The sequence below is a fragment of the Hippichthys cyanospilos genome, chromosome 6, assembly GCF_059441005.1.
Source record: "Hippichthys cyanospilos isolate Australia breed blue-spotted pipefish chromosome 6, RoL_Hcya_1.0, whole genome shotgun sequence".
NCBI classification, from domain to species: Eukaryota; Metazoa; Chordata; class Actinopteri; order Syngnathiformes; family Syngnathidae; genus Hippichthys; species Hippichthys cyanospilos.
The window spans coordinates 3,575,854-3,647,942 of record NC_142374.1 but is presented as its reverse complement, the minus strand read 5'-3'; the positions used below and the strand labels follow the sequence as shown (position 1 = coordinate 3,647,942).

The following is a 72,089-nucleotide window of genomic DNA, read 5'->3' as shown; positions in this document are numbered from 1 at the left end:
TGTTCATCCAGCTCCCTGGAAACGGACGGCGAGTCTTCCTTAATCCCTCTTGACACAGCTGCTCTCCCTTCTCGAGCACACAACATATATTGCCCTCCTGCAATGCTTTTCACTCTTTCTTCCTCTTCTTCCTCCTCGTTCTCCTCCTCCTCTTCATCAGCACCAAGATTTGCCCCATCCCTTCTGTAGTCTCCATATGCCAAGGACAAATCTTCTTTGTTTTCCTTCATGACAAAGTTCTTGTCTTGTTCTGGGTCTGATTCTGGGGACTGAGGAGGATCAAGTACTTGATCAGCTACACCTTCTACCTCATCCACTCCATCCAATTCACCCCTCAGTTGTCCATCCCCATCATCTTTATAATCATCGTCGTCGTCGTCGTCATCATCACCATCATCATCCCCTTCCATCAACAAAATTGCCTCGTTTTCTTGTCCCAGTCCGCCAGTTTCTCCTACAGGTTCGTCGTCCTCTGGTTCAGAAATAAAGTCAGGTACAACCTCATCCTCCTCCCCTGCCATTGCCTGTGATGCTAGACCTTCTCCGATTTCAACTGTATCTTCCTCTTCATCCTCATCCACCAATTCTCCATTTTCTTCATAGAGTAGCTCGCTGTCTGAGATGACCCTATCCTCCTCATCAGGAGAATCCAGCAGTTCACTGTCAGACAGGTCCTTTTCCTCCAAAGGAGATTGCAGTGACTGGGGAGGACTTTCAGGTGTATCCATTTGAGAAGATTTTACTCTAAACGAAAAAGCACAAATCAAACATAAGGTAACAGCATAAAAAGGCAGGATCCTGCATTTAGAAAGCAAAGTATGCTGCTATAGGACACTTCAATGAATCTCTTCTAAATCCAAAGTCAGTGAACAGGGAAGAGGAAAACGCATGGTTGTTGATGCCTTGCAGCTATTTTCATTTGTTGTCTGTAATGATACTTTACAGACAGCTAAAAACAACGAATGTGACAAAGCTGTGTGACATAGCTTAAGAATCTGTCTCAAGTTATTAAGTTTGAACAAAAGTCAATACTTGCATGTCAAATTGAAATGTGCAAAGTCAACGAAAGGCGCGTTCAACATTTCAAGTAAAGCCTTCCCATAGCATTAGCACACAGGCCAAATTGATAGTTGGTTATAAAGGTTTAGGGTATCAGAAATCTAAATGTACCCTAGATAGTCACTTACTCGTGCGTACAGTTTTGGATAACGGTGCCGACTACACTACATAATTCACTGCTGGGTCATTGACTGGTAAGCACGCTAATAGCCTGCTCGTGCTAGTCGGTAACAAGGCCCACAGTGCGATGGAAGCATAGTGGTCAAAATCGAACGACAATCAACAATTTTCTGAACATTATCGCAAAATATGGTTAGCTTTAGGTTCTGTAATTCGGCCCATAATTACTTGTGCAACATCAGTGCACCTATACATTTATCAACAATTCACTAACAATGAGCGCCTGCTTCGGTGGTAAGCTATAAGCCTCTATGCTAACTATGAAGAAAATCTCGCTTTCACCTTGCCAGCCGGAACTTCTCAAACGCGTCACCGTTGCGTTAAGAACTATCCTTCCGCACTGGTATAGGCGTTTGAAGTCTATAATTACTCATACACGATATAATTTAACCGATAGGATGAGAAAATAAGACACCCCACTCGACACAGCGAGGGTTGCCGTTAGCTGACGTCATAAAGACACGACTGGGAAACGCAAAAACGCCGCGCCAGGGAGACTTGCTGACTGGAGGGTGGGGTTACGCTTGTCAGATATGTGATATTTGAAATCCAGTCTATTCTCCGTTAATCACTCAATGTCGTTTGGTGGTTAGACAACCAGAACATGCTAAAAATTTTATTGTCTTTACCAGTAACGAAGTGACCATTGCTTCAATATTTGGTTATTGTAAAACGTCAAAATGGAAAAAGGGAATTCGAAGAGCCGAGGTGATAATCGTTTGAAAGTTGAGTACAAGCTGGCTAGGGATTCTATGGGAAAGAAGAGAACGCCGGTAAACGTCAAAGTGAGTGACGCCGAAAACTCTACAGAAATGAATTTATTCGATTTTGAACTTAGTGAATCTCCCGAGTGCGCGATGGACCCCTCTAAATTCCAAAGTAACAACACAACCCGGAAGTCGGTCTCCAAACGATACAAAGGGGACTCAAAAGACAACAGTGACCGGATTTCCAGCGGTAGCGCCGATTTTTCGTCACCAACCCCTTATCTACAAGAGACGTCCCAGAGGATTTCAGCTATTGAGCTTATGATGGAAACAGGTTCAACATTACGGCGCATTGACAAGTTAACCTCGACAGTCGAGCAGCTTGGGGCGGATGTTAACTGTCACAAAGACGTTCTAAAACAGACAAAATTGGAAATTGAACAACTGAAAAGGGAAAATAATAAACTGAGAGGAGAAAAGCTCTACAGTCGTTTCGAGACCAAGAAGACCAAGGACCAAAGAGCCCCCCCACGCCTCTCCAAAAACAAAAACTGAACGATGGACTTGCTACGCAATCCTTTATTACTTGATTAATATATACATTGCATAACTAATAATATAACTACCAACAAGACCGCGAGTATTATGCATGGCATGTCATTGCGATTTCTTTCATTTCCTGTATATAGTTGATATTACCAGGGGTCCCTAACCTTTTTGAAAATGAGAGCTACTTCTTTGGTACTGAGTAATACGAAGGGCTACCAGTTTACGTGAAGAATCTGATCAGGTTCACCATTTTTCACAATAATTCAGGAACAACTGTAGTAAATACGTAAATCGAGTCTAATATATAATGAACATGTAATACATGTATAATTGTTTGTAAAATTTATAGAAAATCACGGTGTCCACAGGCACCATGTTGTCGACCCCTGATATATACAGTAGTAGACCCTAATCAGAGAATAGTTAGACCCATGTGAGATTGTCTTGACAGTGCCTAGGACAGTGTCTTTGTATTCGGTGGGCAAGTGATCTATAAGGTGACCAAGGCAATTGACTGTCAGGGGTTTTCAAACTGTTTGGAGTCAGGGACCCCTTTTAGAAAGCTAATTTGCCAAGCATTATAGTATTAAATGCTGATTTAGCTTTGCTGGCTTCATCGTCTTGTATGCAAGCAGTTGTAGACACAATGCATTTTGACACATCTCAAAATTATTACATCTTTAAAAATATATTAATCTGATAGAATTGATTGCTTTATTGAAGAGTACTGAATACTTTCACAATTTATTATAAAATGAAATTAACACACACCACACATATATGTGTGTGTATGTGTGTATATATATATATATATATATATATATATATATATATATATATATATATATATATATATATATATATATATATATATATATATATATATATAAATGTATGTATATATATATGTATGTATAGGCCCCCACCTGAGCTTAGTCCAACCATGGTTTCAATGCGTAAAGTTAGAGATGGTCACTCAAACTACATGGAGGGATAGAAGACCAAGTGAAAGGAGTGGTGCTTTTCATGAGGTGGAAGTTCACATAACAGTCAAGCATGAACGGAAACAAATGCTCATGCTGGTGACCACTCTTTCCCCATTCACTGCCAAAAACAAGTATACTTTTTTCAAGAAGGGAAGTATCGGAGGTTGCTTAGTGGAGCAGTGGGCCGTATATGGCCCGCGGGCCGTAGTATGCCCATGTCTGGGTTAGCTCGTCCGCCTCACAGTCAAGGGATCCGGGTTTGAATCCAGCTGACTCCAGCCTTCTTGTGTGGAGTTTGCATGTTCTCCCCAAGCCCACTTGGCTTCTTCCTGGGCACTCTGGCTACCACATGCCAAAAACATGCATGGCAGGTGTATTTGACACACAAAATTGTCTTTAGGTGTGATTGGGTGTGTGAATGCTTGTTTATCTCTGTGTGCCCTGCAATTGGCTGGCAACCAGTTCAGGGTGGCCCCCGCCTACTGCCCGAAGTCACCAGCAAGCCTATGGTCCTTGTGAAGATAATCGGCTCTAGAAAAAGGATGGGATGGATGGAAGTATCGGATTCTTATCAACTGTAATTGGCTAGCAGTGTTACTTCAAAACCGTACTGTAATGCATTATTTATTACTTATGTTGTCTGCTGCTGCCGCTCGCATCTTAGCTGTAGTAGATACCAATAACAGGAAGTAATTATTTTACCCTGGACATTTCTTCTCCGATCTTGTGATGTTTATGGTGAATTTGGTGGGAAACAAGACTTTCAGGTTAAAAATGTTTTGCGATCCTCTCATTTGTACCTAATAAAATATTTTTGTGTGTAATATATCCCACTACTGCGTCACAGAAAAAAGTAATGCATTACAGTAATTACATTACTATATACTGCATTACTCCCAACACTGTTGACTAGTGTGGGAGCTACTTTACTAATGCCCAATCACAAATCGATGACAACAATGCCCTATTTAAAATATCAGATCCACAAAGTTCGAAAGTCCATTTTGGGGAAATGGCTGAATTTTGTAATTCTACCCTTTTCTACAGCTGATTATAGTTATAAAAGGATGGAAAAGGACAGAAAGGAGAAAGTCTATCCTTTCATCTGGTGGATCAGGTTATTGAACACAGTATCTTGTGGGTGAGTATTTTGGCAGATGAGTAAAGATCCAATTAGTTTGACTGAAGGACTAAGCCCAGTGATGAACTGACATGGTGGACAATCACTTTGTAAACATTTTATTTTTAAATTTAGAAAAAATGTTAGCTGAGAAACAAAAGTCATTTTATGAAGAACGACAATGTTAAACCAAATATTACCTTATTGAAGTTTTACTCTTTTGGTCTTTCATACATTTCGCTTCCATATAACAGGTGCCCCAAACGAGCCAACACACTTGGACTGACACTGAAATGAAGAGGTGTGAGTTGCACAAATGTTTTATTTGGAAGGCACAGGGGCTGTCTTAAAAAAAGGGGGCCCAAAGTGACTACAAAAATGCTTTAAAAGACTGTGGTAGTGGACAACAAGAGAAGTATGAAGAATTACTTTTATAATCCCCCTACTTTTTTCCATCTGTACTTGCCTGAGTATTTTTTATTTTTGTTTTTGTTGATTTTTTGTTTTGTTTTTTACCTTTTTATGGAAAATATTTTATTTCAAACAAGATATTCTCCATCCATACCATCATTTGAACGATATATATACATACATACATATAATTTTTGTTTTTTGCGATTGTCTTCTGCAAGAATGATTCGTGGCAAAAGCATAGTATCTGACTCCAGCCTAAAAAAACAAAATATTCCAGTATTTAAAAAAAGTAAGAATAAAAAAAATACTCTCCCTAAAATATGAAGAAAACCAGGCTGTATTTTTTTTTCAGGTATCAACTACTTTGGCAGATGCAAAGCTGTCCATGTACTCATGCTGGGGCTAGAACCCTTTCAATTTAGCTTGCAGAGCTAGGATTTCCCTTACTACCAGCCCAATGGAAGTTAATAACTATGTATTTGATAAGTTTGACAGTAACAATATAGTTTTAACTTTTGTACTTCGATACATTTATAGTTTGTTTTGGATTTACTTAAGTAAAGCAGTAGTTGTAGTAGCAGTAATTCTCTCAATTTCTGGATCAGTACAGTATTTCAGTTTTAGGGTGCAGGTATTGTTGTTGTCCGCTTGGGGTCAGCATTCGCATTTCCAACTGTTACAACGAGGTTCTTCATCGGGGATTCTCGGAAATGTTTGATTATTAAATACAAATCGTGTGTGTTTATTCATTCACAAGTCAGTGTCATCATATGTTTTCTGTGAATTGACCCTGCACCGATTTCATTTTCAATGTTACGGCATACTTGTTTTTTTTTAGTCCAGCACTGAATGACGGTTCTTTTGCTAAAATCACAGCGATGGCACAATCAGCAGTGGAAGAATATCCTTTCTGTCTGCTTTTGTCGAACCAAAATTTACCTAATAGGACATCAACACAAACAGAAAATTTACGTTCTCTCACTGATCTGCAAAACAAAAGTTTTCTACTCTCCAATTCATTGGTAGGTTTCTGCCTATATGAACACTTCAATTTATTTATTTATTTACTTATTCATTCGTTCATTTTACACAATTGACACTGTGCAGAAGAACTGAGCGCGAATACAACGTGTTTCAAGGTACCAAAAGTATGTTCTTTGATTTATGTTCTTTGAGTCTTTGGTGAGTTTGGCCTACATAGTCGATGGTGTACCAAGCTAACGCACTCACTCGCATGTATAAAGTTCCGCCCTGCAACTAAATGACTAAAAAAAACTGTAGGCCCATCAGGTAAATTTGGAACAATCTAATACAAAATGCCAATCACCGATTTTAATCGTTCTTACATATGTCACCGACCCTATCGTTATAAAATACTATTTTGTTTGATAAAGAATGAATAACTGCAACAGGAGTGAGTTATCAATTAATGAGTCAGTTGTATATACTGTGAGAAACGTGCATTGTAAAGATTGCAAGTCAACCACACGCTGTCTCTAACTTACTTTGAAGGTATACGCTTTTATTTTGAAGTCAAACACTCTGCTTCCCAAGTTGTACTGAGTGGTGACGGGTGACTTATCTTGCGAAGGAGAATTACAGCAGGTAGACTACATATAGTGTCACATTGAATTTCTTCGCTGCAACCTGTCACACATGGGGAAATGGTAAGACTTTTGATCATGTAACGAAAGAAACTGTTGATAAGGATTCAGGATGAAGATACAGTAACACTTTGCAGGGAGACTTAAGGTGAGTAACTTTAAATTATTTTTTTTTACACCAATTAAGTTTAGGACGAACATATGTGAAATAGTATTACGTCAAATTGACACATTCATTCCATTTTACATTTAAAAAGGCTTTGACACACAAAACAGGAATCTATTGAGACAAATAAGAAAGAAAATGAGGATTAATATATTTACCTTGTGATATGAAATAACCTACTGGAACCTTTAAACGTTTTTGTCTGTATAACATCTGTTTTTCAAATTATAATTGATTGATTAATTGAATTCCAGTATTATGCATGTAGTATGCATAGATACATACAGTATAGAATTTTATTGTCCAAATCAATTGGTGACACATTCGGAGAAACGTTCCTCACTCGTAATATGCACCGTAGCTTTTCCTAACAATTTCTGGTGGTGTTGAGTTCAATTCTGTTGTCCGCCAGACTAGTGAGAGACAGACAAGCATTTACTTTCACGGCCACACCGATCAATGCGGTCTCAAGTCATTTCTCACATATAATAACAATCCTTTTTGTCCTGAAACACAGCTTCATGTCAAACTATTTCATTCTTTTGTCAATATTTGTACAAGCATGTGGCAAGAATCAGAATGAAAGATCTCCCATTATTGGGTCAACTCCAATTTATTTATATTTCAGTTCTTAATCACAAAAGTCTCAAAGGGTATCACAAATCCACAATGGCATCCTTGAACCAGTTTCGCCGAAGAGACAAACTAAAACACAAAACTAAAAAACTAAATAAGACATTTGACAAGGGAGGTTGGGATAGTTTTCATGCCACATTCTTAATTTGCAATAAAATATCACCCATTTTGTTAAATTAGATGTCTTTTTTGTGATGTAGTTATTTGAAAGGGCAGAGATTAACTGATTATACAAGATTCTAAGGAGCTTCTCAATTACTTACAGCAAAACTTTAGACAAATCATTTTGGCAAAATGAATTGTGAAGTGCAAATGAGGGGGGTAAAACAGAAGCAAAAAAAAAAGCTTCATGGGAAAACATTAATGTGTGTGTGGACTCTGGTAATTTATGTGAATTTTTTTAAGATTCTTTTTTTCAGCCCTGTGAATGACGGGTATTCAGTCCAGTGTGTTCCCTTGGTCCACCGGTATATGCTTCGTCCCTGAGATAATGGAAGTCTAAATAACTATGGAACAAAATGCGTCAGTCGCAATTTATATCAGAATGCAAATGGGGTGCCTTGGAAACATTATTTCAAGTAGAAGCAGAAGGTCTCTTATTTTATTTTTTTTGTGTGTGTGCTCTGACATGAGTTTGATACATTTTGATTAATGGCCGAGTGTAACTAAATTACTTTTTCATTTCATGTCCACCTCAATTTATTCGTGGCAGTCCTCATGAGAGAAAGTCCAATATGTACTTATGCTTTGCCTAGTTGCGGCAGGAGAGCATCGTGTGCCTTTTTCACTTTCAGTGTTGTACGCCGGTCATTATGTTTTAATATTTTATCACGAAGAAGACAACCTCAAAATATACCCAGGTTTCTAAAGGTTTAATGAATGAAATTGACCTCAAAGTCAGCAATCACACTTTACCTCACTCACAAGTCCTCAAGCTTCTGACATTTTAAGCAGTGTGAATGCAGCCCTCTTGTACAAGTGTCCTTACAAGCCAAAAAATTGGCTCTTTTCCTTCTGCTCTTTTCTAAAAAACAGATGTTATGGCATTGCTTTAATGCTCAGGAGTCTAACTCTAGACCTGGGGGGCATCCGGGCCTAAGACATCATTTTATGTGGCCCCCAAACGCAAAACATCTGCATTAACGTCAAGATTCTTGCAAATTGTCTTCACATTTGTATCTCACAAAACTGAGATACAAGATATAGCTAGCAATTTTTAGTCACCCATCCCTCTTAACCCTTTCACTACCGATTCTTTTTTTTTTGTAGTTTTTTTTTTTTAGGAAAAAAATAAAATGTAAAACGCATATATCACGTGTTTAAAAGTCTAGGATACTTGGAAAATTAGTTAAAAAAAAATACTACTTTCATTTCCACCAAGATATACCACCGGGACTGTAAATTCCATAGACTGGGAATTCTCCAACATTTTGGTGTCAGCGATCCTTTTTAGAAAGCAAATTTTCCAAGGAACCCCATTGTAAATATTTGCGGGGGGAAAACCCCCCATAAAGTTGAAAATATATTAGTGTTATTACTTTTAAAAGATTGAAGAAGAAAGATGCCAGGGATGTATTTTCACACTTTATTTAATAAGTCTGGACAAAGTACTATTATATATATATATATATATATATATATATATATATATATATATATATATATATATATATATATATATATATATATATATATATATAATTCATAACCCAAATTATCACTTTGAGAACCACTGCCAAAAACGGGCGAAAGAAGTGAAAATCATCACCAAACGGCCACAATCAATAGGAATCAGTGTACTGTAATCTATAGTAACACACATACTGTATGTAGCACATATCAATATTTTTCACTAGAACATTCTAGATGGTTAATTGAGAAGAAATTGTATGAATGTATAGATAGGTATGTAATGAACTGCTGGGATGCCATTTCATCTTATTGCTACCATTTCTATACCCATTGCCATTTTTTAAAAAAGCTGTGATGAAGATGTTGTAACTACACCTTATGTTAAACTACACTGTAGTTGGAAAAAACAACCTAGTTGTTTCAAAATTTTACAGGCCTCTGATTTCAAATGTAGTTATCCATCAACTTGCCATGTAATAATACAATACAATTATGCATGTTCACAGTCCTAATGGTCCTTCAAAGGAAACCATAACTGTGATGTGGTCTGCTGCGACAAAACTAAGCTTGACACCCCCGCAAGTGTATTTTTCCTTTTGATCATGTTTAATCAACCAACACAATTAGAATGATCAATTCCATTGACGCAAGAATTCGCTCTGGTGATGTACTACGGCTAAGTATTTTAGGAAGGATACATAGTTCATACAAATTGATCCCTTTATTGTCTTTTCTCTGTTTTATTCCTTTTCTAGGTGACTGATTGGGGGCCTGGGACTTTTCAGAAATTGAGAGACAATCACCTTTAGTGTTATATTAGTTAACTTTTGTGTTTATATTTACTTTCGTTTAAAACAAAGACCTGACGATCAAATCAATTACAGACTAAAAAAACAGTAGCAATTTTTTTGTTTTTTAAGTAATGAATGGCATTCCATTAATTTGAAATCAAATGGCATGAGATGAGTCAGCTCTAAATGCAGGGAAAGCACAATGTCCCCAAACTTTTTTTTTTTTAGTTAAATGATTGTATGCTTTATTATCTCACCCTTGGTAAAAAAAAGCAAACAAACAAAAAAAACAGTGCAGCTTTTCAATTAGACATGACTGTCAATGTGAGCTCCAAAGTTGACACCCCAACCAACATTTCCCTCAGTCCCAGCATTGCAATTTCCCAGTCCCTCGAGTACAAGACCGTTTCGGCCTTCTTGGTCCTGCTTGTGTGTGGTGTTGGCATTGTGGGGAATATAATGGTGGTCCTTGTTGTCCTGACCACCCGATACATGAGAACGCCAACAAATTGTTACCTGGTTAGCCTGGCCATAGCTGACCTAACTGTACTAGTAGCAGCGGGACTTCCTAACATTGCAGACAGTCTCATGGGAACCTGGGTGTTTGGACATGCCGGCTGCTTGGGAATCACCTACCTGCAGTACTTGGGCATCAATGTGTCATCCTGCTCCATCACCGCATTCACTGTGGAAAGGTGAGGATGGCCAATCATCTCAAACATTTTTCCTCTGTTTTTGGCAGTCTCTACTATGTGTCAGTATTTTTTCAAATGTAAATTCTTCAGTTGCGTTTGTTGTTCATTTGCTTTCATTGGTTGAGTCCTACCCTGTCTTAATAATCATTCAACGTGAATTTGACCAAGATGGCGTCGTAGATGATCGGCACAGTACTGAAGTGTGGAAGTGTCAGTCTGGAGCGAGCATGGGTTTTCTTGAATCCCTGGGTTTCAAGGGTCAAACAATCAAACTTTGCCATTGAATACATTTGCAAGCACCTACGAATGAACAAATGGTGCCGCTTTGAACCGCTACCTTTTTTTGACATTCTAAGGTAATCTTTAGCCTTCTGGTTTTTTTGTTTTTTTTTAATGCTTTTTGTTAGATGTTTATAAATGATTGGCCCAAATCGGGTCGAAATTGACCCCCAAGTACTCTGGCTTCATCCCACATTCGTAAAATATGCACATGAATCAAATGAAAATCAGTATCAACGTTTGTTTGTCTTTGTAAAACTACTTTCAAAAATTTAGAAACATCTTCAAACTCAAATGACCTCCAGCACATAAAGAGGTCAAGAAATTGAAGCTATTAACTTTTGAAAATGCACAGCTGTACGTGAACTGAATGTCATTCGAGTTCATAAAGCATCATTCCATAAATCTCACTGAAAAAAAACACAGTAATTTCAGATGTAAAAAGATGTTCTTAGGGCAAAATGTTCATACTTTGAAAAATTTAAATTATATAAGATTTTGATTGGATTCATATTCAAAAATGTTTCTTCATAATGTCAACGATTTAAGCAATAATCTGCAGAACAACTAAGGGAGAGGAAAACTAGATGCTAAACAAGGGTCACAAGTGATTTGCGTACTAAAGTGTTAGAATTGTGTATACGGTGCGCCTTATGATTGATTGATTGACTGATTGCTAGATTGATTCTATTGAACATATAAACACAAAATCCATCAAAATAAACAAAATCAGAGGAAAAGGTATATATACTGTATTAGTTAAACGCAAGTTGTATGTTGAAAAGAAGTGGGAAGAAGTTCATAAATCTCCCCCTTGTTCTCTATGAATAAAAAACATAAAAGAAATATGATGTTATCCAGTAAATGTACAAATGAATTATACAGTATACCCCAAAAAAAGAACTAAAAGCTGCGATTAATAACAAATTAAGAATGAATGAAGAATTACATATTTTGGCAAATTGTCCGTTTATAATTTTTTGATTTATCTTTGCAGCATTGTAGTTTTTTAATGTTTTTTTTTTTTTTTTTTTTTAAACACAGCAAGAGATTCACACCTCCCTGTATATCATTGTCAAAGAGTCGGTCATAATGTTTGTATTGCAATTTTTTGTTCGCATGTGCAGGTACATTGCTATCTGCCACCCAATGAAGGCCCAGACTGTGTGCACAGTGTCCAGGGCCAAGAGGATAATTGCAGGGGTTTGGATCTTCACCTGTATTTACTGCATATTATGGTTCTTCCTTGTGGATATTCAGGTAAGAGTAATGTATTTTACAACAAAAGTAGCCAATATATTGACAAGCAACCGGAGGCAACCTTTAGAATGATTTGGAATATGAAACGCAAAAAGGACAAGTGTTTGTACTTGAAACACTGCAAAACAATAGAGCAGTCAGGTTATATTATATTTTGAAAATGTGTTCCATCTTGAACATACTTAGCAGTCCTCCAATCAATAGAGGTAACCTTTACGAGGCATGAGATGTTAAAGAGGTCCTCTTTTGCACGAAAGCTTGCTCAACAAGTGGATCTCAAATGCTGTTTTGAAAGCAGTATTTTCAGTGTGCTGATGCAAAATGCAAATGACCATTCTAATGTTCAGTCTACTGTATTCCTCCACTAAATGTGTCAGGTGAGCCTGGATGGACATATTCAGTGTGGGTACAAGGTGAAGAGGGAGCTCTACTTACCCATCTACCTCATCGACTTTGCTATTTTCTATGTTGTGCCATTACTTCTTGCTATCGTGCTCTACGGACTGATAGCACGGATTCTCTACCTCGGGTAATTACAGTTTCTTTTTTTGTTTGTTTTTTTACAATGTCGTTCAGCTATTGTGGTAGGCACATTATGTATTTAATTCACCATTTTAAACACTTCCCAAATGCCATCATAGAAAGTTACTTAAATTCTTTGATCAAATGACTTGAATGATGAAGGATTCAACCACATTAAGCAATCCAAATCACATTGGTTGAAATTATTAATTTTTGCGAGGGCTTTTCTGTGTTATGCAAATGAGGCACTGCTCACCCTGCACCCTTGTATTCTGTAGCCTACTGTATCTACAAGTGTGTTTTTTTATGTGACTAAGTGAGCGTCTTTCAGTGCTGTTTATAAATGGATAGATGTGCTTGCTTGCTTTTCTGACAGTACTGGTACAGTAACATCTTTACACATGGTGTGTTTTTTTTAAAATTATTTTTATGTAGGACAGCATCCTAATAAAATCGTGTTCTATGTTGCTGACTTACAGAATATTATAATAACAGTTGAAATATTATCTTGCGAATTACTCCACATTTCCAATTTCTAAGCATTCAGATGTAAATAAATATAGACGATGGAATAATATTGGACAGTTTGGAATATGAACAAGTTCATGTGTTTTTCAGACCTATGCCAAACCAACCCGAAACCAGTGCCACCACACTGCGCCAAAGCTGTCGAGAGGTCACAAAACTTGGAAAGAACGGTCGGCCACGTCGCTTGAGAAGTGCACTGTCCACCAGGAAACAGGTCTGAGCCACACTAGGACATTGTCATCTGCTTCTGCATTTGTCATTGGTTTGACCCCTATTTATTCTTTAACTGTTTATTGTTCCTGATTATGATCTGGCTTCTTGGGGTTCTCAAACATTTTAGGGCTGTTGCTATAGTTGATATTTTGTTTTATTTTATTTGATCTTTTATGTTTAGCAAAGCTCTAGTAAGCTGAAGAAGCCGGTTCCTCCTTAATATTAAAAAAAAAAAGTGTAACCCAGTGGTCCCCAACCACCAGTCCACATCCCAGTACCAGTCCGTGGATCAACTGGTACCGGGCTGCATGGGCCACAACCGAAATAATGATGTTTTGGAACTGATTTAGTTTAACAGTACATGTATACATGTATACAATCAGAAAACATCATAAATAAAACATATAGAAAGAATTTATTTACCTTTGAGCGGCGCTTGTAATGCCCATATTCCCCAGTAAGGGTAGCTTCGTATTTCTTGATTATCTCCAGCTTCATCTCCATATAAATCATCTTCTTACAGCTCTCTTTAACATCACTAGCAATCTTGGGATCCATGGCTAACCCATTCAAGTTTAAATTAAGCAGTAAAATGCACTATAAATATGGTTATGTAACCACCACGATAGAACAAAGCTTTACCGTTCCGTGAGGCCGACCAATTGCAGTCCACCATCTCCGTGAGGAGACGCCGACCAATAGCAGAACAGCATTGTAGTGACGCGTTGCAGGGACTGCAACAGAAAATAACGGTCATGACGGTTGTTTTTGTCGCAAAACCGGGAAAATACCATAAAGAGGGGACAAAAAAAACTCAGTATTCCACATTGCAACATGAAAAAAACATAAACCAGGGATGCTGTAACACGGGGGTCCACTCAACCAAAGGATTTTGAGTCCATTATTCCTCTTTCCTAAGTATTGCCGCACTTCAAATAATGCATTTGCAGGTTCACTTCTTCCAAGTCTTCCCACTTTATTGTCTAAGTGCTGCCACGGATCATCCACAAAAATCATTTACAAAAAAAAATTTAAATTAAAAAAAAAAAAAACAATTTCCAAAAACAAACAAACAAAAAAAGCTAAATAACATGCCAGATATGGTTGCAGAGAGCTGTGATGATGGTCCAAACAAGGCCCGGTTGTTTGAGCACCCGCAAACAAATGCGACATTTCATCTACAGTAAAATAAAGTGAATAGTAAAGTCAGAGTTACCTTCAAAATAAGTTGAACTAGAATGGAACAAAACAACAAGGTTTAATATATTAAGATTAATAGCATAATCTTCGAGATATGCTCAAATTGGTCCCACACGGCAGACAACTTTCGTTTCCCCCGGAGGTGCTCCATAATCCACAAAGACATTCACAAGCAACCGTGAGATTTGGATCGTTTCAGTTGCGTCGTGTTGACAAACGCACTTCCTTATGAATACAGTTTAGCGCGTTTTTGCCGTGTTGACGCAGTTCAGGCATTGGTCATGTGATTGTTTTAAAGCGGTATGCGCACCGAGGCGGGGGTTGTTCTATTTGCTCCGCGCATGCATGGGCGCCAAAACCCCAAAACCTTTTAGAAGTTAAAGACAACTTCCAAATTTGATATTAAAGTCAGAACCTCGAAGCCATAATTAGCATTTTGCCGGTCCCATATAATGATGTGGCAGGCCGGATATGGCCCCCGGGCCTTGAGCACCTGTGTGCCACCCCAAGCAAACAGCGCACAATGAGTTTGCGACTTTTGACATCGGCTTGGTGTGTAGAGGCCCACGAGTGTGCATGTCAGGGGGTCATCCGGATTTGTTCAATGTCGCAAACGGTTGCCAAATGAGTCCCAAATATTTGCCAACAATTTTAAAGTTTGTTCTTGTTGCAACGAAAAAATAACACAGTTAAAGAACGTTCGGCTGTACCGATTTGTTTACATTTGTTCTAAATTTCCTTGTGAAAAAAACAACACAGGCAAGCGTTAGCAAAGTTGAATTCCAAACCCGTTTTCATGCCAGTTACAAATAATTACAGCGATTATTGGGGAGGGTTCTTTCCTTAACAGTGTTCATGTGTAACTGTTTGAAATTGACCTCTGTCAGATGGCTAGAAGTGAAAAGCAGTTTAATAAACAACACAGTCATCTCTAATCCAGAACATTATGCTTTGAGAGCTTTACCTTCTCAAGCAAATGACTGTCATACCCTCACCCGGAGTCACTGTGTTTGTCCCTGTTTGAGCACTGTGCCTGAGGTCTGACTTTTAAAAGATCACAATCTCTTATAGTCAAGGGCCTCCATCTAAGAGCAGAAGATTCACATAATGTGATTTTGGATTTACAAAGACGCGTACTTAATGCTGCTGCTGATTTTCCCCTCTCAGTTCTTCAACAGCCACTTCATACTCTTTCATACATCATATGATAGGCCAACATAATCTGATTGGATATTGATAAACTTTTGCACACTGAAGAAATGCGCTTTTATGAATGGAGATTAAAACTGTGTGTTGTCAGATTTCCAAACAGTTTTAATCTTATTTGAGTCCCCTGGGCTATGATCTTCTGATGCACATCTTGAAGAAGAAGATATGGAGTCATTGTTACTTGCAGCATTTTGACAGTGCAGTGAGCTAAATACAGTATATTTAACTTTTTGATTCAGTGGGCAGAGCATTTTTTTTCTTAATCTTGGAGTGGAAATTCCCTTATCTTTTTGTTATATTAGACCCCAGTAGCTTGCTGCCACGTCATTCATTTCCATATTCAAATTATCCAGTGTTGGTCTGCTCATCACAAAATAATTAGAAACCTTTCCCTTCTACTTGCAAATTAACACATTTGTTTTGCATACATTTTTTTTCCTGTTATCTACCTGCTGAGTAAGCTGCAGCTGTCTTGTCATACATCTTGGACTTAAGACTCATCTCAAAACACACGACATACAGTACCTCCTCTCAATGAAAATAGAGAAAAGCGGGCAGCTTGGTCTAACAGTTTTTTTCTTTGTGTTACAAAAACTGACAACTGCATGAAAGGAGGCATAAACATGGTCATGGTCGCAGCAAAGGTAGTGCGAAGGCTTTTCCATCAAAATATGACAACTAGAGCACTGAGGCAACGGTGGGTAGGAGGTTAAAGGTGCGTGGTATTATTAGAGGCTGATAACACTAATCACTGGAGGCTTACAGACTGACTTCATCCTCCCCTTGGCTCTATGATGTTCAGAAATGTCTGAGCTGTTACCATGGTCACTGTGTGGCAGTGGGTCGTATTGGGAGGGGGAGCCAAAAGATGATGCACACTCACAGGCACACACACAGCCATTTGACATGAAGTTCAATGATTTTCAACTTGTGGAATCTGAACCAGAATGTCTTGTATGTTGTGAAACTTGATTTTGTCTATGACCTGTAAGTGATTCATCAATGTTGCTTTTTTTAAAAAGGTAAACATTTTACATTCACTTAAACAGAACGTTTGTACTAACTGTACTAAAAACGTTTAAAGCTGACTACTTATTTACCTACTGATAACACAACATCAGTCGCAACTGAGATTTCAGAGACTTGCTCAAGGACACTTTGACATGGTCACGATGGTCGGTGGATTGAACCCGCACCTCTGAAGATGACCACTCTACCACCGAGCCATGTTGCCCCTATAGCAGTGCTTCTCAAAAAGTGGGGTGGATTTGTTTTTGTCTTGTGAAGAAGTGTAATTGCAATAAAATCAGATTTTATTTTATTTTTTTTTAAGCTTCAGGCACTTTATGGTTGGTGATCAATCATCTCTGGAGAACAGCCTGCCCTTCTTGGTTTTGTTCTTATTTTTTCCTCTTCTTTCTTTCAACAGGTGACAAAGATGCTAGCTGTAGTGGTGATCCTATTTGCTCTACTGTGGATGCCTTATCGAACATTAGTTTTGATCAATTCTTTTGTGTCCACACCCTATTTGGATGCCTGGTTCCTATTATTTTGTCGAACATGCATTTATTCCAACAGTGCAATCAACCCTGTGATATACAATGCTATGTCTCAGAAGTTCCGCTCAGCTTTTCGTGGGCTTTACCAATGCAAGCAGCAAGAGGAAAAGCAGAGGAGATTGTCGGCCATTCCAGCCGGTTGCAGTATGGTCCGTGACCCACACACGTCCTTGTCCAATATTGGTGGAGCAAATGAGGAAGCTAATAGAGCTATTGTAGGTAGTGCTACAGATGTAAACAGAAAATATAATGGAAATGGTCATCAAGAGACAAAGGTGGTCAATGGCAGCAAAGCAGAGAATTTTGTCAGATCAGCATCTAATTGTTTGGATGTCAGTTCCATTGACATGTACCTGCTAAAAGATGTAAAAGAATCTCAATCAAATGATGGCACAATTCATGTTCCTGACACACATACACCACCAACTCGACTGGATGCTTCATGAATATACAGATACAGTGGGCCCCCGGTTTACGAACTCCCTGTTTTACGTATTTTTCATCTTACGACGTGGTTTTTTCTCTCTTACGCTCAAACCTTTCGTCTTACGAACCATCCAACATGCCGGTCAGTGTGTCCGCACAATTGTTTTCGCTTTGCTGGATCAACAAAAACACCTTTTTTCGCATGTTACGGAAATGCGGATATGCTATTGGTCGATTAAAGTCAAAGTCACGGTCTCAGTCACGGAGATGCGGATATGCTATTGGCCGGCGTCACGTCAATCACAGAAATGCCGATATGCTATTGGCCGAACGCCCTTATCTAGCTTGATGGCACGAGCTGGTTGGTGTGTTGTGAAGACTTTGCAGACTTTATCTGTTAGACGTGGCTTCTAAAATTGCAAGTGGCGATAAAGGAAGAAGTAAGAGGATGATGACAATAGAAACGAAGCAGGAGATAATAAAAAAATAGGAAGGAGGCGCACGCATAGTTAACCTTGCTAGTGAGTATGGCCGTAACCGCTCGACAATCGGTACAATTCTCAAGAACAAAGAAGCTTTGAAAGCAAGCAAGTCTTCTAAGGGCAAGACTTTCCTTGTCAGGGGACGAACTTCGGTCAACAACAAAATGGAGAGGCTTCTTCTATTATGGATTAAAGAGAAGGAAATCGCCGGTGATATGTTCTCGTTTAAGAAAAGAAAAAAATAAAATAAATTCTGCGGGTTCGTCTCTGCTCCTCTCCGCCTCCACCCACCACCAGCTCAAGTCACGTCGCCCCAAAGGTAAATTCCTTTGTATATTTATGTTATTTAATTTAACTGTACATTATGTTACTATTTTTTAATATGTGTATAAAGTCGTGACGTTTTTACCTAAGGTTTTTGCACGCGTTGCACGCAATCACTAATTAACATAGGTTTGGTTTGCCCGTCATACAGCCAATTCGCGTTATGAGCCTAGCCGCTGAACGGATTAAGTTCGTAACACGGGGGCCCACTGTATATGGCTGACAATTCTCTTATATGATGTAAAATTAGGTTTTCCCCCAATGACGAGAAAACTATGAAAATAAACATCAACAACCAAAAGTTAAATGAAAAAATATCTTTGCACAAATATTGTGCTTTGTGAATGAAGACTGAAAGGCTGAACAATTTCTGCTGCACTGCCACTTGCTGTCGACTGAAACCATTTTTCTTGCATAGCCAACTTCACGGCACCCTAATCCTAACCCTTGGTCTTGTAACTTTCAAAAGGTGTAAAAAATCCTTACCATCGCCATAGTTAAAAATTGAGACTTATTTTGTAAAAATAGTCTTAAGAAGAAGAGTATTTTTTTGTCATGCTTGTCCATATGATCATTGAACTATTTACCAGTTTGCCGAAACATTCATGAGGTACAAATTTGATTAATGGAAGTAATGGATTCATTCCTTTGGTAAAATGAAATATTTGATTTTTTCAAAGAATTTACACATCCTTTATGAAGTTCTTTAGAAACGTTGCTTCGAAAATATCAATATCACAACTTCTTGATCTTGTGTTTGTAAGGTTTGGTGCTGTAAATGTCATGTGGCCGCCTACTTTCGCATCACTTTTCATATCCGTCCCTAAAATAGTGTGTGTATATATATATATATCTATATCTATATATATATATATATATATATATATATATATATATATATATATATATATATATATATATATATATATATATATATATATATATATATACTGCATATGTTTTTGTTTTTTTTCCGCCAGACAAAGAATGTAAGAGAAGATGGTAAAGCAAACAAATGTTAATGCTCATTTTGAGTCAAGTTAAAACCTAAATCCACAGACAAAAAAAAAAAGAACTATGATGTCACGGACAGTCACATCTAGTAGTCAGTCAAGTATTTGTAGCATCTTATTGATAACTTTGTCCAGCTGTTCTTTCCCCACGGATCATTGCTCGGCTAACAAATTCAGACTGACTTGTAAAAGTGTGTATGTATACACTTAATTTTGACTGAGTCTCAGACGTTGGTCATAATGAAAAAATGTAAAATATAGTTTGACATAATTCATAAATACAATTGCAGAAAATGAGTAACAAAATGTCACACCTAATTACTTTTTGCGTGATATGAATATATTTGGTGTATTGCTTTATTGAAATGTACAAATCTGTGTTTTAAAAAATTATATCTATCTAATTAGCCCTGCAAAGCTGCTTTTGTTGTATTATATGTTCATTTTGTTGTGATTACATTTCTAATGTTCTCTCATTTTTGTGATCAATGGTCAACAGGGACCTGAAAATCCCGCAATAAGTGAATTCTGTGAAGTAAGATTTGCGGACATTGTACGTACATAAATAAAGTGTATGAAAAATGTTTAATAAAACCTTACTTACCTTTCTTTTTTGTGTCAGGGATCTCCTAATTATTGTACGCCCATCTATTACTCACAATGCTAGTTTTTTTGAAGGGCCAGGATCAGCCTGTGATGTCATTAGTTCTTATTTCCTCATGCATTCCCTCACACAGTGAGATGTACGCCTCCGCAGAGCTCTCTCACTCACAGCCATCACATTACTGCTTTAGAAAGCTGTTCAATAGTTTGGCGGGCATCGCAAACATTAAACGGCTGTAAAATGAAAAGGCACTCAGCTGACATTATGAACGGGGAAGCGACGAGGGAGCGGAGTCGGCAGGAGTGACTAGGGCCAAGTAACAAAATAAATTAAACAACGAGAAAATCCAGAAACGAGCAACGTACAAACCAAGAGAGTCGATGGGAAGGTGAACGCGAGGCGGGACCGCTTGAGAGATTTCTGAGCTGCGTGAAGCGTGCCAAAGGAAAAACCCGGCGATCTCTTTCCTGCACCAGCCAGCTTACAGCATAAAGACCATGATCGCAATGAGGCACAGGTGTACGTGACCCGTGACGCCGCCTCCTCGTGGTGGAAGGAGAACTCTGCCTAAGCACAAGGAACAAAATAAGACAGGAAACATGACATCCTCTTAACCACAGTTCCGGAAGAAAATTACACAGGCCCCATCGATTTTCCCCTCAGTTAAAATTCCTGTGCCTGGGAGGAATGATGACCCGCATGTAACAAACTCAAAGGCAAATGGGGATTGCAGTCCACGGTGCCTGCATTGGGTTTGCCGGAACAAGTCAAAAGAGGTCCGGTTCGGTCCTCAAAGGGGGCTTTCGGAGGGCGTTCTCAACGCGGTCAGCGTAACTCAAAAACATCTTCAAAGATTAAAACTTTGCAAATTATTTTGGTAATATTTTTCTATTCATTCAAAATGATTTATTTGAACTCTTGTTTTGAAAGGCTTGTAGCAAGGTAACGCCATTGACACGTGGCCATAAATGTGTGCGGGAGTTTTTCCTCCTGTCAGTGACGACAAAAGCCAAAGTTTTGCAGTAAGTCTCTCGACGAGCATCTATAACCATGTACAGAAAAATCGCTGAAAACTCAGCTGGCTATTCATTCAAAGCATTTTTTGTGAAACGAAGGAGATTTTTGTGAATATTTACAACCTGTTCTTACCGTCTTATTAAGTTTGGTTTTATAACAAAGATCACCGTCAAGATTATAATGCTTTGGAAAGAGAAGAATAAACGTTTTTTATGCCATGTTTATTTTTGCCTTTATCCTGCGCGCATGCTACAAATTCTGTGTAGGATTATAAACATCTCGAAATACATTCACATTCTCTTTTCATATTTGTCAAATAAAGAATGACTGAAAATGAGCTGGGGATATGAGCGGTAAATTTTGCTCCACATTTAAGTGTGCTTCAAGCCTAATGGCACATCTTGGAGCCACTTTTCAGAGAGAAAAAAAATCTTGAGCTCAAGCTGGGTTGTCATAGATGCAATGAGGTAGGTTCGCAGTGAGCATGTGATGTTACGCATCAGTGATTTCTGTTGTACATGCGTACCTGGACACCACTTATGTGCATCGCTGCTTGTGACCATATGTACGAATTGTGGGCACTGTTGGTGACTGTCAAGGGTGGGGTGTGCATGTCGCCTGCAGCATCCTCTGCCGTAGCGGGTAAAAGGGTCCAATCGGCACAGGTATCACAAAGAAAATTGCGCCCACACATTTTGTCCTTGGGCGAAAAGCAGTCGACCCTCTACACCTGCGCTCACAGCTGCAACTAAACGCAGGCTTTGGGGTTTTCTGCCGCCTGATATATGTAAGGAGGGGAGAAACAGCTCAATAAAAATAAGGTGGGCTCCACCAGGTCAAGCACATTCTATATCTGCTTCATAAGATGAGATGTTTTACTGTACCCCAGTCCTTGCAAGGCAAGAAGGGGTCTGGCTCTCAGCACCGGAGAGTTTGAACATCTTGAGCGGGTATGCTTTGAGCCCAACATATTTGTTCTGTGTGGGAGGCGATGTGATGAAGCGCAAAGACCTGGTTGCTATGGAACGTCATTTACCTACTGATGATGCAGCATCAGGAGCAACTTCAGTGTCTTGCTCAAGGACACTTTGACATGGTCTTGATGGTCGGGGAATCGAACCCACAGCCTCTCAGCTAGGAGACGACCACTCAACCAAGGAGCCATGCTGCCGTGACATTTACACACACCGCTTGGAGAAAGAGGGCGCTGTTGAACCATCACACCCAAACACATGGAATTCAAAAAAACTCCGTTACAAAAGGCAATTCAAATATGACACGTGAAAAAAAGCTCTAACTCTTGGCCCATTATTATCATAACTTTATTGTATGTAATCGGCGCTTGAACTCTGTTCCATGAGCATGTATAACGGCCCAGATATGAAGAAAATATTAAATGAACATCACATAAGTAAATTTTGCCTGTACTTTGTACTGTTTTTCTGACAACTTTTTACTTATTCCCTACATTTAAAACCCAAATATCGTACTTTTTACATGGTACATTTTAACAAAGGCCTTGTTACTTAAAAAAAATCTTTAGTTATTTTTTTAACAATGCGCAATACAGTAAAAGACCTTGTTACTTTTCTTTCAGCATCTTTGCATAAATTAAACTGTGTAGGACCAATTAGCCTAGCTGCCGCTAAATTTAAAATTACGCAGGGACGTCCTACAACTGTCAGCGCCACATAACCTGGATAGCAGAGAAGATAGCAGTAGGTTGCCTATGCTAGAAGCTGGCGTCGAATAAGACACGGGCAAATAAGCCGAATAAGTATAGGGCTAACAGCCACCCACCCCCACCCAGAGCCACCCATAAAGGATTTGTTCGCGTTCATGGGAAGCCAAAACATCTTGGGGTGTTTACCTTTAAGAACTCTCCGTTGAATCTCAGAAGGCACGACGAGATAAGTTAGCTAAACACCGCCACTGTTATAACTGGTTATTCGCTAGCTAGCTTGGATACGTTTGCAATATGGCTAACATTAGCTAGCTACGCTAATAAAGATAACGCTAATGTCGTTACCTAACTTTTTTTTAGACAAATGTCTTTATTCTCATTGATTTTATCGTCTACCAAGGCAAGAAACACAATTTAGCAGGGGTAGCCTATACCAAGCAATATTGTAGGGATTTTTCCAGCATAATTCCATTGCTTGACTTTATGTGTGCCTGGGTGCCTTTAACTTGCAGATAGCACCCTAGAAATCACTGAGTTGATTACTCAGGTTAAACCAAACAGAAATGCAGTTTCCCTAAATCTAAGATTAAATATGTAATGCATATCGGACATTACTAAAGTTGACTGCAGACAACTTCCACGCATCCCAAAGGCAGAAATATGAAAATCTTTTCGATTATATTTTATCTTATGATCATTATCATTTTATTTTTTAGTTTATTACACTGTTGTGCAAATAAGAAAGTGTGGAGTTTGAAGGAATTGAGTACTTCAATTTGATTCATTTACAGTTTTACTTTTTTTTATGTCCTTGGCATATGTATGTGTCTTTATTTGGTTATTTGGTTTGCACAGGGCAATTGGGTGTAAGAGTGGTCAGCATGTCCGCCTCACAGTTCAGAGTCCTGAGTTCAAATCCAACTCGGTCTGACCTGTGCAGATTTTACATGTTCTCCCTGAGCCTGTGTGGGCTCTCTCTGACTTATTTCCACATTCCAAAAACATGCATGGCAGGTGTCTTGGACACTTTAAATAGTTCGCAGGTGTGAGTGGGTGCGCGAATGGTTGTTCATCACTGTGCCCTACGATTGGCTAGCAACCAGTCCAGCATGTTCCCCGCCTACTGCCCGTAGATAATTGGGATAGGCACCAGCCAGCCAGTGACTCCAGTGAGAATAAGTGGCTACAGATAATGGGTGGATGGATGATTTTCACAGTGCGCAACTTAATTTTATTTGCTTTAAATGGACAATGCACATGTTTAAGGTAACAGTATAGATATACCACTCTATGCTCACGCCACTTTGCGAGTAATAAAAAGCACTGCTGTAAAACTTCACTAAAGAATGAATGGTACTATTTAAAAATATATATATTAAAAGATGGGTGTATGAGTATGATTTCATCCTAGTTAAAATAATCCTGGTCTCATCCAGAATACAGAAGTATGATGTGTAAATAACAAATGCATCTAATGTTGCTAACTTTATAGTGAAGTTCAGTACTGTCTTGTCTGGCACGTCTTCTTGAACATCCATGCATTCATCCTTGCATTATAGCATTATGCATGTAGCCGCTTAGCCTCACTGAAGTCGCTGGCTTGCTGGTGCTTATCCAGCAGTCTTTGGGCAGTAGGCGGGGGACACTCTGGACTGGTTGCCAGTCACTCACAGGGCACACAGTGACGAATAAACATTCACGTACCCAATCACACACAAGATTGGCGAGATGATTTTGTATAAAAATTAGATTTTTTTTTTTTTTTTTTTTTAAACAACTTGAGATGTTTCATGTCTTATTTGTCCGTCCACTTGGGAATAGATTTTCCTCTACACGGCCAGCAAGCTAAAAAGCGTTTGACACCCCTGATTTCATGTGTGACTATTTAGAGTAGGGGTCAGCAGTGTGGTGCCCGCGGGCCCCAGGTAGCCCATGAGGATCAAATGAGTTGCCAGCAGGCCTGCTCTTCAAATAGCTCACTAGTGATAGAACAGTGTGATTTTCTTGGAATGTTACAAACAATTATACATATATTACTTGTACATAACATATTTCACTTAATTTACATATTTATTGCGGCTGTTCCTTAATTATTGTGAGAAATTATTAACATGATCGGTATCTTCACTTTAACTAGTGCCCATTGTATTAGTCAGGACCAAAGAAGTAGCTCTAACTCTCAAAAAAGTTGGTGAACCCTGATTTAGAGTGTCCAATACCCCACCATGCATGTTATTGGAATGTGTGAAGAAGCTAACTCTTCCACCGAGCCGCCCCTTCTTGAACATAACTGACTATTTATCTTAACGGCATAGAAAGAAACCATTTGAAATCGTGATCTTTGAAATGCAAAAAAAAAAAAAAAAAAAAAAACTTTTTACTTTTTATTGTAGTTTGAAGTACATTTCAGTCCGTATTTTTACTAAAGTAGAATTTTGGTTCAGCACTTTTACTCAAGTCATTTTTTTACATAGGGTAGCTTTACTTTTACTCAAGTAAACAATCTATGTACTTTGCCCATCACTGCAAATAATTATATACAAAAGATGGATAAACAAAATAAAAATGACACAACAAGAACTACTACTACCAAAAAAGTGATCAATCAACCCCTAGATGTTTTTAATCTCTATCTATGGTCACTTGAACCTCTGAAAATATTGCAAAATTATTCTCTACATTGCTTACTAAGAAAAAGAAGTAAATGAGAATTTTCTGTCAGATATCTGTTATCATTAATAAGCTTCCAAGTCACGCAAATCTTTTCAGTTTCAAACACACTTCTGGATTAAATTTCTGCCTAAAATAACTGAATTTGAGCAACTAAGAATAATTAATGATGTTTGTCAATGTGAAATCACTGATCATGTGAATGATTTCTGACAGTGCCTTTAGAAGGCATCAAAAGGATAAATATCAAAATGGAACACTTTTCTTTTTTTTAAATGAATCTTGTGTGTGTAAGAACCACTTTGCCAAAGTTCCTTGGAAATCACAATGTTCCATCACAGGGGCACTATTATTTCAGAACAGGGCTCCAGGCTATGGATGTGGTCCTCTGTGGTAACGGGTGTCCATGGGTAGGAGCAGATGTAGGATTTCATTGAGGATCCATATGACAAACCTCCTGCATCTCTAAGCAAGAAGCAGCTGTGAAAACAGGGGGTACTTTCCTTGAACATTGCCACACATGCAATATTTAACACATGTACCATATATGAAGTAGATGAATTATGTATGCGTTTAGGTACCACTTGCACTGTTGACACAAAGTGTTCCTCAACACAATCATGTATTTGCATCAATCATAGCTGATATTTAGAGTAACACATAATGAATGTGTTTCTTGCCTCGGCACGGAAATATACGGAATGTGTTTCATCCCGAGTCATTTAATTCTATTCATGTCAGTCTTAGCATTGACCTGTGACAGCATATAAAATGTGGCCACGCTGTATGAATGCAAATACCAAATAAAACTCAGATGAATTTATAAATAATTCCTACTGAGACGACATTGCAGGCTTGCTGTGAGGCCATGAAACAACTATCACTGTACATCAGTCATCTATTTCAGTTCTATAAGCAGGTGCAGATGATCCCATTGTCACTGTTGTTCTTACACTCCAGGTTTCACTGAAGTATGTAGTGATGACAATTTTTCTTGGACAAGGTGGACATGTACTGTAGCAAGAGAGGACTTAGAGATGGCCTAATGTCAACAAATCCACCCTACACGCTCATAGATCATGTCAACCCAGAAATTAGCTATTCCTCATTAGAATTCCATCTTGAAGCATTCTATTGTTGTCTCAGTATTGTTAGTTTTGTATTGATGAAAATCAATCTTTCTGGCGTAATGAAACTCTTGGGCTTAGTGACCACACTGTCAGAGATTGGCCTAAATGTTCAATGCATTGCATCAATTCTATTTCAGATATTACTTTATATTATTTTGTAATGCATTACTCTCAACACGTACAGTACACACGTACGAGGACCGAAATAACGACGCCGGTTCATTGCAATTTTGCTGTTATAAACTGTGCATCAGTATGCATGTGATTTGTTCCCCCCTCTAAAATGTTATGCATCATTACCACATGGTGGAAAGTTAGCAAGAATGTAGCCTGGTAAAAATTGGTTCGGAAATGAGCGATTTGTATCTTATTTTCATTGTCCATCCGTCGCCTTTGGTTGCAACATTGCCCCTCTCAATGCAGCTGCTATGTAGGTACTGTACGTTGCATTAACAGGCTGCTCCAGTGCACTGGTGTATATTATGTTCTTATCAACTATGTGGCTGCCATAGGTACGAGTGTCAACAATCTCAGTACAGGGTTCATGAAAACCAAACTCAATCAAATGACTGGCCTCACGTGCAAAATTAGTATGTTGGACACAAGCCAGGGGCTGATCACCCCCAGCTGGATCACCCAAGCGAGGGTAGACCAAAAACAGCCTATAACCTTGGGTGAACTGTTTAGCATGATAGCGCCCACCGTGGCTGCTGCCTTCTGTTCGCTGAAGTGAACAGAGTAAGAATTTCACTGTGTGGTTTCGTGCTATACATGTAACAATAATTCTCTACAGTTCTCTACAGTTCATCATTGATGACTGATGTGTCCAACTCGCACATAGAAGTGTTTTTAAGAACTGTTAATATTGGAGTCACAAACTGACTCACAAAATGAATCAAGAATGTAATCACACTCGGCTCCAGGGGATTGGCTGATGTGCCTAATGGCCAGTGCATTTGCATATAAGATTTACTCAAGTAATTGGGCTTTTATTTAGGAGAGTAAAAATTCCTTAGTGCATTTTCATCATATAGGACTTACTCAAATACTTGGGCTTTTATTTAAGAGAGTAATGATTAGGTCAGTCCTCTCACTACACAGAAAATTATAGAAAAAATCGACTTTATATTGTTAAATTAATCTTAATATTGTTAAATTATTCTGTTTTTTTTTTCAGTGTAGAGTCTGTACTGGAGTCTGTACTGGATATTGGTGCATGTTCAGTTGGCTTTTGGTGACAGCCTTGTATCCCTCCCTGATCATGTCAGTCTGTGTGCAACAACATTTTTTTTGTATTTTTTGCCAACAATAATGCCCTCAGGGTTTGTTTGAGCAGATGACAACATGTAGACAGCAAACTCTTTCTGGGAAACTACATGTGTCACCAACTGATTGAGCCAGCAAGGGAATAGCGTAGTTCTACCAAGTGAGAATTCTGTGTCCTTGTGACACTGTCTCCATGTCCTGTCAGAGATTTGACAATGGTATAGCAGTCTTTTGTTTGATAATACAAGATAACTTTGCTTCTGGAAAAATTAGGTTGCTGCAGCATGAAAAGGGAAAAAACAAAAACAAAAAAACATGTGGTTGTTTATGATTGACAAGCGACCATTCCAGGGTGTTTATACCCAGTTCACGCTCAAAATCTGTACAATAGCTACAAATGTGTCAGAAGTGAGACTGAAACAAAGGACAATATTTACTCCCATTACAACTATGCCAAGCTAAGTGGCTGTCTACAGTTTGCCAAGCTAGTTTGGGAACTCTCACAGGTTCTTGGCCTGGTGAACCGCAACCATCTTTGTTTATGTCCCATCTTGATTGTTTGATCTCCAGTCCAAATATGATAAAAAGGTTCCGGTACATACTGGGGTCCTGTCTGTTGTGGTAGAGTCCAGCTTCAACTGATCTTGTGTGCCTTAATTAGTGTCTCCTGTATTCCAAATTATTATGCAAAGTAAATTTCCCTAATTTTCCTGTCAGTATAATTTTCACATCATCTGCTTTTAAGTGTTTTTATAGTAAATACATGCAACAAATATCTTCAGTCCACTGTTCAAAATTATTAAGCACAGCAGCATTTCAAGACATTTGGCTGTAACGAATACAAAATGTTCACATGTTGAATTTGTAGCTTTAAAAGATCATATAAAATAAAATGCTATTGATGGAAATAACTGTTGAATAAAAAGGACTGTTATGAATAACCGCTGAACCTGAGCGGATTCTGGACCCCAGCCAACCACACGAGGAAGTGGATTGTCCATGAGAGTTAATTAACTGAAAGTGCACGCCAGGCGTGTAAACAAAAACAGCCTTGAAAGGTAAAGTATCAAATCAAAGTCACAAAGTACAAAATCAAAGTGTCTCGACGAAGAAGAACGCAGGATGAGAAAACTAGAGATATGACGAGGGTGCTTGGAGCGTGGCGAAGCAATAACCCGGCGACAAGCTCTCCTGCGCCAGCCGGGTATAAAGCCTTTGCGGTGGACTGTGAAGTGAGCCTAAAAGGCATCCTTTATGACAAGGGAACTGTGAACTCAGCCTAAACAAAAAGCACAACTTAAAAGCAGAAAACACGACGGTATGAAAACACAAGGACTTGTTACCTCAATACATGGCCCTTTAATTGATAATCACGTTAAAAAGCCTTGCATCTATTGAAATGAAGAGTTCTCGGACTATTTCAGCTTTAATTTCTTTGCAGGATGTTTCCAGCCTAATACATAACACCCCCACCCCCTTGCTGTCCTCTCAGCCTTGTTGGGCCATTTTGACGATTTACCAACTATCTGCTGCGCCAGCCATCTGGACCATTTCTGCTTGTGAGCATTGTTTTAGGAGTGGCTAAATATTAGCTTTAAGCACACTTGCAAACTACTTGTGAATCCCACACCTTGAGCTTTTTGGGACTTTTAGCAGCTTTTCTCTTGAGCCGATGAAGTTGTCTGGCAGAAACCTTTTCTTGTCTTGATTTTTTTTGCACGAATCCGCCTGTGCTCTGAATTAGCAACATTTTGTTTTTTTTCACAATCCGATGATCATGCATAAACTTTTAGGAAATATCCAGTGTTTTCATACCCTGAGCAAGGGACAGTACTATCTTAAGCTTTTCAGCAGTAGGAATTTGTGGCGTGATTTATAATGTGTAACATAACTTTAAAGCATTTTTCCCTTAATTGGACACATCTATTTATCACAGGTGTCTGAGACTGATGTCAATGATTCAATGATCAACAGAGCCTTGAGACACAATGCCACCCATAGGGTAAGAATTTCACACGTACGCCTTCTATGATGTCAGACTCTCGAATAAATAGCACACGTACGCATTACTGGGCTACACGGGCTATTTCCAGAGCTCTTAAACGTCAATAAACCTGCCTCAGCCTTTAAAACTTCTCATTATACGTAATCCTGTTAAAACTTTTCAGTAAAATACTTTTCAGTACTTTAAAGTAAAGCGACAACATTTTATGAAGTCCAAATTACAAATCACAGTTTAATATAGGAACATCATTTGATTTGTTTACTCTTTATTGAATATGAACGAAATAAAATAACACAAACATATTAAAAATGAAACAATAAATAAAGAAAAGGCTTGCACACCAAAACAAACGGCAGTTACAATCGATCAGTCTTTTCAATATCTCCTGACTTTTCTTGACCTCTTCATGCTCTTGGCACTGAAATGTACAGTGTATCCACTCAGGTGTTCCCAAAAGTTTTTTTAAAAGCAGCGTTGCACATTGAGGAGCTCTCTTTACCTTCGAACTGAGATGTGCAATACTGTAAATCCACTCGGGTGTCCCAAGAAGTTTTATTTAAGCATCGTAGCTCATGTGTCCAGCGGTGCTTCAGTGTCTCGTTGCTGCCTTGGTTAAACAATTGCAAATCCAATGTAGCGGAGATATTAGGCTTCAATCCCACCTTAAGAGCCTTTAGATGACAATGTTTCCCACATGTTTGCGTGCTAAAAAATTTGGAGCAGCCTCTCATCAGCACCAGTGTGAGAGCAATTGGCAAACATTGGAATAAATTGCGTTTGAAATGACCAAAAATGACATTCTGACTGTCCATATTCACTTCGAAAGATTCTGCTACTTTTGTACTGTTTTTTTTTTTTTTTTTCTCCCTTGGAAAAAAACAACTTTGTTTTCGGTGTTGGTACAGGTCAGTTATAGTATGTGCTTCATTCTAAGTAGGCTTCATATTTTTCATTGATTTGCTCTCAGCAAGTAAGAAAGCTGTGTGCAAAGTTTTTGCCATAATTATTATTTACTTTATTTATTTTAGTTTATTATCATTATTTTTTAGTATCAAATCTTGAAGCTTTGTTTATATATACAGTGATCCCTCCTACTTCACGGTCTCAGATAAAAATAAAAATATTTCAAAATAAAAAAATAATTTAAAAAATGTGCAAAAATGGGAAAAAAATGAAAAAACAAAAAAGTACATTATACAGTACTGTATTCATCAAATAACTAAGTAATATTAGTGAATAACTATGTTAAGAATTCTTCAAGCGTTAGAGTTCGTGACTTTTTTTTATCTTATTTTGAAATGCATGCTTTCAATTTGTCGGGTCGCGTTGCATTTCCGTTTCCTGTTTTACGTTCTCTGTGCGTCATTCGACTCGTTACGGTGACGTAGTGAATGACAACGTAAGCTCATATTTATAGTTTATTATCATTTATGTTGATAACGCACGCTGCTGCCTATGTTGTTAGTAGTTGTTGTTAGTTGTTGCTAACCCGCTAATGTCGGCTAAAAATACAGTAAATTCATAGATTAAAGTTTATATGTTAGTTGACTGACTTTAACATTGTTGTTGATTTATTATTCAACAGATACTACATGATACACCATACATGAGCCAAAATAAATGTGAAGTTCAACGCGATGACTTGCGTACTCTTTCACCGGAGTCTCGGTGCAGATAACCAGTCCTGAGAACAAATTCTCAACAAACTAAGTAATATTAGTTCTTTAATGAATATACAATAATTTTAATAAGGATAATGTAATGTTAAATAATAGGAGAAAAATAGAATACGCAAAAAATACAAAAAAAGGATCGTTTATGGTTACTGCGGCCATATTGGGGCGCACATAGAAATCTAGGAACTGATACCCTACTTGGCGGGTTTCAGACTTCGCGGGGGGTTAACACCCCCCATTAACCACGAAGTACGGGGGATCACTGTACTGCTTGTTTAAAAATAAAGTGCAATAAATAGACATATTTGACCAAACATGATGAATAATCGTGATTAATAATCGTGATTGCAATATTGACCAAAATAATCGTGATTATTATTTTGGACAAAATCGTGCAGCCCTAGTTGATGTTGTCCATTATCCATATGTGCGACATCAAGTCATAAGCTTTCTTGTAGTCAATATAGGCAGTGCAAAGTTAGGCGCTTATAGTTTTACAGTCTTGAATTATTGCATTCCTGACCATTAGCTCGTGTTTGGTTTTGACTGATCTTTTTACCAATGCTGCTCTGTTCTCCGAAACTCGGCATACTGATTGATCATTGTTCGAGGACTATACTTAGTATAACTATACTTAGTAGTCAGATTTCATTTCTTTTTTTTTGCTAAATACAAATGCTTGCAAAAAAAAAAGTGTGACCTCTTTTTCTATTCCCTTATACGGAAGTATGTTTTGTTCTCATCAAACTATTATACATGCACCGAAGTACTCTTATTGGAGCCTCTCATGTTTTCATCTCATTTTAACACTTCTGCAGCATGCATATTGACATGGAAATGATATTGATGCTGTTTCCCCTGCATTCAGCTTTGAGAACATGCAAATGTTACTGTCATAAGAACAAAACAAAGCTCTCCAAATCTCTGTCTTTCAATTTAAAATTGAAGTAGAATCTCTTTTGAGGTCATGACTCTAAACGCTGCGTTGTTTAAATATTCGCATAGAAAACATCGCAGCGACTGACAAAAACATATGACAGCTGTCATCGGTTTAATATTTTATATTTTAAATTCAAGTTGTTTAAAATATTGTTGAATATTTTTCTGTGAACAAATATTTATTTATAATTATTTCTTTTTGAGAGCAGGTTTGACACTTGTGTTGATTTTTTTTGTGGGTGGGGGGACAAATATTCATTAATAATTAAGGTAAGGATTTATTTTTGTGAAGAGATCTCCACTGCAATCCCAAAACAGGATGCTTTATGTTTAATATTTTTCTGTGGACAAATATTTCTTTACAATTATTTCTTTTTGAGAACAGGTCTGACACTTTATGTTGATTATTTTTTGTGAAGAAAAATGTATTCATAATTAGGGTGATGATTGAATTTTGTGAACAGATCTCTTCTGTAATTCCACAGAAGCACACTTCATGTTTAATCTTTTTCCACTATCCAGGGAAAAAAAAATGTCCCAATCAAAATCTGCGGTTGTACTTCTTTGTAGGGAGTAAAGTGAACTGCAAAGAATCAAAGAAAATAAAATGGTGCTGTAGTGCTTAATTTTGGACATTCAGGCTCATGTGATGACATACACGGCAGAAGACGTTAAAAAAACTGACGAAAATGAAGTCATGATGTCAAATACATGGATTCTATGTGCAAACTGCTGAGCATTGTAAATATAGTAAATTTAAAAAGAAAGACCGATTGTTTGTAATACAACAGGGAGAAAAGCTGGATGTCTGGTAATGGCCCAGTTGGCGACCCACATCCATTGTGAATCTTTTATATTTTAATATTTTACCTCCGCCTAGCGTTAGTTCGATAAAGCCAGATGCTAATGCTAATGTGAATTTTCCACTGTCACTTAAGCGATAAGCAAGCTATTTGGCACAAACATGGCAACTGGTAATTTCCGCTTGTAAGTTTCAGTGCTGATCTTGGTGTTGTTTGCAACAGTAAGAATGTTTGTGTATCCTTACGTTTTTTTAATGTCATGCAGGAGGAAACCTGTGGAAGACTTTTGAGAGTCACTTGTTATCCAGGTGACAGCAGCTCAGGACCACGTGCTTGTTAACTGATTTTTTTTCTTTCAATAAAAGAGGCGATCAGACAGAGCCACAAGTGAATGAATTCTTTAATCAATCAATCAATCAAATTTTATCAATCAAATTTTATTTATATAGCCCTAAATCACCGAAGTCTCAAAGGGCTTCACAGAATGAAAAGAGGTCATACAGAGACATCTTTTCAATGTAAGGTACACAACAGCATCCCCTGTCAAAGCTCCCAGAAGGGGAAGGAAAAACTCAAAAACCCCAATTTGGGGAAAATCAGAAACCTCCAGAAGGGACCACATGCAAAGGAATTACAGTATGATATATGATAGACAGCAGACTTAATGGAGGTTAGTCCTATTATTATTACCAATGGCAGGCTGTGACTTTCACACGAACACTTGTGATGTCAGTCTCTCGAATAAATAGCCCACATGCGCACACGTACGCATTACTGGGCTACACAGGCTATTTTCCAGAGCTTTGAAACGTCAATAAACCTGCATCAACCATTAAAATTTGTCATTATACGTGATGCTGCCAAAACTTTAAAAAATAAATAAATAAATAAATATCCACGAAATTTGATAAAGTCCAAATTGGAGTTTAATATAAGAAGAACATCATTTTATTTCTTTACTATTAATTGAATATGAAAGAAATGAAATTACACAAACATATTAAAAATGAAACAATAAATAAAGAAAAGGCTTGCATTTACCAAAACAAACGGCGGTCACAATCGATCAGTCTTTTCAATATCTCCTGAATTTTCTTCACCTTTTCATTATGGAGGTCTCTTTCTCTTGACACGGACATGTACAGTGTATCCACTTGGCTGTTCCAAAGGTTTTTTTTTTAAAAGCACTGTAGCGCATTGATGAGCTCTCTTTACCTTCGAACTGAGATGTACAACACTGTATATCCACGTGGGTGTCCTAAGAAGTTTTTAAAAACACCGTAGCGCGTGTGTCCAGCTGTACTTTGGTGTCTCGTTGCTGCCTTGGTTAAACAATTGAAGTTCGCAAATCCAGTGTAGTTCCAAACACCAAACCGATCCTTTGCAAACAAAAGGCATTCCGAACAGAACTATTTGTCAGGGTTAGCTCATGCCCCTGCTAGCCCAGTCAGATATATGGCCAAGTCGGGACAGGTTAGCTAATAGCTAAGCTATGCCTCTGAAGCAATCAGGCAAAGCCCAACACCGTGTAACTTGCTTGTTGAGCATTGCACCGCCTTCCTGCAGTGAGCATCCACACACGTCACGTTCAACGCAAGTTCAACGTATGACGACTCATTAGGCTATTCCATCTGTCTATTAAATTATACGGGCTGCACACATATCCATCTGCGCTTGTGCAGAAGCCTGCGCAGTGTTGATGCGAATGCCCTGGCTTCTGGCTGAGGTAGATTACATACAGTCATACAGGCAACACAAGTTAGCTGAATTCTAATTGGCTAAAAACTCCAACTTAAAACTACAACACTAGAAGGAGCGTAACCAAATGGATATAATATGACATGAAAAGAACAGAATATTGAGAATAATTTTATAAATAAAAAAAGATATATAATTACTATATTTAGAAAAAATGATTTTGAATTGTTGTTGACTTTGTGATGCTTTATGATAATGATGTTAGGTTATGTTAGGCCAGCAGAGAAGGCCTTGCTGGCCCTGGTGGTCCACCACTGATTATTACACACCTGATTTGTATTGCACGCCTTTCTGTCAGGTATTCAGAAGTATAACTAGACATTTAATTTTTTTTCCGAGTCCTGTACTCAGCTGTGCTTTCGTTAAGACTCACAAATATTAAATTAATTGTTGCTTTTTTTTTTATACTTTTAGAGAAGCACCTATAACAATGGCAGCACTGTGAGAGAGGATTCCTTGCACCCACCCAAAGAAATAAAGAAAGATATTGATTGAACACTTGGGTCCAGAACAAAATTTCTTTAGATTAAAGACTATGCTTACTGCCCCATGCCTACACTGAAAAAAGAAAACATGAACTTAAATACAGTATATTGAAGTAATCATTCACAGTCAATATTTCACATCAATGACTATGATGGATGACTTCAATATTTTTAAGTTAAGATTCTGTTTTCTTCTTTTCAGTGTACTTTGGAAGATCTAAATTATAAAACAGTTTTGTTTTGTTTTTTTAACAAATAGTTCCATAATTTTTCCTCACAATATCAATAACTTGTATTGATCTACAAGTCAGGATTTTTTTTAACGTAATGAACACCACATTTTTATTATGTACACTGACTCTCTGGGTACAAACAAGTACAATTTCTGTCCCACTGTTTACATGTAAGGGTGCAAACAAGTGCTTGGCTTATGGAAATGCATTTTGAAACAGCCCACTGTTGTATGGAATGCAATTTAAGGAAACAACCTCAGGGATTCTGAACCATCTTACTTTGTGAACTGAACAAAGCCCACCGATGGACATTGTCAGATTTCATTTTTGTAAACATGTTTATATCAAATTAGCCTTCTTTTTTATGAGTCTGTAAATTCAGTAGGACATAAAACATTGTTTAAGAAAAACGTCTGAAGAAAGATGGCAAACTGATTGATTTTCAAGTGGCCCAATTAGGCTTTCCAGGTTAATGGGTTCCCTTTGAATTACTCTGAATGGAGCCCCTTCAAAGTGAGAGGGAAAGTCACAGGTGGTTGGATCCATCAAAAAGCTATAAAACATTTTGCTCTGAAGGTGAACATTTTGCACAGGCCATTACCTTAGCTGCATAAGCAATTTCTTTATACATATAAATTGATGCCATGGAATTGTGACTGAGTTTAAATTTAAAATCCCTTTTGTAATAGAAAACATGAGTTTCACCACACCCAGGTACAACAAAGATGGTTAGGTCATGACATGAGGTTAACCCCAATAACTGTTAAGCTGTTTTTCTTTTTGCACTTTTTAATATTTTGTACCGTTTAGGTGAAATTAGAGAAAGAATATTTTCAGGACTGTTCTTTCAAACAATCTGATGACATTTATTTTCATTAAAGTACATGACAAGGTTTTTGTTAACACACATGAATATCTGTTACTTCTATATCGTCCTGTTACTTTTATATGGTTTCTGTCATTAGGATTTTGCAAAGTCAATAAAAAGACATTTGAAAGAAAGAAAGAAAGAAAAAAAAGCATATGCCAATTAGTTTACTAAAAATTACTGGTTTGTTTAGTGTTTAAAAATAAAAAACAGAATGAGGTTAAAACAATCATTTTTGATGAACAAAAACCAGTCATTTGTAAGGGAGGATGTATAGACTTTTTATAACCACTGTACGTGCAAGTAAGGAGGTAATTTTACAACTTGAAAATTCAAGCAAATTAGTTAATGACACATCTGTCATTGAAGTCATGTCCCGCCACACATTCCTTTATTAAGCTTTGTCTGCTGTTTCAAATGGTATTTAGTTTTAGCATGTCGTGGGCCCCTCAAAAATGTATTGCGAGCTGCAAACGACCCACGGGCCGTAGTCTAGACACCAAAGATTTCGATTATCCAATTTACTCATCGTGTTTTTGTATCGCGGGAGGAAACCGGAGTGCGCGGGGAAACGCCATGCGGGCGCGAGGGAGAACTTGCAAATTCCACACAGGAAGGCCGGACCCGGAAGTGGACACACATGTAGAGGTGCATGTGAGGCTGATCAATCAATGCACACATCAATTGACCCTATTATTATTACGGTATCATTGCCTTTTGTGTACAGCACTTTGTTACATCATGGTTCTTAAAGCACTCAAACAACTGAGTTTTTTAATACAGGAATTTTTCGAGGTAATCGTTTGTCCAGTATTGTTAAAGCCCTATAATCACAAGTGGAAAGAAAAATGTGCACTTCATGGCCAATGAGCTCTTGTAGCTTTTAAGGTGATAGCAAGTGACTGTTGCCATGTACTGTCCCACAATGAGTTATACATAAATATCTTTGTAGCTTCAGAAAGGTCGCCTAAACTGTGTCCTGCTGAGCCTGCATATCAACTGTCAGATGACAGCCATAGAAGGAATAAGCATCCAGGATTCTATTCTACAAAATGCCACGCTGAATGGCAGAATACTGAAGAGGCCACTAAAAAAAAATCATGCAAATAAGCACAATGTCACTACAGGTCAAAATTGGGACATTTTTTTTTTTTTTTTGCCCGTCCATCATTTCTACCTTGTCGCTACCGTAGACCCCCTTCGATCTGTACTGTTGACCGCCTTTCATCTCCGTCTGTTGGTCTTGTTTGTCCATTGCTCAGTCAGCTTTCGTCTTCACTTTTGTCGTTTCAAAAAAAAATTAACCTTCATCCAATTAGAAAGAAAAAGTAAAAAAAAAAAAAAAGACTTCCATTGTTCCAAAAAAATCATATAAACCTCTATCATCCAATTAATAAAATGTTCTAAGAATATCCTAAACTGTATGGGGGGGGGGGGGGGGGGGGGGGGGGGAGGGATGGATGGATGGATGGATGGATGGATGGATGGATGGATGAGGTTCATGCATTCTTGGGTATGTGCACAGATTGAAATGTACTGTCAGATAATGTTTTTTTTCTGTTGGTTCCCAACCTGCATTATGGAAGGTTGGTCAGATTTTATCCTTTGCAAAACAAGGAAGGAGTACCGTCTCTCAGTACCTGTTCTCATTCCAACTAGGCAACAGTAATGCCTCACCAGTGACACTTTCTTTTCACACTGGCGCACGTCTTGCAGTTGCCTCCTTACTCTGCTCTGGCGACTTACATTCAGTTTTCATTCACCTCAACTAATTTTATTTTATGCCAATTCACATTTAGTTACCCCAATGTACTTTCCCCATATTGCAAACATTAGGTCTCCAGATAGTTGCTAGAAAGCAAGATGGTGAGAGAGGGGCACACCCCAAAAAGGCAATTTAATTAAACAAAAACAAAAAAAGGACAAATAAAATACTCAGGAATAACAAAAATACTTGATTAACAAGCACAAAACAACAAGTTAAAAGTAGTAATAATAATAATAATAAAAAAAAGATGTGACCAGGACAATGAACCAACAAGGATTGGAAAATAAACGCAGAAAACTAAAGAAAAGTCAACTGACGGGACAACACTTGGACACCTACCAAAGGGTTGGAGGGATCTGATTGGGTGAAACTAGGGAATAGGTTGACCAGCAAAGGTGCATCCTATCGAAACCAAACAAGAGACAATGACAAAGATGGGGGACAAGAAAACATGAAAACAAAAAACAAACATTTAAATAAAACCAACACCAAAGGAAACCTGGATCATAACACTGCTTGACTGTATTTGTTTTGTTTTGTGTTGTGAGTTGAGAATCAAAAAGATCAAGCACTGGCTGGTAGACAGCAGTACTGTAAAATGTGCATACTTGACACACGCACATTTATGGACACATTCTGCATGTTGGGAAATGCTCTTTTATTTTTGAATGAAATTTGACTAAGATCGTTGCGTACGTCAGTACTTGGAATGGGGTGACAGCTGGCGCCCTCAGATACTGTAGTTGCTGTGCTCATCCTGACAGGATGTGACTCATGAAAACATCTCAAATGGTACTAATGAAGCAGAAAGTGTATTTTATGAAACTGTATGGCAAATCAGTGCATACTTGTGACAAGAATATGTGGTGTACACTGCTCATATAGTGTGAATATTCAGCACCTATAATTCAGACATAGTGTGAATATTCAGCGCCTTTAGTTCACAGATGAGTGATGATACAAAAAGGCACAGGGCATTCTGTCTATCGATCATTTCAGCCGGTTTGCCTCATATGTGTCATGAATATGCTGGAGCCTATTCCAGCTTCTTATCTTTGGATCCAGAATGTTTTTTGGGTGGGAGTAAACCCATGCAAGGAACATGCATATGTCATACAGGCCGGAGCCAAAAACCCAAGACATCTGCACTGTGTGGCGGATGTGCTAAACCACTCTTCAACCTTGCCATTCGGGGTATGAAGTTTAAAAAAAAAAAAAATACAAACATTACACACACACGCACGCGTGTGTGTGTTACATGTTTATTTTTTATTTTTGATGTATTTTACATGTCCTATTTTTTACAGCGACCTAAAGAGGGTAATGGTCGATGACCATTGTTCAAATAAAGCAGATCAAAAGGAACGAAAGTCTGGCTGTTTGAAACGTTGCTATCCAGCCGTCTAGCTGGCGAAAAACCAGACGCTTCAGAGGACGGCACAATTGACTTGGTTTCCATCAAGAACTTGCATTAAACTCTGATCAAACGTAGTACGCAAAACGTAGTATGGAAAACCACCAGAATTACCCCAACAAGAAGCATTTACTAATCTTGGAACACAAGTGAGGCACAAGGTTTGGCCAATCCAACTGACGTTTAATTTTAAAAACTTAAACAAAAGAAAAGGAAACTTTGGAAGACACTTTGCTTATTTCAATTGAGTTAGGGACGTTTCAAAACTTCAAAAAGTAAAGGACACTTTGGAAAGGAAAATTTTTCATTTCAATTAATCGAGGGAAACAGGCACATCACATTGCTCACGTCCGTCTCACTGCCCCAACAAGAAGCACTTACCATTGCTCAAAGTAAAGCCAGTGCTCATATTGGGTCAATTAAATGGACTTGGATGACACGTCTTCTTGTTCTTGATTATGGATCAGTTCTACATACAATAATGACCACCTTTAAATACAGGCACTGAAACTCAACTTCAGCTTTCATGCAACCAAATGTCTATGGGTACTCAGGAATGTATTGCTGACTACCATCTAGTTTTTGGATGAATTAGAATATTTCACATATTTCAGTATTGACCAATGCCCATGTGGGAGATTAAAAATGACATTTCGACCAGCTGCTGAGTTCCTACAATTTTTCCTAAGAGTAGGAGCAAGATGTGCAGCAACACTAGCAATCGGCAGATTTGTTTAGGTTGTCTCTTTGACAAATACAGAGTGAGACTTTAACACAATAGCAAACGGAGACAGAAAGTGTTGCCCCTGAATTATGTCCTAAAAGACAAAAGCTATTGCAAACGGAGTAAGTCTGCAAGCCTGTATTTAAGATCAGGATTTTAAACCTTCAACTTTGACCCAACGCTGTACAAAACGTCTCCATGAATACCCCAACAAGAAGTAGCCCATACCATTGGAGGTAGCCCATATGATAGGCCATATGATGGTTGTCATAGGATTGTTTGGGCTGAGTTCCAGACAAATATTGAGTGAGAAAATAATGTGCTGGCAATTCCATGTGTAAAAGCTCACCACTGCTTTGGTTTGAGTAAGCTTGCTAATGAATCAGAATATTTGGCTTGGTTTTGGTCAAGAACCTGCAATGAAAAACTCTGATCAAACTTTGAATGAAAAGTCACCAGAATTACAAGCACTTACTAATGTCAGAACAAAAGTGAGTGCTAAGGTTTGGTTAATCCATCTGCCTTTGAATTTTTCATCAACAAGGAAAGGGAAACTTTGGAATTGGAATTTCAATTGATGTAGGGAAACAGGCTTATCATGCCGATCAACAGAACGACCCCAACAAGAAGCACTTATTGCTTAAAAAACACAAGAGTGCTTCGGTTTGAGCAGTCCTGCTGACGTTTCAAATTTTCAAAACAAACTTTCAAACAAAAATGAAATTCTGGATCCTGGATCCTTTCCATCGATCGAGAGTAACAGGCACATCGAGTTGATTGGGTCAATTGCCATTAGCCATTGAAATTCAAACTATGCTTTCATGCATAAAAATGAAAGGTCTTGTCCATGTGAGGATTTAAAGATGCCATCTCAACCAGTTCAGTTCCTGCAATATTTCCTAAACGCAGGAGAGACATGTCCGTCTGACTGCCCAAACAAGTAGCGCATAGCCTACTGTTGCTAAAAACCAAGCTAACACTCAAGTTGAGACAATGAAAGGGACTTCAAGGACACTTGGGCCTTTTATGGGGCATTGCTCACTAATTCATGAATCAGTCAATACAACATTCAAACCTTGCTTGTTATGTGTAAGTTTTAAACAGGAAATTTATGCCATCCTAACTACATAAACATGAAGTTGAGTCACCACATTTTTCCACATTGATTATGCAGTAACAACACACCAACAAAAAAAGCACGTCCTACAGAAAATAGAGTAAGTACATTTGTTGTGCAGTGTCAGTTTGTATAGAGTGATAGGTAATGAAAATCTCACCTCTGAGGAAACCCAATACAAAAAAAACTATTGGAACTGCATAGTCTGCAATGGCAATGGAGATGGTGATTTGGTACAAACTTTGACCGGTTAGTGTCATCTGAAATTCACCAGAACTACCCCAACGAGAAGCACTTACTGTTTACAAAATACAAGTGAGTGGTTCTGTTTGAGTAATCCTGCTGCATTGAGGTCAAGACATTGTGTTGAAAAGCAACCAAAATAAAAAAAAAGAGAAACAGAAGACTACAATCAACAGTAATATTATCCTTCTATGTACACACCTCATGTTGCTCCTGTCTCTGTGACTACCCTGAAGAGTAGCACTTACTTTTGTTCAAATTCAAACCAGTGCTCAAGTTGGGTAAAAAAGAAAAATGGACTTGGAGGAAGAGCTTCCTTTTCTTCAACATTACGCAGTTGTTCATGGATCAGTCCTGCTTTGCCAAATGCCTCCTGCTGAGCAGTACCTGCGCCCAAAGATTGAAATGTCCGACATGCAAGGATGACCACTTTAAATAGAGCCATTGAAACTCTTGCAGCCACCCTTGATGAATGGGCCAGTGATTGTCAATTCGCGTGATCATTGTCATTGTTAAGAGCTTAACGACGACTACTTCAATTTCACAGCAGTTGAGGCTTATCTCATACACGCATATGAATGTCCCTGGGTTGAATCGACATAAGGGACGAGTTGAAGTCCCCCATTCAATGAATCAGCTGTAATTATTCAATTCATGAGATCGTTATCAATGGGAACAGCTATCTGGGGGGAAATCACAGTTGATCACTGCCTTATGTGGAAACGTTGTTAAACATGCCACAATGACTCTACACAATACAGCCATTGAAACGCAACTTGACCTCACATGCATATGAAAATCAACCAATTGGGAAGAATTGGTTGAATTGAAGTCCCTCCTTTGAATTAATGGACTTTGTCAATTCGTAAGATTAATATCAGTGGGAACAAGCATAGCCGAGAAAGTGATTATAAAAATGCAGCCCATTGCATTGCAACTTTGACCAAACGTCATCAGAATTGCCCCAACAAGAAGCACTTACTGCTTTAAGAACGCAAGTGAGTGCTTATGTGTGAGCAATCCTGATGTTGAATTTTCAAAAGGAAACACATTAAAAGACCCTTTTATCATTTCAATTCATCTAGGGAAAAGGCACATCACATTGCTCACGTCCGTCTCACTGCCCCAACAAGAAGCACTTACTATTGCTCAAAGTAAAGCCAGTGCTCATATTGGGTCAATTAAATGGACTTGGATGACACGTCTTCTTGTTCTTGATTATGGATCAGTTCTACATACAACAATGACCACTTAAATACAGACCACTTTTTTTTTCAAGGCTTTTTCTCTAGGCTTATCATGTTGATCAACAGGACTACCTCAACACGAAGCACTTCCTACTTTAAGAACAAAAGTGAGTGCTTCAATTTGAGCAATCCTGCTGACATTGAATTTTCAATACATTGAAAAAAAAGAAACTTTCACTTCAATGGATCGAGAGAAACACTCGTCATGTTGATCATGTCCGTCTCACTGCCCCAACAAGAAGCACTTACTTTTTTATCAAGCCAAGCCAGTGCTCAGATTAGGTCAATGAAATAGACTAGATCTTCTTATACTTGCGCACTGATTAGTCCAACAAGCAATAATGACCACTAAAAATGTAGCCATTGAAACTCAACTTCAGCTTTCATCCATACAAATGCCCATGGGTACCCAGGAATGTATTTTCTAAAAAATGGGGTGTAATGCTTGTCAATTCCTGTGATTGTTACCAGTAGACCAAGCTGTCTGTGAAAGCTCGCAGCCAGGACAACCCCAAAAGGAAGCACTTGTTAATAGATAAAACAGTGGTGCTACCATTTGAAGTCATCATAGGGGGAATTGATGATCACAGCAGTCTTGCAAAAGCAGCCAAAAATAGCACATATTTCAAAATGGACCTTTGTGAGTTTAAAAATGACATTTTTACCCAGAGTTCCTGCAATTTGTCATAAGTGCAGGAGTGAGATGTTGGTCCAGCAACAGTAGCAATAAAAACTGCCGTCAGTGCATTTCTTTAGGTTGTCTTATCGGCAAATACAGACTGAGACCTCAAAGCGATAGCAAATGGAGTCTGAAAATCTCTCCTCTGAATTACGTCCCAAAAGACAAAACTTAATGCAACAGAGTAGATTTCCTATCAAATTTTGACCAAACATACGAAACGTCTCCAGGAATACCCCAACAAGAAGCACTTACTTCTTTCAGAACACAAGTGAGTGCTTTTGTATGAGTAACCCTGTTTACTATGTGCCTTAATTCGCTGGTTTGAGGCCAACTCACTGCATTGAAAATCGATTCAAGAAATGAGAAACTTATTTTAAAGTGGTCAAAGGAACAGCCGTATACTATCAAGCTATCTTGTTAACAGTTATTATATTGATCATGTCCATCTCACTGCCCCAACATGTAGCACGTATTGTTGCAAAAAACAAGCCAGGACTCAAGTTGGGACTTTGAAGACACTTGGTCCTTTACCTGGGCGTTGCTCATTCATTCATGATCCAGCCCAAGACATATCAGCATCTAAAACTGGCTTATTATGTGTAAGTTTTTAAAAAGGAGATCTATGCCATCCTACCTGCCTAAACAAGAAGTTCAGCCACTATATTTTTATGGGGACACAGTAACACCACCCCAACAAAAGCACTTACTACAAAAAAAATAAACAGTAAGTACGTTTGTTGTGTGGTGTTAGCGATCGATTGCAGTAGGACATGGATGCTGAAAAGCTCACCTCTGAGGAAACCCAAAGGAGAAAAAAGTATTGCAACAGCATAGTCTGCAATGCCTCCATTGGAGATGATGATTTGGTATCACCTTTGACCAAATGCTGTCAGAAATTCACCAGAACTACCCCAACGAGAAGCACTTACTCTGCAGAATACAAGTGAGTGCTTCAGTTCGAGTAATCCTGCTGTCTCGTAATTATGTTCAGCTGTGTTGAGGTCAAGCTACTGTATTGAAAAGCAACCAAAAAATGGAAACGGAACACTTCAATGAACACATTTAAAGTAACATATTTTCTGTGCACACAAATCATGTTGATCATGTCTGTCTGACTGCCCCAACAAGTAGCACTTACTCTTGCTCAAAATCAAGCCAGTGCTCAAGTTGGGTCAGAAAAAAAGACTTGGACGAAGCTCTTCCTTTTCTTCAGCATTACCCAGTTGTTCATGGATCAGTCCTGCTTTGCCAAATGCCTCTTGCTTCCAAAGGTGGAAATGTACAAGATGCAATGACGACCACTTTAAATAGGGCCATTGAAACTCAAGGCCGGCCCCCATGCATACAAATGGTAATGAGTCATTCGGAGGCAGGAATGAATTTCACCCACCTGATCTGATGAATGGGCTCTCATGGTTGTCAATTCATGTGATCATTGTCATTGTTAAGAGATGTTCGCAGAGAAAATCCCAGCTGGAGCAACCCTCAAAAAGTTACGGAAAGAAAAAAACACAGGTTTTTCCATTTGAGGTTATGCCATTGTGACTGCATAAACATTTATTATAAATGGTAAAAATTCGAAATCAGTCACTGGGTAGCACTTACTCAATTCAACATTCAACCATCGCTCGTGTGTTAGTTTAAAATGAAATTCATGCCTTCCTGAAAACTCGACAGGGAATTGAGTTTGGACAATTTTTTAAGGGACAGGAGCAATATTTTGTTGCAGCAACACAGCCCCAACAAACGCAATTACTGCAGCAAAAAGTTCAGTAGTAAATTTGTTTGGGCTGTGTTACTGACAATCAAGAGTGAGCACATGATGTGACAGCTCAATTCTGAAATTCTGAAAATGGATACGCAAACTACACATACACATATTTAATCATGATCTGATGACATCACTTTTGGACAAATGTACGCAATGTAATCATTGTCATTGTTAAGAGATGTTTGCAGAGAAAGTCACAGCCAGGACAAGCCCAAAACGGTTATGAAAACAAAAAAATTGTGTTTCTATTTGAAGTGATACATATAAAAACATTTATAGACATTTATTATAAATGGCAGTAATGCGAAAGCAGCCACCAAGTAGCACTTACTCAATTCAACATTCAACCGGCCCTCACATGTTGGTTTAAAGTGAGATTCATGCCTTAGTGACACATGACCAGGAATTGAGTCTGTACAGTTTTTCAAGGGGCAGGAGTGATATTGTGTTGCAGCAACATAAACCCAACAAAAACACTTACTTTTGTATGTTTGAGTAATCCTGCTGACTTATTACAGTTCCCTGATTTGATGTAAAACCGTAGCATATACAAACAATGCAAGAAATGAGAAACTTACAATAAGACAATTTGTTCATTTAAAGTGGTCCAAGGAATCATTGCTTTTTTTGGTCATGGATCATTCCTGCCCCACCCAAAGACTCCTGCTTCCTAAGGTGAGGTTGCACAACCTAACGACGACTACTTCAAATTCACAAGAATTGAAGCTTATCTCTGCCCTACATGCATATGAATGTCGCTAGGTTGAATGGAATTCAGGGATGAATTGCAGTCTCCCCATTCAATGAATCAGCTGCAATTCGTCAATTTATGAGATTGTTATCATTGGGAACAGCTATCTGGGGGGAAATCACAGCTGAGACCACCCTGAAAGAAAGCACAAATGGAAAAAAAAACAATGCAAGAAATGAGAATTTTACAAAATACATTTTGTTCATTTGAAGTGGTCAAAGTAACCATTGCTCTTTTGTTCATGGATCATTCTTGGCTCACCCAAAGCCTCATGCTTCCTAAGGTGAGCTTGCGCAACCAAACGACAACTACTTCAAATTCACAGCAATTGAAGCTTATCTCCGCCTTACACGCATATGAATGTCGCTGAGTTGAATGAACTTCATGGATGAATTACAGTCTCCCCGATTCAATGAATGTTGGAATATGTCAATTCATGAAATGGTTACCAGTGGGAACATGCTGTCTGGGGAAAAAAAAAAAAAAAAATCACTGTCGAGACCACCCCGTAAGAAAGCACAAATGTAAAATACTGCCTTATGCAGTAAAGTAGTACAACATGAAACAATGAGCTCACTGAATACAGCCACTGAAACTCGACTCCACCTCCCATCCACACAGATGCGACTGGGTTGTATGAACGTAAGGGTTGAAATGCAGTCGCACCTTAGAAATGAATGAACTGTAATTCGTCAGTTTGTAAGATTAGTATCAGTGGGAACAAGCAGTCTGTGGAAAAATCATAGCCGAGAAGTCGCTTATCAAATTGCAAACCATTGCATTAAAACACGTTGTCCAGACGCAATATGGAAAGTCATCAGAACTACCCCAACAGGAAGCACTTCTTGCTTTAAGAACACAATTGAGTGCTTTGTGAAGGGAATCATATATTAGGTAATTATCATTATGTGCTTAGTTCATTGTTACCCATTTATGCAATCCTAGTTCATCTTGACCCTGTCCTTAGATAGAGCTGTTGACGCACGAAAGTGTGAGCCGGGACCTTGGCCCAACTGCCGGTGGCGCCCGGCTTGTAATCTGCTATGCTTCTGCTCAATAAAAGCCAGGGGGGGACGGCTGGGCAGTGAAAAACTAGCGTTGGAAGACCCACGAGTTACATTTGCCCAAGCTTTTTTCCCTATGCCCGGCATAGAAAAGTCAATCTTGGCTGGTCTGAGTTACTCTTTTTGCTGATTAAGCAGCTAGGCTTATCCTAGTCTTCTTTTCTGAGATTTCTCTGACATGCTTCGGTGTGAGCGATCGTGTTGACATTGAATTTTCAAAACATCAAAAGATAAAAGGAAACATTGAAAAAGGTATTTTTCATTTCAATTCATCTTGGGAAACTGGCCCATAACATTGAACATATCTGTCTCACTGCCCAACAAGCAGCACTTAGTATTGCTCAAAGTCAAGCCAGTGCTTAGATTGGGTTAATGAAGTAGACTTGGTGGAAAGGTCTTCCTGTACTTGAGCACAGATCAGTTTAACATGCAACAATGACCACTTTAAATACAGCCATTGAAACTCAACCTCAGCTTTCATTTATAAAAATGTGTTTGGGTACTTATTGCAGGCCACCACCAAAGGACTGGACTATTATGCTTGTGATTTGCTGTGATTGTTATCAGTGGAACCAGCTGTCAGTGGAAGAGCAAGCACACAGCTGGGCAACCCCAGAAGGAAGCACTTGTGAATAGAAAAAAACCAATGGCGTTTCCATTTGAAGTCATCACAGGAGGACTTGATGAAAACCCCAGTTTCCCAAAAGCAATAGAACGTTTCAATATAACCATTGCCCATGTGAGGGTTTAAAAATGACATCTTGACCACTAATTGAGTTCCTACAATTTTTCCCAAAGTGCCGGGACAAAGAGACAGTTTTTTTCATTTGAGGCGATCAAAGACTCATCCATATTCAGTGTATTAAGTTGATTATGTCTTGTCTCACTGCCCCAACAGGTGGCACTTACTGCTGATCAAAATCAAGCCAGTGTTCAAACTGGGTCAGTAAAACAGACTTGGCGGAAGTTTCTTCCTTTCATTGGGCAGTGCCCCATTGTTGATGGATCGTACAGCCAAATAGTAGCGCTTAATTCAATATTCCAATGTCGCTCATGTATGAGGTTCAAGACAAGATCAATGACCTCCTGATGGTGGAGATCAGGATTTGCATTTGTAAACCATCTTTTCCTTAGAGCAGGAGCTTCCACACTACCCCAAAAAAAACACTTGCCAATTCCAGTTAGTGTATTTGTTTTTTTGTTTTTTTACTGACAAATATTCAATGAAGACAACATTTGGACAAAACCTGTTGAATTGTATATTCATGAGTCCACTGAATTAAAATCCAGTGCATTTCATTGTTTCCGGATCATATCAATGTTTGATTACTTTTATACTGTATGTAACATGCAATATGCAATATTTATTCTCCTTTTATTATCATACATTTAGTTTTAGTTCAGGGTTTACTTTTATCTACTTTATGATTTGGCATATTCAGTAACATTTAATCAGTTGACTGTTAATGCTTTATTCTGAGTGCCTGACTTTATAATAACTTTATTTAAAAGATGGTGTTTTTTCTCAAGGTTATGATCATGTTTTAGCTGGAGAGTGCCAAGAACTGTGATTGTTTGGTCGTGAATTCAGCTGCCCCAGTCAACTATTCCCAACACTCTCCTTCCATTGTATAATTTTGAGTATATATTTATTGACACCTTTTTCTGTCTAATTAGTTCAAAGGTTGGAATTGCACATTGAGGGAAGAAGCCCATATCAGATTTCTATTGAATTGTATTTTATTGGACTTCATCAATAAACGCGGATCAAAATTGAACTCTACAGCGAGTGATTTCCTTGTATCATTAGTTGCATTATTGTTTTGTATGTGACACTTTAGTAGAGATTAAATGAACATGAACAAATAATTAAGTGTGGTAATGGGGGTGGAATTTTTCCCACACAAAACTTCAACAAAACTCACGTAGTAGGCAGCGCTTCCATTTCTTAACACGTGATTTCACCAACTTTCAAAGAACGTTGTATGAAAAGACCTACCCCAATAAGAAGCACTTACTGCTTACAGTTCCCAAGTGAGTGCCTATGTTTGAGTAATTTTGGTGAGAAACTGGCTTGGTTTAGATCAGTTAGTGGGGTGGGCCTGCCAGGGGAGCACAAAAAGATCCTCAGGCACAAGGCAATATATTGCAATGAAAAATGTATGGAAAGTCACAACAACTACAATACACCAACGAGAAGCACTTACTGCTTTAAGAAAATACAGTGAGTGCTTAGGGTTGAGGGATACTGATGAACCATTATTTTGATCATGTCCGTCTCACTGCCCCAACAAGTAGCACTTACTAATGCTCAGAATAAAGCCACTGCTCAGGTTGGGTCAATGTAACAGACTCAGGGGAAGGTTTTCCTTTTTTTGGACATTGCTCATTTGTACATGGATCAGTCCTGCCACATCAAACTAGCTCCCGCCCCCGAAGGTGGAATTGAATCTCAACTGCGCCTTCCATGCATGGAAATGGTAATAATTTGTGGGCAGGACTCTGTTGCACTTTTGCAGTCCCTCCATTCGATGAATGGGCTGTAATAGTTCTCAATTCATGTGATCATGTCATTGTTAATAGCTGCTTGTGGAAAAAAAAATCAGGGGCCAAAACAATGCCCGAAGCAAGCACTAATGAACAGAAATAAAACATTGGTGCTTCCATTTTAGGTTGTCACTCTAAACTGGATGAGTATTTTTTTTAATTGGTTCAATTATGCAGAGTTATAAAGAAGTAGCACTTAATTCAACATTTAAATTGGGAGCCGGTTGTTTGTCCAGCAACACTACCCCAACAAAAGCACTTACCACACTAAATAATCCAGTCAGTGAATCTGTTTGTGTTGTATTCAAGACAAATATCATTTAATAGCCAATAGATGCTGAAAAATCCATCCCAGAGCAACCCAATATAGAAACATTTTTAGAAGTTTGAAATCATCATCATTTGACAAGCAATTTTCACCAAATGCTGGATGGAGAGTGTAACCCCGGTAAAATATAAAAAGAACCCCGGTATAACCCCGGTAAAATATAAAAAGAACAAAAAGGGAAAAGAAATAAAAACAAAAGTGAGGCTCAAAAATTATACAACATTGTGGAACAAGTCAACCTACCTATATAAAAAAAATATATATATATATACAGTGATCCCTCCTACTTCACGGTCTCAGATATTGCGTCTCAGTACTTCCAGTACTTCGTGTTTTTTTCCAGGAAAAATTAAAAATATTTCAAAATAAAAAATAATTTAAAAAATGCGCAAAAATGGAAAAAAAGAAAAAAGCAAAAAAGTACATTATACACTACTGTATTCATCAATTAACTAAGTAAAATTAGTTAATAACTATGTTAAGGATTCTTCAAGCGTTAAGAGTTTGTGACGTTTTATCTTATTTTGAAATGCATGCTTTTAATTTGCCAGGTCGCGTTGCATTTTCGTTTCTTGTTTTACGTTCTCTGAGTCATTCGGCTCGTTACGGTGATGTAGTGAATGACAACGTAAGCTCATATATATAGTTTATCATTTATGTTGATAACACACGCTACTGCCTATGTTTAGTAAGCGATGAGTGTTTATTCTGTTTATGTGTTCGTTTGTGTACACTTTATAGTTAGTAGTTGTTGCTAACCCGTTAATGTCGGCTAAAAATACAGTAAATTCACAGATTAAAGTTCGGCAAGTGTTTATGTTAGTTGACTGACTTTAACATTGTTGTTGATTTATTATTCAACAGATACTACATGGTACACCATACATGAGCCAAAATAGATGTGAAGTTCAACGTGATGACTTGCGTACTCTTTCACCGGATTCTTGGTGCAGATAACCAGTCCTGAGAACAAATTCTCAACAAACTAAGTAATATCAGTTATTTAATCAATATACAATAATGTTAATAATGATAGTGTAATGTTAAATAATAGGAGAAAGGAAATAAAATACACAAAAAAAAATACAAAAAAAAAGAGGATTGTTTATGGTTACTGCAGCTATATTGGGGCATACAAAGAAATCTAGGAACTGATACCCTACTTCGCGGGTTTCAGACTTCGCGGGGGGGTTGACACCCCCCATTAACTGCGAAGTAGGGGGGGGAATCACTGTATATATATATATATATATATATATATATATATATATATATATATATATATATATATATATATATATATATATATATATATATATATATGCATACATGTACATCCCTTAGGTCAGGGGTGTCCAAAGTCGGTCCTCGAGGGCAGCTGTCCTACATGTTTTCCAGGTTTCTTTTCTTGACTCACCTGATTCAAATGATCAGCTCATCAGCAAGCTTAGCAGTAACCTGATAACGATCCTGATCATTCGAATGAGGTGTGTCAGGCAAAGAAACCTGGAAAACATGCAGGACAGCGGTCCACGAAGACCAACTTTGGACACCCCTGCCTTAGGTGAACATTTAATTTAAAGACTACCTGTTCACATCAACATAGTTTAAGGTGCTCCATTGCAGCAAGTTAAAACATGTCAAGATTAAGAGGTCCCTTTCCCCCTGCCCGGGGATTGCATGTTGATAAGACTCTCAGTTCTAGGTACATCCGAGTGGCGAGCCACCCTTGATCTTCGAAGCATCTGACTGGGAAGCAAGTGAATACTCCAAATCCTTTCCAATGACATTCCGTCTTGCCTCAACAACAGCTACGGTAGGGATCGTTGCCTTGCCTCTTTCTGGAATACATGGACGTCACATACATGAACTATTAGGAGAAGGATATTTTGTTTGTAACCAATGTTGATTCGTTTGAATGTTGAATTGATTTTGGTGATTTGTCATCATTGGTACATGAATGTTAAGGGAGCGCTATACTCAAATTTCAAAATATAGTGTAATCTGAACCCCAAAACACCTAAATGACTGATTAAAAGAGATTAAATAGGACTAAAATAGGACTATTGTCTATATATCATTCGTTTGCTGTGTACAGTGACTTTAGTTTGTTGAAGATTTTGATTGTTTATTAAACTGTCGGGTCTTTGTTTAAAATTTTACTCCCTCTCTGGAATCTCATTGCCACTCCGCCAAACATTGAACTAGCCCAGTAGCTTCCTTGATCCTGCCTGACAGCAGAGGCGCTACAAGAGTCACAAGATCTACCCCAACAAGTACCACTTAACTGCTTACAGAGCACAAGTGAGTGCCCATGTTTGAGTGATCTTGATTACAAACTAGCATATTTGGTTTAGTTTAGGTCAAGAAATTGCAAAGAAAATCTTCAACCAAACATAGGATGGAAAGTCACACAATCTAGCCCAATAAGAAGCACTTAGTGCTTTAAGAATATAAGTTAGTGCTTCGGTTTGAGTCTGACAATGTATTGAAGATGCAAACTTTGGAGAGGACATTTTGTTCATTTCAAATGATTTAAGGAAACACACCATGTTGCTCATGTCTCTCTCACTGTCCCAACAGGAAGCACTTACTAATTACTCACAGTCAAGCCAGTGCTCTAGTTAGATCAGTGAAAAGGACTTGAAGAACAGGCCTTCCTATATTTGGGAATGGATTGTTCGGGGACTAAGGAATATAATGCAGGCCACCATTGAGCAAATCGTCAATAATGGTTGTCAATTCCTGGAACCAGCTGTCTGTGGAAGAGCACACAACCCCAAAAGGAAGCACTTGTGTATAAAAAAAAAATGTGTTTTTGAACGTGGCAGTCTTGCTAAAGCAGCGACAAATTAGACATTTCGTAATAATTCATTGCCCATATGAGGGATCAAATGTAACATTTCAAGCAAAAGTTACATTCCTACAAAATATTGAATAAAAACTCCATTCTGTAGATTTGTTTGGGTTAGCTTGTGCCAAGTACTGAGTGAGAACACATGAGCAGATGGAGGCTTCAATTCTGAATCCTATCCTAAAAGACAAACAAGCCCCTTTTAAAGATCATGATTTTATATCAACTTAGACCAAGTGCTGTATGAAACGTCTCCAGAACTACCCCAACAAGAAGCACTTACTGGTTTCAGCCCACAAGTGAGTACTTAAGTTCAAATAATCCTGTTGTCTAATTATTTTCAGCTGTGTTGAGGTCTAGACATTGTAATGAAAAGGAGTTAAAAAAACACGAACTCGAAATGGACTTTAAATGAACACTTATGAAGTAATCGAGAGAAGAGTAATGTTTCTGCGTACACATATGTTGATCATGTCTGTTGGACTGCCCCAACAAGTAGCACTTACTCTTGCTAAAAATCAAGTCAGTGCTAAAGTTGGGTCAATGAAACAGACTTGATGGCGGGCCTTCCTTTTCTTGAGCATGACCAGTTTGTTCATGGATCAATCCTGCTTCACCAAACGAGCTTCTACTCCCGAAGGTTGAAACACAACAACGGTCACTTTAAACATAGCCATTGAAACCCCAATTCCACCCTCCATTCATGCAAATTGCATTGAGTGGTGACTGATCTGCTCTTACCGCAGTCCTGTCAGCTATCTGAGGACAACTAACAGTCCTGACCGACTCTCCGTGTAAAGGGTTAAGACGTCCCGTTAGTCCAGCACAGCTCTAACGCTGTATCGCCGGGCGACGGACATCTGCGTAAGCCGGTGTCGAAGAGGATACGTTCTGGTGCTCACAGCCTTTAAGTTTTTAAGCGTCTACCCATCTTACTTTAATCCGCCGACTCGTCGAGTAACCGTTGAGACGAGAAGGTAGAAAAAACACGCAAATTATATATTTGGCTGCTCCTCGTTCTAAAAGATCATTTGCACTTGTTAAGACCAGAATAGGGTTTAGCAGTCTTATACGACCACTCGGGTACGTTTGTTTTAACTTCAACCAACTCTGAGTAACTAAACTTTAATCAAGAATGGCACTGCCGATGTAAAGGCAATATCATTATTTCACTTACAAAAGACTAGGAGGATCTCTAATTTTGGTTTATAAGAATGACAGAGATAGAATAAAGAATGAAATTTTGAAGTATTTATTTAGCGAAAGCAAAGCGAATAATTATTCACAGTATCAAAAAGTACATGGCTGGGCCTACCAAGTACCCTTAATACATAAAACACAAAAACACATTCAATACATTTTGTCTTTCAGCTAATAAATGATTAAGATAAAACTTCGTCCAAGGCTATGAAAAACCATGCATATTTCAAATCAGGCTAAAAAAGGCAATAACATATCATATGTGCACATTTACAGAATAAACATGAACATAGGTCTTAACATTTGTGATCAACTGACACTTTTTCCAATGGCAGTTACAGAGTAATATCAAGCATGACTTATTGCTAAAAGCTTGCTTTGATCTTATGGCCTCACAATGTGTCTTCATTGTGAGTTGACTTCATGGACTTCTTTAATGTTGGTTGTCTTCAGAGATGATTTGGTGTCTGCTGTTTATAATATATTTATTCATAATATATTTATATTATATTTATTCATTTACTTGTTTTATTCCAGTCGAGGTCAATTCTGACTGGTATCTTAAGCCAATAATTTACATGGTAATTTTACATCAATTTGGCTCAATGTTACATCAACATGGCGCATTATTCCATCACATCGCTGCACTACCTGCGTTCACCACTATGTGTCGCCATTGCCCTCATCACATTACCTGACAGTGGCAATAATTCAGATGCAGGAATGTTTTGTCGTCACTTCCTCGTTCAATGAGCAGGCTAAAAAGGTTATCTATTCATTTGATCTTATTACTGAGGTGTTTGTGGACTAAGAGCTGGGACAACCCCAAAAAGAAGCACTTAAGCAAAGAAAAAAAGAAAAACATTCAACATCCATTTTAGGTTAGGGTTAGGTCATACTGCAATTAGATGAACGCAAATAAATGTTATGCAAAATAAGTCAACAATTGTATACTCCCAATTATTTGGATAGTGTCTGTCTGACCGACCTAACAAGTAGCACTTACTTTTGCTAAAATTCAAGTCAGTGCTCAAGTTGGGTCAATGAAACTGACTTGATGGCAGGTCTTCTTTTTCATGGTTATAGCTCATTTATTCAATTCCAGCCTGCAACAGGCAATGATAACCACATTTTGCCATTGAAGCAAATTTTTTGCTACAGATCTGTTAAGGTGGTTTGGGGTTCAGGAATATATTGCAACCCCCCTATGTGATCAATAGTTGTAAATACATGTGAATATTGTGTGGGAGCAGCTGTCTGTAGAAAAAAAAACTCCCACCTGGGACATTTTCAAATGATAACTAATTCGAATTCAGAGTGAGAACATAATGTGATAGCAAATATTTTATGTATGAAAAGTGAGTACGATCATGACTTGGTATCATTAACTTGGATCAAACATTGTATGGGAAGTCATTAGCATTACCCCAACAAGAAGCACTTACTGCTCTAAGAACACAAGTGAGTGCTGCTCTGTGAGCATTTCTGCTGAAATTGAATTGAACAAAATCAAAGGGAAAGGGAAACAAATTTGATGGAAAATATTTTTTTTCGCATCAGTTCATCTAGAACAGGTGCACCACGTTGATCATGTCTGCCTTACTGGCCCAACAAGAAGCACTTACTATTGCTCAAAGTCAAGGCAGTGCTCATATTGGGTCAATGAAATGGACTTGGAGGACAGATCTTCTTGTTCTTGAGCATAGATCGGTTCAACATGCTACAATGACCACCTTTAAATACAGTGATCGGAACTCAAGCTCAGCTTCCGTGCTTAAGAATGCCTTGGGGTACTCATAGGGTCATCACAGGGGGACTTGACCAGTAATTGAGTTCCTACAATCTTTCTAAAGGACCATGTTGGCGCTGTAACACAATCATTGCAGACAAAACTCCAGTCAGCATATTAGTTTCGGTTGTCCTATCGACAAATACAGAGTGGTACCATATCTCAATATCAAATGTAGACAGAAAGTGTCACCCTTGAATCAATGTCCCAAAAGACAAAAGCTATTGCAACTGAGTAGTCTGCAAACCAGGACTACCCCAACAAGAAGCTCTTACTGCTTTCAGAAGACAAGTGAGTGCTTCCTTTTGAGCAATCCTGGTGACTAAATACAATCATTAGGTATATGAAGAACAAGGGCCATCATTGAAAATCAACTCAAGAAATGAGAATGAGTTTAATCATTTGAGGTGATCAAGAACACATTCATATTTGGTGTCTGTGCACAATGATCAAGTTTATTATGTCTGTCTGAATGACTCAACAGGTTGCACTTACTGTTGATCAAAATTACGCAGTGCTCGAGCAGGGTCACTAAAACGGACCTGGAGGAATTTTTTTCTTTTCATTGGACATTGCCCATTTGTTCATGGATCGGTACTGCCTCGCCAAACTGGCGGCTGCACCCAAAGGTGGAAATGCCTTCCATACATACGAATGGAAATGGGTCATTTGGATGCAGGACTGTATTGCAGCTATCCCATATGATCAAAGGGCCAAAGTGGTTTTCATAGGATCAATTATCATTTTTGTGCAGTAACTTGACCCCAACATTTACTGGAGTTAAAATCCCAGTAGTGGATTTGTTTAGGCTGTTACAGTCAAATATTGAGTGAGAAAATAATGTGATGGCAATTCCAAGCCTAAAAGCTCGTCACTGCTTCGGATAGAGTAAGCCTGTTGATGAATTAGAATACAGTACTATTTGGTTTGGTTTTGGTGCAATCATCAAACAGTTGAATGAAAGGTCACCAGAACTATCCCAACAAGAAGCACTTAGTAATGTCGGGACAAAAGTGAGTGCTAAGGTTTAGGTAATACATCTGAAATTTTCATCAACAAGGAAAAGGAAGCTTGGGAAGACATTTCAATTGACTGCAGATCAATTGGGATGCAGATCAACAGAGCTACCCCAACAAGAAGCACTTATTGCTTAGTGCACAACTGAGTGCTTCTGTTTGAACAGTCCTGCCAATGTTAAACTTTCATAAGATCAAATATAAATATAAAATTCTGGAAAAGACACGTTTTTCTTATCAAACGATCTAGGGAAACAGACATCACATCGTATCTGTCTCACTGCCCCCCCCACCCCCCCCAAAAAAAACACTTACTATAGCTCAAAGTCAAGGCAGTGCTCAGATCGGGTCCATGAATGGACTTGAGGACATGTCTTCTTATACTTGCACATGGCTCAATCCAACATGCAACAATGACCACCTAAAATACAACCGTTGAAATTCAACCTCTGCTTTCATGCATAAAAATGTCTTGTCCATGTGAGGGTTTAAAGATGACATCTCAACCAGTAACTGATAAAGGAATATAAGAGTTTGAGCTTAAAGTAGTTCATTAGATGTTGCTACATTCTGTGTATGAGAGTGTGAGATTGTAAAGTGAACAAAACAATATGGGGTGCAAGGGAGTGTAAGAATGGAATGTTTCAGAGCAAACGGTGCTAGTCGCGGGGATGAGATGACCTTGGCACCTGGTGAAAAACAACTTTGAGGAAAACTACAACCAGGAGGAGTAAGCAAGCAATTCTGCAGGGGAAGAAAGACCAATGAGAGCAAGCTAAAGTTAACAACAGTATACACATAGCCAATAAAATAATGCCAGGATGCCTTTGTTGATGTGCCATTTGCATATTGTGTGGTATAACTCATTGCTGGGCAACTCGGATGAGAGTACGTCTGCTGGTGGCAACAGCGGTGTACAGGGCTGTATTGAGAGGGACCCGAGACCCAGGTGCTTGTATTAGATCTGCGTGTTAGGAATAAATCCACTCGTGTGTGAAAATGCCGGCTTCCTGATACCTTTCTATTGCAGAACGAGCGCGCAAATTGTTGGATGAGTGGCAGTTGGGTAAGGTCACCAATTGGAGTCAGATTACTAACTTGAGTTTATGTTGATTTAGAAATAAAATTCCAACACTGAGTTTCTGCAATTTTTCCTAAAGGCAGGAGAGACATTGGTGCAGCAACACTTGCAAATATTGCAATAACAACTGTGCATACAAAATCAGTTACATTTGTTTATGTTGTCCTCTTAACAAATACAGTGAGACCTTAATGCAATAGCAAATGGAGACTGGAAATCTCAGCCCTGATTTATGTCTCAAAGATAAAAGCTATTGCAACTGTTTAGACCGCAAGCCTCTATTTGAAATCGCAATTTCATATCTTTAACTTTGACCAAATGCTGTATGAAACATCTCCAGAAGTACCCCAACAAGAAGCACTTACTCTTTTCAGAACACAAGTGGGTGCTTTCGTTTGAGTAACTCTGTTGACCAGATACTGTTGAGGCCAAAACACTACACTGAAAATCAATTCAACAAATGAGAAACCTACAAAGACACAATTTCTTCATTGGAAGTGGTCAAAGGAGTAGCCATACTAGCGATCTTGTTTACAATTGTTATGGCAATCATGTCCGTATGACTGCCCAAACATGTAGCACTTACTGTTGCTAAAAAACCAAGCCAACGCTCAAGTTGGGACAATAAAACGGACTTCAAAGACACCTGGTCCTTTTTTGGGGCATTGCTCATTTATTCATGAATCAGTCAATTCAACATTCAAACCTTGCTTGTTATGAGTTAGTTTTAAAAAGGAAATCCATGCCATCCTAACTACCTAAACGAAGGTTGAGTAAGTTGAGTAACACCAACCCAACAAAAGCACTTACAAAAAACGTAAGTACATCTGTTGTGTAGTGTCAATGTGTTAGAGAGTGAAATCGAATGTAATAGGAGATGGATGCTGAAGAAACCCACAATTTAAAAAAAAACTATTGGAACTGCATAGTCTGAAATGGTTCCATTGAAATGGTCCCAACTTTGACCAGTTAATGCCGTTTGAAATTCACCAGGACTACCCCAACGAGAAGCACTTACTGCTTACAAAATATAAGTGAGTGGTTCTGTTAGAATAATCCTGCTGCATTGAGGTCAAGACTTTCTGGTTAAAGGCAACCCCAAAAAAGAAAAAGACAAAACAGAAGACTTCAATGAACATATTTGAAGTAACAGTAATATTAAGTTTCTGTGTACACATCTCCCAATTGTTCATGGATCAGTCCTCCTTTGCCAAATGCCTCCTGCTCCCAAAGTTTGAAATATCCAACATGCAATGACAACCACTTTGAATGAATGCACCATAGTGATTGTCCGTACGTGTGATCATTGCCATTTTTAAGAGCCTAACGACACTACTTCAATTTCACAACAGTTGAAGCTTATGTCATACACGCATATGAATGTCGCTGGGTTGAACGGACATATGGGATGATGAATCAGCTGTAACTATTCAATTCATGAGATCGTTATCAGTGGGAACAGTTGTCCGGGGAAAAAATCACAGCCAAGACCACCCCGGAAGAAAGCACTTTTGAGAACGTGAAATACTGCCTTATGTGGAAATGTGGTTCAACATGCAACGGCCCCACTCAATACAGCCATTGAAACTCAACTTGACCTCCCATGCATATGAAAATCAATCAATTGGGAAGAATTGGTTGAATTGAAGTCCCTGCTTTGAATTAATGGACTTTGTCAATTCGTCAATTAGTATCAGTGGCAACAAGCATAGCCGAGAAAGTGATTATAAAAATGCAGCCCATTGCATTGCAACTTTGACCAAACGTGGTAGGTAAAGTCATCAGAATTGCCCCAACAAGAAGCACTTACTGCTTTAAGAACACAAGTCAGTGCTTCTGTGTGAGCAATCCTGTTGTTGAATTTTCAAAAGGAAACGGACACTCATTAAAAGACCCTTTTATCATTTCAATTCATCTAGGGAAAAGGCACATCACATTGCTCACGTCCGTCTCACTGCCTCAACAAAAAGCACTTACTATTGCTCAAAGTAAAGCCAGTGCTCATATTGGGTCAATTAAATGGACTTGGATGACGGTCTCCCTGTTCTTCGGCCATTTAAAGTCAACTTCAGCTTTCATGCAGGAATATATACTCATGAATGTATTTGCAGCAGCCCCCCCCCCCTCTCTATTCAGCACTCGGGTATCACCCATGTGAGGTTAAAAAAAAAAAATCCATACCAGCTCAAACCTAGACCAATAGTTGGTTAATTCTTGCAATATTTCAAAAAGCAGAAGTGACTTGCTGGTCTAGTAACACAACCCCAACAAAAGCACTGCTGTAAAAATACCAGTCGTGCATCTGTCTGGTGTGTATTACTGACAAATATTGAGTGAGCAAATAACAAGTCAATTGCCTGCTAAAAGCTCACTACTGGGGAAAAACAAAAGACAAAAGCTATTGAAAATGCAAAGTCTTTAAATCCTTCATTTGAAAACATAATTTGTTGACATCAACTTTGCCCAAACATGCGCAATGTCACCCGGCTTACCCCAAATAGAAGCCCTTACAACTTTCAGTCCACAAGTGAATACTTTGGTTTGAAGTAAGTTTGTTGATGAATTTGCCTTGGTTTTGGTCGTGAACTTGCAATCAGTTCTGATAAAACGCAGTATGAAAAGTCACCAGAATCACCCCAACAAGAAGCACTTACGAATTTTGGACCACGACTGCTTAGGTTTGGGTAATCCATTTGTCGCTAAAATTTTAAAACATCAAGGAAAATGAAAATGAAAGACACTTTTTCAATCTCTCTAGGTTTATCGACAGGACTACCCCAACTGGAAGCACTTACTGCTTTAAGAACACAAGTGAGTGCTTCACTTTGAGCAATCCTGCCGACATTGAATTTTCAAAACATGGGAGAAAAAAAAGAGGAAACAGACTCATCATGTTGATCATGTCCGTCTCACTGCCCCAACAAGAAGCACTTACTATTTCTCAAGGCAAGCCAGTGCTCAGATTAGGTCAATGAAATAGACTAGATCTTCTTATACTTGCGCACGGATTAGTCCAACATGCAGTCATGACCACTGAAAAATATAACCATTTAAACTCAACTTCAGCTTTCATCCATACAAATACCCATGGGTACCCAGGAATGTATTTTCTAAAAAATGGGGTGTAATGCTTGTCAATTCCTGTGATTGTTACCAGTAGACCAAGCTGTCTGTGAAAGCTCGCAGCCAGGACAACCCCAAAAGGAAGCACTTGTTAATAGATAAAACAGTGGTGCTACCATTTGAAGTCATCATAGGGGGAATTGATGATCACAGCAGTCTTGCAAAAGCAGCCAAAAATAGCACATGTTTCAATATGGACCTTTGTGAGTTCCTGCAATTTGTCATAAGTGCAGGAGCGAGATGTTGGTCCAGCAACAGTAGCAATTATTGCAATAAAAACTGCGGTCAGTGCATTTGTTCAGGTTGTCTTATCGGCAAATACAGACCTGAAAGCGATAGCAAATGGAGACTGAAAATCTCTCCCCTGAATTATGTCCCAAAAGATAAAACTTAATGCAACAGAATAGATTGTGATTTCAGATCAAATTTGACCAAACATCATACGAAACGTCTCCAGGACTACCCCAACAAGAAGCACTTACTTCTTTCAGAACACAAGTGAGTGCTTTTGTTTGAGTAACCCTGTTTACTATGTGCCATAATTTGCTGGTTTGAGGCCAACACACTGCATTGAAAATCGATTCAAGGAATGAGAAAATTAATTTAAAGTGGTCAAAGGAGCAGCCATATACGCTGTCTTGTTTATAGTTATTATATTGATCATGTCCATCTCACTGCCCCAACATGTAGCACTTACTATTGCAAAAAACAAGCCAGTGCTCAAATTGGGACTTTGAAAACACTTGGTCCTTTTCCTGGGCGTTGCTCATTCATTCATGATTCAACCCAAGACAAATCAGCATCCAAAACTTGCTTATTATGTGTAAGTTTTAAAAGGGAGATCGCTACCATCCTGCCTATTTGAACAAGAAGTTCAGTCACTACATTGTTTCTTAACACCACTCCAACAGAGGCACTTACGACAAAAAAAGAAACAGTAAGTACGTTTGTTGTGTGGTGTTAGCGATCGAATGCAGTAGGACATGGATGCTGAAAAGCTCACCTCTGAGGAAACCCAAAGGAGAAAAAAGTATTGCAACAACATAGTCTGCAATGCCTCCATTGGAGATGATGATTTGGTATCACCTTTGACCAAATGCTGTCAGAAATTCACCAGAACTACCCCAACGAGAAGCACTTACTCTGCAGAATACAAGTGAGTGCTTCAGTTCGAGTAATCCTGCTGTCTCGTAATTATGTTCAGCTGTGTTGAGGTCAAGCTACTGTATTGAAAAGCAACCAAAAAATGGAAACGGAACACTTCAATGAACACATTTAAAGTAACATATTTTCTGTGCACACAAATCATGTTGATCATGTCTGTCTGACTGCCCCAACAAGTAGCACTTACTCTTGCTCAAAATCAAGCCAGTGCTCAAGTTGGGTCAGAAAAAAAGACTTGGACGAAGCTCTTCCTTTTCTTCAGCATTACCCAGTTGTTCATGGATCAGTCCTGCTTTGCCAAATGCCTCTTGCTTCCAAAGGTGGAAATGTACAAGATGCAATGACGACCACTTTAAATAGGGCCATTGAAACTCAAGGCCGGCCCCCATGCATACAAATGGTAATGAGTCATTCGGAGGCAGGAATGAATTTCACCCACCTGATCTGATGAATGGGCTCTCATGGTTGTCAATTCATGTGATCATTGTCATTGTTAAGAGATGTTTGCAGAGAAATTCACAGCTGGAACAACCCTCAAAAAGTTATGGAAAGAAAAAACACTGGTTTTTCTATTTGAGGTTATCCCAATGTGACTGGATAAACATTTATTATAAATGGTAGTGATGCGAAATCAGCCACTGGGTAGCACTTACTCACCATGTGTAATCTTGCTGATTTATTAGCCTATCTTGCTCTGTTATAGTTATTGCAATTAAAAACGCAGTATGGAAAGTCGCAAGAACTCCCCGACAAGAAGCTCTTATTTTATTTTTTTCAGACTACAAGTGAGTGCTTTGATTTGAGTAATCCTGTTGATATCTTGTTATAATTAGCTGACTTGAGGTCAAGGCATTGTGTGAAAGAACGCAAGAAACTTAGAAAAAGACCATTTGTTTATTTGAAGCGGTCAAAGGAACAGCCATATTATGTATCTATGTACAAAAAACATTTAGATGATGTCGGTCTGACTGCCCAACCAAGCAGCACTTAATGTTGGTCAAAATCAAGCCAGTGCTCAAGTTGGGTCAATGAAACAAATTTAGAGGAAAGATCTTCCTTTTCTTGGGCATTGCCCATTTGATCATGGATCAATCACGCCTCACTAATCTAATCTATCACTGCAGAAGGTGGAAATGTTCAACATGCAATTACGGCCACTTTAAATAGAGCCATTGAAACTCAACTTCACCTTCCGTCCATGAGTAACTCAGACGCAGGAATGTAATATAGATTTGATTTGATGAATGGGCTATAACGGTTGTCAATTTATGTGATCTAATCATTTTTAAGATTTATTGATGGAAAAACTCACAGCTGGAACAGCACTAAGGAAAAAAAAATGTTGTTTCTTTTGAGGTCGTCCAATTGGGGCTTGGTAAACATTTATTATACATGTCAGTAATCACAAATCAGCCATCTAGTAGCATTTCCTGATTTGATTAAAAATTAGATCAATCACATACTGATAACCTCAACCAGAAACTGAATTTGTATTTATTTTTTTTTTATCATGTCAGGAGCAAGATTAAAGCACAGCCACATTATGCCAACAAAAGCATGTATTGCTGTTAAAATCCCAGCATTACGTCTGTTTGGCCTACTTTATCGACAAATTCCCAGCAAGAAAATAATGTCTTTACACATGGAGCGTAAATATTTCCCCACTGAAGAAACCCAGAAGACAAACACTAGTCTAAAATGCCACCTTTTAAGATCAAGATTTGATATAGGGGAGAGTGGGGTAAGATGAGCCACTGGGTAAGTTGACCCACCCCTTGTATCTAGGCAACCATACTATGTGTGGTCATGTGATCACAATGGCAGGAAGCCCTCATCATTGCCATCTTGCAGTGGCGAAAGAAGCCCATTAGTAAAGAGATAAGCCTAATTACATGACAAAAGTTGTTTTTTGACTGTCAAAGTAAAATTTCTGCATTTTAGGTCAAATGAGAGTTATGTCAAACAAGATTATCTGAGACTAAAATGATATGTTACACATATTGGTGTATTTGTAAGGTGTAAAAACATGTGAATCACTTACCTCAAAACTAGCCACGTTTTTTTAAGATAGCCTGCTTTTCACAAATTGGTGGCTATGGGGCAAATTGAGCCCAAGGTTTTGGGGTAAATTGAGCCAGTGGTTCAACTTACCCCATAAGGCACTGAAATTCAGATGAATCCTTGATGTAATTAAACACTATTTTTCTGAAGTACGTTCAACTGATTTGCTGTGTTTACCATATTTTAATCATTATAGAGAAGAAAAAAAAAGAGGTAGCATGCTGAGAACGTATAAGAGGAAAACGAGCCTGGGGCTCGACACCCTTGCAAGAGCTGGAGAGATCAGTCAATGAAGTCAAGAATGGAAAGTCCATCATATCAGTGGCAAATAAAAGAAATATTGACAGGTCAAAATTGATAAGGTACATGAAAAAGAGAGCTGTAAAGGAAGTAAAAACAGTTGATTACGGTGGGACGGCAGGAGCAAAAAGAGTCTTCTCAGAGGAGATCAAGAAAGAGCTTGCAGACCACATCAAGAAGCTTGCAGAGCAGTTTCATGGCACTACGCCAAAGAAATGTTGTGAAATGGCTTTAGAAATGGCTACAAGAAATAACATTCCCACCCCTAACAACTGGACAGAGAAAGGTTTAGCATTCATGGTTTCATCCTCCAATAGTACTGCTGAGCTACCTGCATCAAGCTCTGCAACATAGGTTTTTGCCTCCGAGTTCACACCCCAAGGATCCTGGATCCTATGTGTCTCCAACTGAGATTTTACCTTTACCCAAAAAACTGAAAGCGGGTGAAGAAAAGAACCTGACTGATACACCTGAAAAGCTGGCAATCCAATGTGCCCATGAAGAGTAAAAAAGCAAACTAAAAAACAAAATGGACAGATCCATCAAAGACAAAGAGTGCTAAAGAGGAAAAAAGCTCAGATGAAAATAGAAGAAAGCAGTTCTGAGGAGAGTGATATTGCCGTTCCATTAGAAGACACTACTGAGCGTTCCAGCTACGAAAGTGAACCAGATGACTCAGATCTGCAGGTTGATGACTTTGTAATTGTAAAATTTACATCTAAAAGCAGGAACCATCATTACATTGGCTTGGTCAACAGCCTAGAGAAGAATGAAGTTAGTGCCCGATTTCTGGAATTCCAGGGGTCACTGGCAATAAGAAACCCACTTATGCTTTCAAGGAGAATGATGAGGCATCTTTACCACGGAGTGATGGACTCAAGAAGCTGTCCCAAACTCAAAAAGCTGGAGGAACTGCAAGAAGGGACCAACAATTCATATTTCACTGCAACCTGGGCAGTTGGAATATTGAGTAGTTCTTTTGAGTCGCTAGATAGTACTGAAACAGCAGGTTTTTGTTGGTGGTATGTTGTTCTTAGTTCAAAACTGATTGTTACAAAAAAATTGACAGGTTCACTTTAAAAAAACAACTTTTTTGTTTAGTTTACATGTTATGGCTCAACCTACCCCTTGATGTGGGTCATCTTACCCCAGACCTGGGGCAAATTGAGGCACAATTCCAGTTTTTTTGGAAAGGTCATTATTTTGTGAAGATTTGTCAGAAATGCATTCTGATCATTTCATTTTATAGTAGACATCCTGAAATAATGGAATATGTTTAAATTTTGTTTCTATGTAGTTTTTCCTTGAATCCAGAACCAAATAAGTAAAATTCGGCTCATCTTACCCCACTCTCCCCTAATCAATTTTGACCAAACGTATAGAAAATAACTAGAACTACCCCGACAACAAGCAGCTATCACTTTCAAAACACAAGTGATTGTTGTGGTTTTTACAAAGGTAACATATTTGGCTTGGTTTATGTCAAGATAATTAAAAAAAAAAAGGCCTTCGGAACACAAGTCTGTTGCTAATTAGAGTAATTGTTCAAAATTAAGCCAGTGCTCAAGTTAAGTCAACGAAACAAAGTTGGAAGGGCGTATGTTTCTTTTTTGGGCCATTGCCCTTTTGTTCATGGAACATTCCTGTCCCACCCAACACCTCCTTCCTCAGGTTAGGTTGCGCAACCTAACAACGACTACTTCCAATTCACTGCAATTGAAGCTTATCTACGCCCTACACGCATATGAATGTTGCTGGGTTGAATGGACTTCAGGATTGAATGAATTGCAGTTTCCCCATTCAATGAATCAGCTGCAATTGGTCAATTTATCAGATCGTTATCTGTGGGAACAGCTGCCTGGGGGGAAAAAAAGATCACAGCCAAGACCATCCAAAAGAAAACACTTATGATAATGTAAGCAACTGCCTTTTGCTTTCAATGCGGGAACGTTGTGCAACATGCAACCACATAAAATTCAGCCATTGAAACTCAACTCCACACATATGAATGTCCCTGGGTAACAGCTGTCTGGGGAAAAACCACAGCCCAGACCACCACAAAAGAAAATGTTGAAATACAAGTTACACCAATCTGACACAACCGCCAAAGGAAGCACTTATATTAAAAACAAACAAAACAACATTGTACTTTCAATTTGAGGTTAGCACAATTTGACAGGATAAACATTTATTTATTTATTTAAAAAGTCACACAAAATCAACCAACAAATTGCTTCAATTTCTCAAAGGGCAGGAACAAGCTGTTGGCATAGCAACGCTTCCCCAACAAAAGCAATGAATGCTTAAAAAATCCAGTCAGATGCTGAAAAGCTCAAGCTTGAGGAACCCCAAAAGAGAAAAGCTGTTGAAGCCGCATCATCGCCATGCCTCTATGTAACAACAACATTGAGTAAATCCTGCATGAACAATCACCAGAAGTAGCCCAACAAGAAGCATTTACTAAGTGCACAACTGAGTTTTATTGTTTAAGTAATATGGTAACAAATTTGCATTTTGGGCTCAGTTTGGTTTCAGCCAAGACATGAAATGAAGGAATGAAATGTCTTGAGTGTGCAAAGTCTCCAGAAAACCACCAAGAAGCTGAAAGATTAAAAAAATATTTTAAATTAACTTTTTGTATCACCGGGAAATATAGTCCTTCTCAAAAAGTAGGACAGGGCCCCCTGGGGTCGCCCGCATTGATGCAATGTGATTTGCAATACTGAAGTGTAATTGCAATAAAATAAGGATTGGCATCTTTTTTTCAGGCACTTTATTTTGTTGTCGTGCGTTAATTTAGGCGTGTTTCAGATTTAAATGCCTTGCCAGTGTAATGTTGAATGGGCTCAAAGCTGTTGTTTTTCCTTTTCCTCGCGACGTGGTTTAAGTTCCTTTTACCATAAATACTCAAAGTTGAGCAGCATCCATGTTTCACCAAGTTTATGATTGTGTGTGTATGCCACAAAAACACAATTAATACACAAGTCAAATGGAGTACCTTTCTGTGTTCTCTAATTGGTGCACTCGAAATTGAATCGGCTAGAGAAATCATGACTTTTTCATCTCGGTTTTATAAATATTAATGTGTGTGAACAAGGATGAACTCAGTCGGTGGTTCAACCGGCTCGCTTCTTTTGTTGAAAATAATGCCGTAACAAATTCAGCATACACGACCTGCTGTTAGCTGCAACAGGCACTTGATTGAATTTTTAAGTTACCTTTTATAGGACACACCTATACTTTGGCCTTCATTTTTGGGGAAAAAAAAGAGTGTTACATTTGGGGAATTACGGTTTATTTCATTTATTTTTTTCTGCCAAGTGGCTATTCTATTTGGGACAGTATTTGATACCACAATGACTTGATTAGGCGGCTTCATAGTAACACCTAACCAGCCACATGTTTGCGGTAATTAGGCTGCTTGATTTCTCAAATGCATTTGGCCATGAGAAGAAGTGAAGTTTTCAAAAAGCAAAAAGTTTATATTAGCCTGCTTTGAACATTTTGCATTAAAGCATTTGTATTTTTCTTATGTGACAAGGTCCATTTGAGAAACGCAACCTATTATACACTTTTTGAAGTAAAAAGATTATATTTTCTTTATGTGGCCAACACATTTGAGAAACTAGCAGTCTATTTTAAACCTTATACTTTAACAACTTTATATTTTCTGTGGCCAAATTCATGAAAACATAACCATTTAAAGACAAATAATATCTTATGATACTGTATGGCTAAAAAAAAATGAATAGAAAAACATTGACATGAGAAATAACGACATAAGACTTCCATGCTCCACAAAGCCACATGGTGGCATTTCAAAGTCTGAAATAAGAACGCCCAAAAAACATAAAATCAATTTTAACCCTTGTAATCCTTTTACGTTCCAGGTATTTTATTTGTAATAGTTGTTGGTTATGATAACTCACGGTGGGGCCAAAACATCAGATCAGTCTATCTTGAGCTGTTTTGTTGAATAGCAAGGCAGAAACACAGTGTATCGACACAGAAACACATTTACCTCACAAAGTTAAAAACATGAGCAAATACGTTTAAAATGTATTGTCCAAGACACCAATATGTGCTTAGACTATATAACAAATACCAGTGGCGGTCCGTGCGTTTCAGACTTAGGCCTTCAGTGATTCGGCCCCCTCAGAAGCACACGTACACATTACTGGGCTACACAGGCTATTTTACGGCTCATATAAACATCAATAAACCTGCATCGGCAATTGAAACTTATCATTATACTGTACGTGATACTGCCAGAACTTCAAATAATTAATAATAATTTTAAATTATTTGTCCACAAAGTCCACCAAGTGTCATGTCAGTATGTTGGCAACGGATGTAGGAAGGTGGATCCAAAATGCAGGATGAGATGAGCTCAATAAAACAATGTATTACTCGCAGGAGCTGGGCGAAACTCAAAACACTAGAGCTACACTAGAGCTGGAACACGCTCATGACAGGTGACACAAATTACAATTACAACACAAATCCAAAAGCAAAATAAATTGAACTCCACAAAATAAAGCCACAATAGGAAAAAGACAGACAGAACCAAAAGCAGGCAAGCTTTAACAAGATTGTACCCTAAATTACAAATCGCATTTTAATATAAGAACATCATATTTTTTCTTTACCACTAATTGACTCTGAACAAAATAAAATTATGACAACATGTTAAAAATGAAAAAAAAAAAAAGGTCAATGTGTCACTTCTGTCAATACAAAATCCATTCTTCTTTCTTTCCCCTGAAAGACTTCAATTACTTGCTTGTAGAGTTTCTGCGTTTCATTTTCAATAATAAATCCTTTTGTATTGACATGGACGCCAATGCTGAAAGTCGCGTGTGCCCAATTTCCGTTTTGTGCTTCTTCAGCCATTGTGGGTTAAAAAAAAAAATAATAAAAAAGCGAGTAGACTAGAATTTTCTGCTGAATGTCCACGAGTCTGGCTTCGATGTATGCTATGCCTCATGGTTGCCGTTAGCTTACGGTTGAGCAACATGTTTTTTTCTTTTATCAATAACTCTTAGCTACTTCCAACGTTAAACATGTAAATATATAGCACCCCCTTCGTGCAGTGAGCATTCAGTCACGCCGCGTTCAACATGAGGCCTCTAGATGGCGAATTTATGGCTGGATTAACAGCTGTCTAATAAGCATTAGGGCCACTGACACATCCACCTGCGCTTGCGCAGAAGCCCGCGCCATGTTGATGCAAATGCCCTTTCTTCTGGCGAAGGCACATTTCACACAGCATAGTGACACAAGTTAGCTGAATTCTAATTGGCTAAAAACTCCAACATAGAATGACAGCACTGCAAGGAGCGTAACCAAATGGATATAAAATGACACAAAAGAACAGGATATGGAGAATAATGTTAGATATAAAATATATATAGTTAGTAAAAATAAATGTAAAATGAAATTGACTTTTACTATAGTTATGATAATTTTTATAATTTATTAGAGGTTTGCTGCAGGTTATTTTAGCCCGGTAGAGAAGGCCTTGCTGGCCCTGACAGACCACTTCTGACAATTACATACAATGTGTTTGAATGATTCTGTTTTCCTTTACTTCCATGATAGCAGTAATACAGTGACACTAAAGGTGATTCTGTTTCTTATTTAGGATATAGGGCAACATTTTCTAAACAAACAAACAAACAAACAATTGTAAACAAACAATTGTGCTTGTCTTAAACCTGAGCATGGGCGGTGTTGACTCAATTTCTTTTATTAATTTAGTTTTTAAAACATATCAACACCATGCTTTCCATTTTCTCTCTGCTGTTTTCCTCTTTTGAGGTCAAATGTCCTCATCCTGGCTTTTGCACAAACGAGTCATGAGACTGTAAAGGGGCTAGAAATCCGTTCGATGAAACATTAGAACAAAAGCATATCTGAAAATGTATTGTTTGGCCAAAAAGGAGAAATTTGGGGGAATACAAATACACCTGTAAGCATGCAGGTCCAGTATCATCCTTTTGTAAGGATATTTTACTGAAGCTGCATGGACTGCTTGTGGGGGCTGCGTATCATTCTCGTGTTAAGGAAATCGTTTACGTTGTCAGCGCAAACAAAAATGGATGGACTTATGAAACTTCAAGAACACAGGCTTGAAAAACGAGACTGCAAACCTGGTTGCTTTGTGCACACCCAAACGGACGTACAGTATTGCCATTTGCTGCTGATTGTGTGAGAGCGACACAGAGGAGGACATTGAGAACTCTATGTGGGCATTAGATGTCTATGACAAATGTTAACTGTTGATCACATTCATCTGACAGTCCCATTTGTACCTTGAGTAAGGAACCAAGCTTGATTTCACATTTTCTACTTTTTGTAATAATAGTAACAATGATAAATCATAATAGTAATATTACCGCACAATATGTTAGGCTCATTAAATAAAACAACAAAAAGGCAGGATGAAAGAAATACAAAAAGAGGGGCAGAGCAAAAACATTAGCTTGAAGAGGCTATTTTAAACTGGTGAACCGAATGAAAGAGCTTCTTCTAACTTTCATTGTTCTACTACGGTGTTCATAGTGCGAAGCAAGTTTCATTTTTTTCTGGAGTAGCAATCAGGGGGCAAACAGTAAACTGCGCTCAATCTGTCAAACCTTCTGGGCGTGTTTGTGCTGCCATGTAATTTGCACAATATCTATCCTTTGTGAATTGGACATTAAGATGGAGCAATATGCAAGTGCCATAGTTCATTCTTTGTGGATTTGGCCCTGAGAATTGAATGTTCAGAAAAGCAGACCGCACTCCACCACCATTAATTTCAAAACACAGCCTGTGTTCTGAACCAATCAGTGGCGTGTGCTTGAACTGTTTCCTGCTGTACTGCTGGACATACAAGCTTTTCTTCAAAAATCAGAAGCTCTGTGCTGCTCCCTGTATCTGTCATCAAAGCTGATGACGGAGAGAACAAAGAACAAAATAATACAGGGCAAGAACAATGTGTCCAGACAAGGCATGGGACGATTTCAGAATCTGACGGTATGATAACCTTGACAAAAAATATCGTGGTATCACGGTATCGAAAATACAGCTCTAAAATATATATTTTTAAAATCGTTTTTTGTAGCCATTCGTTTAGATTATACTAACTTTTATTTATAAAACAAAATAC

General features: G+C 38.4%; 2 protein-coding genes and 1 long non-coding RNA gene across 6 annotated transcripts in view; 2 read left to right on the top strand and 1 right to left on the bottom strand.

Annotated features, from left to right (window-relative positions):
- zc3h18 (zinc finger CCCH-type containing 18) overlaps positions 1–1,675 on the bottom strand; it is a 32,255-nt gene extending 30,580 nt beyond the window's left edge. For 3 of the 4 annotated variants that reach the window (XM_088417414.1, XM_088417416.1, XM_088417417.1), the window contains exons 1-2: positions 1,522–1,675; positions 1–744 (exon numbers count right to left, since the gene is read on the bottom strand). The exon at positions 1–744 is cut by the window's left edge and continues 265 nt beyond it. In XM_088417414.1, coding sequence (XP_088273540.1) covers positions 1–728 — 728 coding nt within the window. In that variant the 5' untranslated portion in view covers positions 729–744; positions 1,522–1,675. Of the gene's footprint in view, positions 745–1,187; positions 1,391–1,521 lie in introns of those variants that run through there. The other variant, XM_088417415.1, reaches the window with a different exon arrangement.
- A 4,946-nt stretch (positions 1,676–6,621) lies between these two features.
- On the top strand, positions 6,622–19,399 carry trhr2 (thyrotropin releasing hormone receptor 2). Its single transcript, XM_088417910.1, has 6 exons — positions 6,622–6,767; positions 9,809–10,539; positions 11,946–12,078; positions 12,456–12,607; positions 13,219–13,342; positions 17,180–19,399. The coding sequence occupies exons 2-6, from the start codon at positions 10,085–10,087 to the stop codon at positions 17,753–17,755; spliced, it is 1,440 nt and encodes a 479-aa protein (XP_088274036.1). The 5' UTR covers positions 6,622–6,767; positions 9,809–10,084; the 3' UTR covers positions 17,756–19,399.
- A 9,877-nt stretch (positions 19,400–29,276) lies between these two features.
- On the top strand, positions 29,277–49,178 carry LOC148421887 (uncharacterized). The gene is made up of 3 exons (XR_015865937.1): positions 29,277–29,484; positions 29,862–29,927; positions 47,986–49,178. It is a non-coding gene; the product is annotated as an uncharacterized LOC148421887 (long non-coding RNA).
- Positions 49,179–72,089: the final 22,911 nt, after the last annotated feature.

Bases quoted from the DNA above. Each gene is read 5' to 3' on its own strand.
- trhr2 (XM_088417910.1), top strand. From the start codon at position 10,085: ATGCTTTATTATCTCACCCTTGGTAAAAAAAAGCAAACAAACAAAAAA. The intron at 10,540-11,945 runs GTGAGGATGGCC...TCGCATGTGCAG, and splicing joins ACCGCATTCACTGTGGAAAG to GTACATTGCTATCTGCCACC. The intron at 13,343-17,179 runs GTCTGAGCCACA...TTCTTTCAACAG, and splicing joins CACTGTCCACCAGGAAACAG to GTGACAAAGATGCTAGCTGT.